The 72,089-nt window shown below is 34.3% G+C and overlaps 3 protein-coding genes across 3 annotated transcripts; 2 read left to right on the top strand and 1 right to left on the bottom strand.

Moving 5' to 3' along the window:
• The first annotated feature begins 16,356 nt into the window (after positions 1-16,356).
• LOC107484683 (uncharacterized) lies at positions 16,357-21,477 on the top strand. Its single transcript, XM_016105232.1, has one exon. It carries the CDS (start codon positions 16,357-16,359, stop codon positions 21,475-21,477), a length of 5,121 nt encoding a protein of 1,706 aa, XP_015960718.1.
• A 27,644-nt stretch (positions 21,478-49,121) lies between these two features.
• On the top strand, positions 49,122-70,277 carry LOC107484694 (uncharacterized). Its single transcript, XM_052262316.1, has 36 exons — positions 49,122-49,562; positions 49,886-49,979; positions 50,195-50,289; positions 50,433-50,950; positions 51,048-51,258; positions 51,349-51,660; positions 51,775-51,862; positions 51,979-52,113; positions 52,290-52,427; positions 52,848-52,929; positions 53,178-53,452; positions 53,553-53,666; positions 55,502-55,761; positions 56,698-56,934; positions 57,023-57,178; positions 57,444-57,581; positions 57,682-57,921; positions 58,110-58,237; positions 58,510-58,633; positions 59,242-59,403; positions 59,492-59,639; positions 59,750-59,850; positions 60,051-60,212; positions 60,373-60,420; positions 60,794-60,901; positions 61,725-61,799; positions 62,158-62,208; positions 62,828-62,971; positions 63,064-63,194; positions 63,740-63,827; positions 64,278-64,337; positions 64,438-64,678; positions 65,801-65,952; positions 66,078-66,148; positions 67,132-67,288; positions 69,916-70,277. Exons 1-36 carry the CDS (start codon positions 49,377-49,379, stop codon positions 70,078-70,080), a joined length of 5,595 nt encoding a protein of 1,864 aa, XP_052118276.1. The 5' UTR covers positions 49,122-49,376; the 3' UTR covers positions 70,081-70,277.
• A 150-nt stretch (positions 70,278-70,427) lies between these two features.
• Positions 70,428-71,580, bottom strand: LOC110279778 (uncharacterized). The gene is made up of 4 exons (XM_021139793.2): positions 71,439-71,580; positions 71,066-71,341; positions 70,719-70,880; positions 70,428-70,635 (listed from the first exon to the last, which is right to left on the bottom strand). Exons 1-4 carry the CDS (start codon positions 71,451-71,453, stop codon positions 70,570-70,572), a joined length of 519 nt encoding a protein of 172 aa, XP_020995452.1. The 5' UTR covers positions 71,454-71,580; the 3' UTR covers positions 70,428-70,569.
• Between the last annotated feature and the right edge of the window lie 509 nt (positions 71,581-72,089).

Raw genomic sequence — 72,089 nt, 5'->3', positions numbered from 1 at the left:
ATAAATGTATATTTTCAAAAAATACCTTGGAGATTGAATTTTGATGCAATATTTTGCAAGCATGATTATAAAAATAAGATATTATTATACTTAAAATTTGGTGATTTTTCGTTAAGTATATATTTTTTATATTTTTTTTTTGTTAACAACCAATAATACTTTTTAAAAAGGGATAAGTATTGTTTTGGTCCTAACATTGAGGGTCAGAATCAAAACCGTCCCTGATATAATTTTTTATTTAGAATTTTCCTTAATGTTACATTCCATTTTAAAATCTTCATTTCTAATAAAAAAATTTTCTAAATGACAAAAATACCCTTTTTCCCACCATTTCATTCTTCTTTTTTTCTTCTTCCGGGAGAACAAATTCTCTTGTTCTTCTTCTTTCAGAAGAGCAAATTCTTCTTCAATTAACAAAACTCAAAATTTCAAATTTTAAATATAATTAACAAAATTCAATTACAAGAATTAAAAATACCCAAATTCATCTTCAATTACAAAAATAAAAAATCTATAAATTTAGAAAAATAAGAAATAAGAACAAGAACAAGAAATAAGAACAAATTAAGGAAATCCAGAACAAGAATAAAACCAACAATAAGAACAAGAACAGAAATTCAGAAATTCAGAAATCTACAAAAAAGCAACAGCAATCCAGAAATCCAAAAATAAGAACAAGAACAAAACCAACAAAAAAATTAGGAAATTAGGGATTATGATGATCAGATTCAACAATAATTAATAATCAGATTCAACAACACCAACAACTAAAATATTATTCAAATCCAGAAATAACAACATCAAATTCAACAACCAAATCAACACACAACAATGATGAAATTAGAAAATAACAAATCAAAATCAGATTAGAAGTAGAAGCAGAAGCAGACTCAGAAGAAGCAGAAGCAGAAGCTCAAGCAGAAACAGAAAGTAGAGGCAGAATCAAGAAGCAAAAACAGAGGCCGAAGCAAGAAGCAGAAGCGGCGAGGTGCAGCGGCGAGGAGCAGTGGCGAGAACGCGACAGTGAGGAGCAGCGGTGCAGAAGTAGAAGCTCTCTCCCTGGCTCGCGTCATTTATAAAAAAATTATTAGAAAGGACGATTTTAAAATGAAATGTAACATTAAAGATGATTCTAAACAAAAAATTACATGAGGGACGGTTTCGATTCTAACCCTCAACGTTAGGGTCCAAAACAATACTTATCCCTTTAAAAACTCATAAAACAATATATATTTAACAAAAACTCACCAAATTTTAAGAATAATAATATCTCATTTTTTTAATCATACTTGTAAAAAATTGCATCAAAATTCAATCTCTAATGTATTTTTTGAGAAATATATATTTAATGTTAGTTTTTTTGCAAGATTATCTAACATTAAATATGTATTTCTCAAAAAATACATTAAAGATTGAATTTTGATACAATTTTTTGTAAACATAATTAAAAAAATGAGATATTATTATCCTTAAAATTTGGTGATTTTTTGTTTAGTATATATTTTTTGTAATTTTTTTGTTAACAACTAATAATACTTTTAAAAAATCACAAAAAATATATACTTAGAAAAAAATCACCAAGTTTTAAGAATAATAATATTTCATTTTTTTAATTATGCTTGCAAAAAATCATATCAAAATTCAATTTCTAAGACATTTTTAAAAATATATATTTACTATTGGATATTTTTGTCACGTTTTTAGATTATTTAAAGACATTTTTGTCAATAATAAAATTTGGATGCATTTTAATCAACGTTTGAATAATTTAAAGGTATTTTTGGTGGTTAATCTTAGTTCAAAATTGGTAAGAAGGATTAATGGATTATAACTTATTGAAGTGATTTGCAGCATATTGGCGGTAATTTTGAAGTGTAATTACAGTCTTTAATTTTTTTTATTTTTGTTGGGCCAATTCAGACTTTCAAAAGGACTTTTTTTTTGGCAATAATTTTTTATAGATGACATATTTGTATGCCTCTTGAATCCTGCATCCTAGTTCAAATCTTAGCTAAGGCTGGATATAGTTTAAAGATTCTATTATAATGTATGTGAGTGGAGGCTATATGAGTAGTGTATAATGACCCAAAAAAAAAGTAAAGGTAATAAACTAATAATCAATAGCAATTGAGACTTAGCTCAGATGGTAATCTATGTGTCTTAGCATTGTGTGGGTGACTGGATGAAAAAAAAACTAATAATCAATACTATAATTAGGTGTTTGCTACGGTACGATGATAAATTCATACGTACCGATATATTAAAAATATGGACAAGTAGTAATAAGACACGTGGAATTTATTTTCTATGTCAGTATTTAATTTTTTTTTAAATATATATTATATTACCATTTTTACTAATACACCCTTTTTAACTAAATAAAAATAAAAATATTTTTTTAATTTAATTTTATAAAAAGTCTTAAACATCCTTACTTTTTTTTATTAGACAAAAATACCCTTTTAAATTAATCAAATTTTAAAATTCAATTAATCCTAATTTTATAGTTTCAAATAATTTAAACAACAAAACAAAAACATATTAAAAAAAAAAAACAAAATCAACCGTTCTTCGTCTTCTCCAATTTTCTTAATTATTCTCCTAATTATTCGTATCCCCCTAACTACAATAATAATAATAATGATAATTTAATAATTCTTCCTTCTAATCATAGATTTGTTTTCTTTTTCTTTTTTCTATGCTAAAATTCTTTTCCACACTCCCAAACTTTCCCCTCATTCATTCCACAGAGAAAACATAGGAACTTGATTAACCAAACCCAAATTCCCAATCCTGTGTTCATTTTCATTGTTTCCATCATCATATTTTGGTGGCCCATGCAGAGTGAAATATCCACGTCCATAATCCGTTCCATTGACCCCAAATTCATTGGGGCTTTGCGGCGGGTTCGCCTTGTTCTTGTTGCTTGGCGAAACCTACTGCGACAATGGACCGGCAACATTGCTGTTGATGGTTCCGCTCTCATTCTGCGGTTGCTCGTCATTGTTGCCATTCCACACCATGTTGGACAACTCATCAGAGTGTTGTTCGCCATCAGTTATTGCCAGTGGAGTTGGTTGAGAAGGTGTGGCGGCCGAACCGGATGAGTTGAAGTCCTCGGCGGTGGCTAGAGCTGAGTCTTTAGGAGACCGTTTCGCAAGGTCTCCGGCAATTAGGGTTGAACTTGAGCAAATCCTCTTCACCAATAATTAAGGGAATCCGAGAAGACAAAGAACGATTGATTTTTGTTTTTTTGTTTTTAATATATTTTTATTTTGTTGTTTAAATTATTTAAATTTATAAAATTATGATTAATTAAATTTTAAAATTTGATTAATTTAAAAGGATATTTTTGTCTAATAAAAGAAAAAATTAAATACTGATATGGAAAATAAATTCCACATGACTTATTACTATTTATCCATATTTTTAATATATCGATACGTATGAATTTATCATGGTACCGTAGCAAACACCCTATAATTATTCTAATTAGATTGTTCATATTTAAATGATGAGTAAAATATAAAAACTAATTGTCATTTTCACTACATAATCATATAATTATTGATTTCTTGACAAATCATAAGTGATTAAATCACAAATCCAAATTCATAACCTTTAAGAAAAAGAACTTCAAGTATCAATTTTATAATTCTTTTTCAAACTCTCGAATTCAAGTTGGATTCAATTCCTCTTTCGTTAGATTTTGAATCCTTGTAATGAAGAACGAAGATTCTTTTTAAAGAAATAATAAAAGAAGAATTATTGAGGATGAAGAATCAAAAACATCAATCTATTATTACAATAGAGTTCGATCTTTTTTTCAATGAAGAGAATTAGAAGCTCATTATAACTAAATATTTATATAAGTATGTAAGAAAGAATATGGAAGAAAAGAAGGGAATGGAGAATGGGGAAAGACCGAGGAAAGGGTTCGAAGACTCCATTCTAGGTTGGTGTTTGTATAATGTGGAGTGTATCTTATTTATAAACTATCCTAAATTTAAATTTAAATAAAATTCAAATTACAATTCATGCAAAATTTTTTAATTACTTCCAGATGATTCTTGTGGTCTTGATTAGTTGGTAATTGTGAACTTGCTTACATTAAATTGAAGTCGACCTTGAGTGAGATGATTAAACCAAATTTAGGCTCTAGGGGTTGATTATGAAGTTGGGCGTTAGTTGAAGTAACGCTTTTCACCCAGCGTTACTAACGCTTCAAAATATGCCACACTATGCTTTAGGGATGTTGTCGCTGGCATTAGATGAGCTCCTAGCACTTCTCTTTTCTAGCGTTAACAACGCTTCACAAATTGTGGATGAAAAATTGATGTCGTGCGTATCCACAGATGTCATTTTTGCTCAGTTGTATATACGCACAGATAAATGCATACTCACAAATTCACTATCACTAGTATTGCAGGCGTTACTTATACATGCGACTCCTGGCGTTACTACTTATTAACGCCACACTTGGTATGCTCAAGGATCAAATTTTCATTGTTGTGTGCATTGATGGCGCCATTCTTGGAAGGCGTCTTATGAACCTGGCGTTGGTAACGCCCATTCATGTTCCATATAATTGCTTGCTTCATTCACATTTAACGCACCTTCAATAATGGGCGCTTTAAAATTGGACGTTAGTAACGCCCTTACATGCTTCACTTTATCATTGTTGTAGTCTTGGTGTTAACATGGATGGCGCTAGCTTGATTGGGCGTTAACATCGCCTTAGTATTGCTTCATACATGCTTCCTTGAATTGGCTTCATTGATTGGCCTCATGCATGCTTCATTTACATTCATTATTCATTAGCGTTAATGTATGCTTGCCTTGCATTGATTCACGCTAATAAAACATGCATGCTTTGATTTGATTGAGTACCATACCTTCATGCTTCATTAATTAGTAACGCCTCATGCATTACTTGCATGCTTCACGCTAATACATGCATGCATCTTTTAATTCATGCTAATAAAACATGCATGTCTTCCTTTAGTTTCATTAATTGCTTCATTAATTAACGCCATATGATTTGTTCCATTCGCCGGCGCCACTTTGGGAAGGCGCTTTTCATTCCGGCGTTAACAACGCCCTTGGTTTGCTTGAAAGCTAGGCCTAAAGTTTTAAAGTGTGTTCGAAATTTCAAAGTATATCTAAAGCTTTTTTTATTTTTTTAATATTTTTTTATCATTTCTTACAAAATTTATCAAATAAAAAAATTAAAATAATATCCAACTTAAACACTAAAATACTCCGTAAATAAACATTATAAATTAATTTTTTATGTGAAAATTAAAAGTATAGAAAAATACATCATGATGTGCTCGCATCAATTGGTACATTTAAAATTTTTTTTATAGTATTATAGTGGAACAAAAATTAAAAGAAAAAACAGGATCAAATATTTAAAATCTTATCCTCGTATGCCTTGGAAGATAGATTATTACGAGAATTCAGATATCCTCCTCAAAGAAAATTTGTCTAAAACTACCTATAGACGATAGAGGTCGAGTTGTTGATATAAGATGGATTAAAAAAAAAAAAGAGGTTCCAATTATAATCTAGAAATTATTAGAATATATATATTGCAAAAACGTGAAATCAAAGTAGATTGTCCAGAAAAAATCTGAAATTAATTTAAATCAAACTACATTTTATATATTTATTTATCTCATTTACCTTAGATTTTTTTTTTTAGATATGCTAGTTTTCATTAAGTACTTATGAACATTAAAAAAACTTTGCTGTTTGGGTAACATATATAATACAATATTTTGTTTCACAAGATGTTATAATATAAAGTAATTTTTTTACAAAATTTAAAATCCAATATTTTAAAAGAAGTTTAGTCGAAAAGTAATTTATAGACTTATGATAAAATAGACTTAAAATCCAATATTTTAGGGTTTATCTCGTGTTGAATTTAGTGAATTTTATCAATTTATTTCACATTTATTCAATGAAATAGTATGATTTTGTGAATTTCTCCTAAATTATGCTTAAGATTGAAAATATGCTTTTTACACCTTTAATTTGTTAAATTTAATTCACTTTGATTTCACTCGATACCTTGATGTGTTGTTTAGTAATTTCAGACTTAGAAGACAAGGATTGGATCCTAGAAGTGAAGAAAAAGCATGCAAAGTGGAGAATTCATGAAGAAATGAGAATTTTAGTGGAATTCGTGTCCACGCGTACGCATGCCTCACGCGTACACGTGACACTTGTCACGTGACCAACTTAAAAAAAATATGGTTGGTAATTTCTGAGCTCGTCCAAACCCAAATTTAACTCATTTTTTAAATATTTGAGGCCAAGTTCAAAAAGGAACAAGAGGGGAGCAATTAGTGTAGCTTAGGAACCATGTCTTAAGATAGTTTCTTAGAGAGAGAAGCTCCATCTTCTCTCTAAAATTTAGGATTTCTAGTTTAATTCTCTCTTAGATTTAGGTCTTGATCTTATCTTGACTTAGTTTTCTTTGTAATTTCTTATTATTACATCTTTGTTTTCTTAGTTTTACTTGCCATTTCCTTTATTTTGTCACTTTTTATGTTATCAAACTCTTGTTGATTTTGATTTTCATTTATGCAATTTTGATGTTTATATGTTATTGATGTTTATTTGAGTTATTGTTATTGATTTCCTGCATTGGATAGTTTTAGATGTTATATTTCTTCCTATTTTAATATGCATTTCTTTTATGCATGTTAAGTATTTGTTAAAATGTCTCCTTTAGTTTTAGAGTAGATTTTGAGCATTCTTGACTTGAAAAGAGGAGTTTGGTAATCTTGCGTCATTAATACCCAATATATGTTGGTGATCTAGAGTTGTTAGTTAATCTTGTTTCCATTGATACTACTTATGGATTGAGATTAACTAAGCCTATTTAACTTTCTCTCATTATGGGGATAACGTAATAAGATTAACTCTTGGTAATTATTGTGTTATGATTAATGACTAGAATAGAAAACCTTGATTCTCAATCCATTATTGGTGTAGACTATGCTTCCAACAAAGAGATTTTTTTATTGAGCAATTCTAGACCAGCATAAATTCTACCCATCAAGCTTTTGGCACCGTTGCCAGAAATTTGCAATGTGTTCTTGTTATTGGTTATTGTTCATATGTAAATATTGTGAATAGTTTGATTTTTACTTATTTGCTAGTTTTAGTTTACGAGTTTGTTTTCTTTATTTCTTATTAGCTCTTGTTTTTAATTTCTCTTTTCACTGTGAATTCTTATCATTTTGACTATAAGTTTGGTTCAAACTATGTTGTAGGAAATGAAAGCTTCAATGACAGTTTACATCAAGGATTTAGAAATTAAAGGTAGGAGGAGTCTCAATCATATAGAAAATTTTTTTGGCAACAACCTCCTCCGGTTTCTTACGGTTACACTCTGACTCCTAATGCATACCAACCTAATGGATGTGGTGGACCTCTTTGTGGTTGTCAACCACAATCACCATATGCATATGAACCCCCTCTCAACATAGCCCTTATCAACCTCACTCACAAGACGCATACCACCATTTACCTCCATATGATTCTAACACATATCCACCATACCAATAACCATACGAACCATAGCTAGAGCCACCACCATTCTAACACCAATACTCCCAAGAACTACCAATACCATATACACCATCTCAATATACTCATTAATATAAACCACCTCCCAATTATAAAACTTTTCTCCCAAACAATGAGCTCTCTTCTTTACCACCGCCCTCATTGAACGAATTTCTCCAACTCCTAATGCAAGAACAACAAGAACTTCTAGCTTGGTTCCAAAAGCAAGAAGAAGAGCAAAATATGTTAGGAAAATTCGTGACTAGCTTAACCGAAGGAGTGAACTATTTAGTATCATTATGTTCATATAATCAAGACACTCTCATTGATGAATGTGGAGGATTAACTGAGGAGCATAATGAGAAGAAGAACTTGGAGTTTCAAGAAAAAGAAAATAAGTTGAAGCAAGAATTGCAACAAGAGGAGGAAGTCGAGATCATTGGTATTAAGAAAGTGGTTGGAGAATTGAGAAAAATTGATCAAGAAGCAGATTCCATCATTAGTAATTTTTTGTCCACACTAACCGATTCTCTTGATGAACATGTTGAGCCTTCCCCCATTGAATTTGAAAGAGGTGTTGACATAGATCTTATGCAACCTCCAAGGTATGACTTAAGTGATGGGGAAGAGTTAAAAGAAGTTGGTGAAGAAGACTTAGAATTTGAGGAAGTTTGGCAAGAAGTGAAAATTGAAGAAAGTTGTCAAGAGATGGATGTTAACAAAGAAGATCACAAGGGAGTGAAAATTGCCTTGTCCAAGTTGTTGGAGACATCTCCTCCTAAGTTACCATCAACCATTATATCATTCGAGTGGGTAAAATTCGTTTCCCTTAACTTTCTTATTTCACTTGAATATGGTTTGTTAGAAACGGATAGTCAACTTATGATGCTTTGTGGGTTAAAGAGTAGATAGATGATTAGTGGTCGGCATTGTAAATCAAGGCTCATTAAGATTGAAGCATCAAAGTTTAGGTGCAAGGATTGGTGTACTACTCAATTGATAGGGCCTAGGAAGATGTTTGGATGCTTATATGAGAATTCTAAGGTGAGTATACCACCCGGATAGAATTGTGGTGATCAATTTGAAGACGGGTGTAAAAATAAGATTTGGGATTCTAGATTACAAGAGGAGGATCAATTTTGGGAGCTTCTAACTTGTATGAAACTTCACCAAGGTTTGGTGCACTTGATTGGACATTCTAGAAATCATTTAAAGTCCAACTTAAGGACAATACACAAAAGTGTTAAGTAGGAGACACTCCTCTATGGTAAACTCTTTCTATTTTGTCTTTTGTATATAGTTGATAAATAAATTGAGTTTCCGTTGTTAGGTACTTCCTTTTTCTATATCATTCCTGGATATATTGCTCTTAGATGATTAGTTGCTTAGGTAAATTTTTGTTTTAGGTGGCATATTTGAATAGTTAATAATCTTGTCTTGAATTGCCTTTTTCTTTTGCATTGCATGTTTAAAGATTTTGTTAATTTTGAAGTTTGGCTTATGCTTAAAAAAAAAGGGAATGTCCCACGTACGCGTGACGCATAACCCCCATAATTTGACCATGCATGAATAATGCGTGGACTGTGCTACCGCATGGCCTGGACAAAGAGTTGTGCTAAGACCATGTGGGTATTGTGCAATGAGCACGATTGCACGTCACGTGTATGCGTGCTCCAGGCGTACGCGTCGCCTCCCATTTTTCCCTTCTCATGCGTACACGTGATCCACGCGTACGCTTGACCCTTGCGTCACCCACTCCTCTTTTTTTCTCTTTTTTCCATTTATTTTCTCTTCTCTTCTCTTCTCTTCTTGCCTTCTTTCAACTATCATCCACCACCACCATTTATCATCCACCATAATCTCCTTTAGTTAGTTAATTAGTTAGTTAGTTAGCTTAATTTTCTGTTTTAGATAATAATAAGTGTTGGATTATTGATTTGATTTACTGATTGTGTTGAGATATTGTTGCTGATTATCGACATGATGCTATTTTAGCATAACTGTTATGGATATTTATTATTGGATTTCTTTATTGAGGTTATACTTTGTTACTTTGTATTGAATTTGATTGTTGGATATTTGTGTATACCAAGTACTTGTGACATTGTCCTCATGAATATTTTTAGATTTTTAAATTGCATGTTTTTGCTAGCTATCATGTAATTTGAATTCACTATCTATTGTTCGACAATTGTGTATAATCGATGCAATTCTTGTTAGGTGATGCTTGTTTGTTATTTATCTTTATTTACGTCACCTAGTTCATGCATTGAAATTTTGGAATTATGAAATTGGATTGTAAGCTCATCTAGGGACATCTTTTTGAAATTCTCAAACTACTTGTTATGTGATTGATTTTACCTTATATATCTCTTTTCGTAAGTTGCATAGCAACTATGTGTCCCACTTTATGTCAATTAGGTGATGCGAACAAAAATTCAAAGTGTCATTGATTGATGTGTGAGTTCCATATTTTCTTTGGTTCGTTAAATTTTTTGTACATCAACTAATTTTCATTCATTATCCATTTCACAATTACTTGAATCATGCTTGAGTGCTTTCATGCTTCTTTATTACTTGTTTGTTTGTCTTAACCTACAAGGTTTCTTTGAAATATTTTAAGCACACTAAAATGAATAAAGTACATACCTCTTTTGTGTAGTTGTGACATAACTTTTAAATTCTAGTGTGTGAGTTTTAAACCGCGCGCAACTTATAATTCATGCACTATTTTCATTAATGTCACAACCTTATTAACTCACTTTATTTTAGTGACTATTACCTCATTCCAATCATTTATACTTTTTTGCCTTTGCATTTACTCATGTTACTTTAGTCTATTTTATATTTCTCAGGATGAGTCACTATAAATACAAGAAAAGTAGAAGAAAGAATATGCAGTAATCAATTGATCTACTAGTTGAAGGTGACAATTCGTGAAGTCGTTATATCCCTTTGTTCATCTTTAAATGCATCGAAGACGATGCAAATTTTTAAGTGTGGGAAGAATTTAGTAAAATTCATGTCCACGTGTACGCATGCCACAACTTAATATTATAAAATGTTTAAAATGAGATGAATGATAATAAACAATAAAAAAAGCAATGTGAATAACGCTACAAAAGAATAAGATCACAGGTAGAAAATAAATACAAATGAGTAGCGAAAAGATTGGTATTTTATTTTTTTTTATTTTAGTATTTAGTGTAGGGTTTTAAACATTGCGATTTGCACAAGTTGTATATGTTTTTGATTCAGCTTGAGTTTATTGAATAGTTTGATCACTCGTTTATTTAAATAAATGTTAAAAAATTTTAAATATTATTTTTTTATGTAATAATCTATTAACTAGCAATAAATTCTTAAATGAATTCAGATTTAGGACGAATTAATCTTTAGTTTTGGGTGAAGTTATTTTTAATATTTAAAATAGTTTTAGCATACATAAAATTTAAGTGTAATTTTTTTGGTCAAATTAGAGGGCTTAAACCCATATAAAAAAAAAACCTACATCACCTTAATCCCTTTTGTGATTGACGTGAATTAAGCACTACTCTCACCATATCCTTCGATAGCTCCATGGCAATTCTATTTGGAGGACTCTCCCAAATTATCAAATTAAAAACTCCTTCCAAGCCAAGTCTTGCAAGTATATTTGAATTTCACCTTCCAGTTTATATTGATAAATTGCTTGATTTTGTTCATAAGGAGTGTTAAATCATGAAGTTCTATTTTTCGAGTAAATTCAAGAGAAGTTCACGATAAGATGAGCCATTTTTCATAATGATAACTGTCAAGTGGACGTATAGTGATGTATGCAACTGAGACATTCTAATAGATTGGTAAATTTGAACTTTGTTCCTCCACGACCCAATCGATTTGATCAGGCATTGGTCATCTATTTTCATTGTCGAATTCTTTGACAACATGAAAAAAGCCAAAAGCTCTGTCCCTTCTATCTATCCAAGGAATGGAAAGGCATGGGTTTTTGGTGTCCCCGCCAATCAAGAATCTCTCCACAATTATATTTTTTAATCCTCCGTGCAAGTGAAAGCCCATGATTAATGTCCTATAGTTCTGCATCAATTACCTCACATATTTTGAGCTTTTTCAAATAGTCTAGCTTCCACTTTTCATTACTATCTCTAATCACTTTATTGCATGCTGCCAATCTAGGTATTCCACTAGATGCTCCATCTATATTAAGCTTAAATAATTCATGGGGCAGGGAGTATTGCCAAGTAATTTTCATGTTATTGATATTACTTATTTTATTGAATTTTTTGAAAACTTTTCTTATTAGATCAGGATATTAAAGAATTATGTTAGGAAGATGAGGGGAGTCTAGTGTATCCTTGGTTGATAATAATATTCTGTTTCTAAATTTTCATAAATGCCAGCATCTTATGATATCGTCATAAGAGCGTGTGTCATAGTGCATGCTTTTTGCCGATGATATCGTCCTTATGGGAGAGTCAAGGAAAGACCTAAATAAGAAGTTGGAGTTATGGAGAGAAGCTTTAGAAGTGTATGGTTTGCGCATAAGTCGTAGCAAGACGGAATATATGGAATGTAAGTTCAGTCTAAGAAGGGAAAACTCCAATATAGAGGTGAATATTGGAAAAAACATCCTAGGAAAAGTTAAAAGTTTTAAGTATCTTGGATACATCATACAGGATAATGGAGAGATTGAACAAGATGTAAATCATAGGATCCAAGCAGGTTGGTCAAAATGGTGGAGTGCATCTGGTTTTATATGCGACAAAAAAGTGCCTTTAAAACATAAAGGTAAATTCTATCGCACCGCTATAAGACCGGCTATGCTGTATGGTACGGAGTGTTGGGCGGCTAAAGGGGAGCACGAACATAAGCTGAGTGTGGCAGAGATGAAGATGTTGAGATGGATGAGTGGTCATACGCGATTGGATAAAATAAGGAATGAAGAGATAAGGGAGAGAGTTGGAGTAGCACCCATTGTGGAAAAAATGGTTGAATCGCGTCTCAGGTGGTTTGGACATGTGAGAAGAAGACCAATAGAACATCCAGTCAGGAGGGTGGATGAGATAGAAGATAAACAAAGGGCGAAATGCAGAGGAAGACCTAAGAAGACCATCCATGAGGTGGTCAAACGAGATCTACATGTAAACGGTCTCTTTGTAGACATGGTACATGACAGAGCACAATGACGTCGTTTGATTCATGTAGTCGACCCACTTAGTGGGACAAGACTTTGTTGTTATTTTTTGTTGTTGTTGTTGTTGCCAGCATCTTATGAATAAAATATCTTTAATGTAAGTTTGCCCTATGCTCTCCCGATTTGATTGATGATTAGTTTTAAATTATTTTTTGTGATCCAATATAATAAATTTTACTATTAAATTAGGATTTGTTATATACTTATAAATTTTATTGACTTTGGAACAATCTGTGATTACATGCATGGTTGTTTATTCTACATTGTTACAGAAAAAAACAATAGGCATTGGAGTGTTGATCCTGCTAGTATAATCCTCTCAGCCATTAAGAGACATTGGCTTGAAGTCTTCTTTAAACCTTGTTAATAATATGACCAATTGTTTTTTTTTAATTCATCCCATTTATGATGTGTGCCCCAAGAAATCTTCCTATCTCATTGCATTCTTCAAAACCTGAATAGAATCGCCACATTACGAGAGGAGTAAATAGTAGTCTTGTTGGGGTTGACCTTATGACCAAAGCTTTATAAAAATCTTTAAAAATCTGTTGTTTCATGTTTGTGTTGGGCCATTGAAACCTCATCAAACAAAATAAAGTCATCTACAAAAATTAAGTGAGAAATTAATGGTCTATTTCTTCTAGCATTCATTAGTTTCCATTCACTTTTAATATCATCTTGAATGTGTCTTCCAAAGAATAAAACTGGCTTGATGAGGTGATATATAATACTCCAATACGGGTTTGATTCTACTGACAATGAGTTTAGAAAGAATCTTATAAGTCATATTATATAGGGAGATAGGCCTAATTTGATTAATAGATTCTAGCTTATCCACCTTTACAATAAGAACTATAAGAGTATGATTGACATCTTTAATAAGATGGGATTTATCCCAGAGTAAAATTCATGTTGAAAATTCTCTGTAACTATCATCCAATACTCTTTATAGAAAATGGCTGAAAATGAAAATGTTACCAAAATATTCTTAGTTTTTCAACAAAGCTCTGCAAAACTATGTGGGCGGGTGTGTCCCTTATCCAGTTTTTGTTAAGAAATTAAGCAAAAGATTAATGAGACATCCACATAGCCTGAAATTTGAATGCACGATTCTTCTCATTAGAGAATTCTTAAGTTGAAGTTAGTAAAAGTGGGTGGTGATCTGAACTGGTATAATTTGGGTGATTGTTTTTCCAATTCAAATTATAAAATGCTCTGGCTTAATAAACTTGGTTCCATTTGATCCAAGATCAATGAAGTTGCAAAAACTAATCCAATTCATTAAATTCTGACATTTGGATAGATCTATTGCTGCTGCACCACCTTTCTTTTCGCATGGATCCGTAATCTCATTAAAGTCACTAATCAAGATCTATTCTTGCTTTATTGAATATGCCATTTAATTTCTTTCAAAATATTTCAAGCTTGCTTCCTTTCCCTTCCATCAGACTTCCATACACAATCGTCGGAATTGCAACTAAGTAACTCTTTTAGTTATCTGAATGTTAGTATCATTCCAAAGAATCCATATAAGGTTAACGATTGTAATTACATTACATGTTCCAAAACACTACAAGAAGTTTTAGTCTATCAATTCTTTTTGCCATTGCTGCACTATCAAAGTCATAGATATCCACATGGCATTCATGATTCTCAGGTATAGACGTTTATTGCCTTCTACATCATCATATCTCCCTTATAATTATACGAAGATATATATTTTTAATTAGACGCTTATCTTAGGAAATTTTAAATTTATTTAACTTTTTATAAATTGTCTATAAAACTTTAATTTTGGAGACTAACTTTTTCGTCAAAAATATAATTTTTTTTATCTGAAAATGTGGATATATGATATTCTCATATAAAGGGAATCAAAATTAAGATATAGAATTATTATTATGTTTCTTAATTATTATGTTTGTTGTTAAACATATAATTCTTTTTTCATATTGGTGTTATTTTGAAAATTTAAAAAATATTTTTGAAAAAATATATAATAAAACAAAGTTATTTTATTTTACTCTTCAGAATATTAAAAACAATCTACAACCATTTGTAGCATTAAACATATAATTTTGTTTATAATATTTGAGTATAATATTTCCAAACATAATATTCTAAAAAATATAATTTTTTAAATTATATTATTTTAAGGAGAGCAGGAAAAATCTTGCAAGTTTGGAATCAATTAAAAGATATTAATACACAAAATAAAAATACAATTATTAGAAATTTTATTTATATAAAAAATCAACTAGAGAATGTAATTGTGATGTATTTGAAATCAGTTACGAATACATAGACTTGGATAAGTAGGTCTGGGTGTCAAAACTGATGAAATAACCCATTCTGGTTTAAGATTTTGAAGAAGTTTCTCCCGCTTGTCCATTTGAGGAAGAGTTGATCATGAAATAGGAAGAATTTCAGGTATGCCATGTACTTTTTTGGAAGTCTGAAATTCCAGTTGTGACTACTGTTGAGATATAATATTAAAAAAAATGTAAGGTTTAGATTTGTTGATAAAATATACTATGGACACAAAGATTTAGAATGCTTGTATACCATATAACCGTTTCTTTCTTTATCAAGTTTTTTTTTTATGTTTGAAATTCTCAATTTTTTATGTTGAAATTCTCAATATGCCCTCCACTCCTCCTGCAAGTTTGAAAAGCCACCCCAACCATATGGTTTCGGCTGAAGTGTAGTCGTGTTAGGAGTTTTTTGTTTATTCTATTTTTGTTTTTTTTAATGTGTCTCATATTAATGTTTAATCATGTTGTTCATATACCAAAAATTAGATATTGTGTAGAAAAATTATGTATTTAGTATTTGATAAAAAAATATTGTTATATTATTATAAATAGATTTTAATTAGACGAATACTAATTGATACGTCACCCTTATCCTCGGTTGCACCGTAAGCTCGGCACGTGAGCCAATGAGCTCGGCGCCCGCATCAATCACCCGAAATACTCGGAACGCAAACAGCTAAAGCTGGCGTCATATCAAACAAACTCGGAACAAGAGCAGATAAGCTCGGCCGCACCCATTCGAGTCAAAGAACACGCGCACCACAAAGCTCGGCCAAGATCAGCCGTCCGGAAATCTCGGCACATGATCAGGACCGAAGCCAGCATTACTCAACTGAAAATAAGAAACGTGCTCAGCTGGTCCACAGCACCAAAACAGAATAATCTTAACTAATCTATAAACTAGGACTCACCCACTAACGGGTAGAAACTAATTCCTATAAAGCCTAGCTAACACACTCGACTAAGGCTCAGGTGCTATCACTCTCAGTCTCTTATTCTAAACTCACTTAATTCATTCCCTTTGAATCATTACTGACTTGAGCGTCGGAGTATCTTGTGCAGGTATTCCCGCCGCGGTGTTTGATTCCGGCCGACGTAAAGCTCTTCCCCTTCACCGGCGATCTGCTCGGAAGTGCTTAAGTTCGGCCTCCAGTGTTCGGACGAATCACTTGGCGCCCACCGTGGGGCCGGAGTACATCTAACCCCACTTTTTTCCTTTGTTTAGTCTTCTACCCTATTTTGCAGGATTCCCGATCCTTGAACATGGCTGACAAGGAAAATCCACAACTATCACAGGATGACCTCCTAGCTCAGATCGCTGAGCTTCAGGCGGAGGTACGGAGGATAGCCGAGCTCTCAACGCAAAACAATGGAGAGAACTCCAAAGGCTCGGCTCATAGTGCCACAGACCCCTTGAACATCGCCCCGCCAAAGGAGAAGCTCACCCTCGACAACCCCTTCTCCGAGGAGATCACAAATTATCAGATGCCAAAAAACTTTACTCTCCCAACCGCATTGGAACCGTACAAAGGGTTCGGTGACCCCCGAGCCCACATAAAGAAGTTCCAGTCAATGATGTTTTTCAACGGCCCTAAGAACGAGCCTGTCCTTTGCCGAGCATTCCCAACCTACCTCGACGGCGCTGCATTACTCTGGTTCTCCAAACTCCCTGAGGGATCAATCTCCTCTTTCGAAGATCTTGCCAGATCATTCATCGACTACTTTGCCGCATCAAGAATCTACGTACACGGATCGGACTATCTCGGCACCATCAAACAAGGCCAGCATGAGAGCCTGAAAGACTACATGACCAGGTTCGCTGACGCCACCATGGAGATCCAAGACTTGGACCCAGCTGTTCACCTACACGCTCTCAAGGCCGGCCTCAGGCCTGGCAAATTTCGGGAGACCATTGCCATAACAAAACCAAAAACCCTAGAGGAATTCCGAGAAAGAGCGGCTGGACAAATGGAGATTGAAGAACTCCGAGAAGCCCAGAAATCAGACAAACAACCACACCGGAGAGATGAGGAAAGGACCTTCAGATCTCCAGGCAACAGGGACACAAAGAAACCTCCTAAGCCAGCGTCAAAATACAACACATACACCAGATTCAACACCAGAAGAGAAAACATCATCAGAAAAATCCTCAACGCCAAAATCATAAAACCACCAGCCCGAGCAGGGAACTACCAGGATCAACGATTTGTGGACAAGACAAAACACTGTGCATTCCATCGGAAGTTCGGTCATACCACAGATGACTGCATCGTCGCAAAGGACCTCCTGGAAAGACTAGCACGCCAAGGTCTCCTGGACAAGTACATTGAGACCCGGAAGGGCAAAGGAGGAAACTCGGACAGGGCAGAGCATAAGCAAGCAACGGCTGACGACAAAAAAGAAAGGATCACTCCTGATCCGCCAAGAGGAGTCATCAACCACATATCGGAAGGATTCGCAAGCGGAGGAGAAACAAGCTCGGCCAGGAAGCGGAGCTACAGAGCAATGCTGGCAATCGAAGGAACCATACAACCAAAGAAGGACAAAGGACCAGACGTCACAATATCCTTCAACCAAACAGACTTCAAATCGGCAAGCCCTAACCTCGACGACCCCGTGGTAATTTCAATCCAGGTTGGAGATCTGTTGGTAAGAAAAACATTGTTAGATCCAGGTAGTAGTGCTGACGTTTTATTTTACTCCACGTTCACTAAAATGAAATTATCAGAAAAATTGATACAACCCTCCTCTGGAGAGCTAATTGGGTTCTCCGGAGAGAGAGTCCCCATCATGGGACACATATGGCTGAAGACCACAATGGGAGAGATCCCTATGGCAAAATCAATTGATATTCAATACCTAATAGTAAACTGTTACAGCCCTTATAATATTATACTTGGGAGACCCGCACTGAACACATTCAGGGCAGTGGTGTCCACATTACATCTGTGTGTCAAGTTTCCAATGCAGGAAAACAAGATCGCTACGGTGTATGCCGACCATCAAGAAGCTCGGCAATGCTATAACGCTGGTCTAAAACCAGTACAAACAAAACAGGAAGCTCGGCCCCAGGTCCAAGCCATCCAAACGTCTGCCAGCACAGCGACACTAGCCGATCTTGACCCTAGGGAACCAGCGTCACTAGCCGATCTTGACCCTAGGGAAGATCTCGGCGAAAGACCTCGGCCAATGGACAACCTTCAACAAGTAACACTAACAACAGACGCCAACCAATACACATACGTTGGAGAAGCATTAGAAGGGGCAGACCGAGCAAGACTCATTCACACACTGCGTCAAAACGCCGACCTTTTCGCATGGACGCCGGAGGACATGCCCGGAATAAACCCAAAGGTTATCTGCCACAAACTAGCAATTGACAAAACAGCCCGACCAGTTGCGCAGAAGAAAAGGAATCTCGGGGAAGAGAAAAAACAAGCAGCACTAGAAGAAACCAAAAAGCTCCTCAATGCAGGTTTCATCCGAGAAATTCGTTTCACCACATGGTTGTCCAACGTGGTAATGGTAAGGAAAAACTCAGGTAAATGGCGCATGTGCGTCGACTTTACAAACTTAAATAAAGCTTGCCCTAAAGATGCATATCCACTGCCTTGCATTGATAAATTAGTTGATAACGCCTCTGGTTTTAAAGCTTTGAGTTTTATGGATGCATACTCTGGCTATAACCAGATTCTAATGCACCCAGAAGACCAAAGCAAAACAGCTTTTATAACAGAACATGGGAATTTTTGTTACAAGGTAATGCCCTTTGGTCTAAAGAATGCAGGTGCGACATATCAACGGCTGATGGACAAAGTATTTCAGCATCAGATAGGCCGCAATATGGAGGTCTATGTAGATGACATGGTAGCCAAAACACCCATGCAGGGGTCACATTGTGACGACTTATCAGAAATCTTCAAACAGCTTCGAGCATACAACATGAGACTCAATCCAGACAAATGTGCTTTCGGAGTCCAAGGAGGAAAATTCCTCGAATTTATGCTAACATCGCGAGGCATCGAAGCCAACCCAGAAAAATGCAAAGCCGTACTGAACATGGCGAGCCCGAAGACGATAAAAGAAGTCCAGCAACTTGCAGGACGAATAGCTGCCCTGTCACGTTTCCTACCTGCAGTGGCAAACCGATCTTATCACTTTTTCCAGACATTCTCTAAAGGCAAGAAGTTCAACTGGACAGACGAGTGTGAAAATGCCTTCACCGAACTTAAACAACACTTGACATCACCACCAATCCTCCAGAAACCGGAGACAGGTAACCCATTATGTTTATACTTATCAGTATCTAACCATGCTATAAGCTCGGTTTTGGTAACAGAAACAGGGAAAAAGCAGAACCCAGTGTATTTCATCAGTAGGGTACTGCAACCAACAGAAACAAGGTACCCGAAGATAGAGCAGTTGGCACTGGCACTAATCACAACAGCAAGAAGACTGCGGCACTATTTCCAGAGCCACACAATCATAGTACGAACGGACCAACCATTAAGGCAGATACTAACCAGACCCGAGCTCGCCGGCAGATTAATAAAATGGTCGGTCGAGCTCTCCGAGTTTGACATTCGGTACGAATCAAGGAAAGCACTGAAATCACAGGTGCTAGCCGACTTTATATCAGAGATGACAAATGACACATATAACACAGAAGTGAGATGGACCATACATGTAGATGGAGCATCCAACAAAGAAGGCAGTGGGGCTGGGATACTACTCAAAGAAGGAGACAGAGTGGTGGCCGAGAAGTCACTACAGTTCCGCTTCAACGCAAGCAACAATCAATCAGAATATGAGGCCCTACTCGCTGGACTAAAGCTCGCCCTACAACTGCAAATACCTCGAATAACAGCCTACTGCGACTCCTCGTTAGTGGTACATCAAATAAAGGGCGAATTCCAGGTAAAAGATCCTTTGTTAGAGAAATATTGGCTCATAACAAAGGATCTAATTTCAAAATTTAAAGAATTTGATATTATTCATGTAAACCGAGAACACAATACCAGGGCCGACGTGTTATCCAAGCTAGCCACAACTCGGCAAACCGAAAACACGTCGGCACTGTCCCAGCTAACGCTTGACAAACCGAGTTTTGAGCAGGATACAATTCTGAGTATTACGCAGATCCCAGATTGGCGAACACCTTTTTTCAATTACATCAACACAGGCATCATACCGAATGACGAGCCGAACTTGCCACTCTTCCGACGAAGAGCGAGCTTTTACACAGTGCTAGGAAACACTTTGTACAGACGAGGGCACTCACAACCACTGCTCAAGTGCATTAGCAACAAAGAGGCCGAGGAGGTCATGGCCGAAACACACGAAGGAGTCTGCGGCAACCATATTGGCGGCCGAGCATTAGCGGCAAAGATCCTGCGAACAGGATATTATTGGCCGACGATAAAAAGGGACTGCATCTCCAAAGTCAAGGCATGTGATAATTGTCAAAAGCATGCCACCCTCTCGGAGACCCCAGCCGAAGAACTCCATACCATAGAGGTAAGCTGGCCTTTCGATAGGTGGGGATTAGATATCCTCGGACCTTTCTCGAAAGCGCCAGGCCAGGTAAAGTTCCTCTTGGTTTCAATAGATTATTTCTCTAAGTGGATAGAGGCACAACCACTAGCACACATAACGGCAGAAAAAGTGCGATCTTTTTTATGGAAAAATATCATATGCAGATACGGTATACCAAGAGAGATAATCTCGGATAACGGGAGACAATTTACAGATCATAAGCTCGCCGCTTTTCTAACAAACTTTAACATCAAACATCATTTCAGCTCAGTAGAGCACCCGCAAACTAACGGACAAGTTGAATCAGCTAACAGAATTATCTTGCAGGGATTAAAGAAAAAGCTCGGTGACGCTAAGGGAGAATGGGCAGACCTCATTCCAGAGGTTCTGTGGAGTTACAATACTAGCATTCAATCCGCCACAGGAGAGACTCCTTTCAAACTGGTATATGGCGCAGAAGCGCTTATCCCAGTAGAGGTCAGCGTCCCAACATTAAGGACCGAGCTCTATGATCAAATGAGCAACCTACAAGCTCGGACAACCGAATTGGACCTCATAGAAGAAGAAAGAGACATCTCCGCCATAAAACAACGGGCCAGAAAACAATACCTAGAGCAAAGACACAACGGAAAAGTACTTCCCAGATCTTTCAACAATGGAGATCTCGTGCTTAGACGCACAGAGGAAGCCCGGAAACCTCCAAGACATGGCAAATTGGCGGCAAACTGGGAAGGACCTTTCCGAATACTTCATAATCTCGGAAAGGGGGCTTACAAGCTCGAAACTCTTCAAGGAGATCAACTTCCAGGAACATGGAACGTCTCCTCCTTAAGAAGATATCAATCATGATGTAACATATAATTTGCGAATGATGGTACTCTTTTTCCCCTCCGAAGGTTTTTTCCCAAAATACATGGGTTTTACTCGGAGAGGGTTTTAACGAGGCCGGACGCAGCAAACCATTGTACTCGTACGAACTATTGAGCAACGGTTCATATTCTGATAGTTAAAACGTACATTTCAAAGAATCCGAGCATAATCCTCGGAACCTTGCCATCACTAGCCGAGCTTAATTCTCGGAAATGCCCACCACAAAAACAAGTCAAAATGTTTCTAACAAACATACTAATCTGAGCTTCATACTCGGAATTCAACATGCGCATGCCGAGCACAATGCCCGGACAAATACAAACTGACTTTTCCCACAAATCATAATAAATGAACACTAAGCGCTAATCCGAGCTTCATACTCGGAGAGACACGCGAACAGTCCGATAAATAACACTCGGATACGCACATACAAAACACAACAAATAAGGTATTTTGAAGCAAATCCTAAACGGATAACCAACGCAATACATTTAAACCTCTATTATCCCACTCAACAGACCCACCAAACAAAAAATGACTTCAGCTACCGTCAGTAAACGCAAAATAGTCGTTTTTCTCATAACGGCACACCACTATGGACTAATCAAAACACATATCACATTAATCAAAAGTTATTTGTTTCAAACCGAGCTATATACTCGGGGCACAAAGCATCACTGTCAAACGTTCAGATCAAAAGTTCAAAACCAAAATACAAGCATTCACAAATATTGAAAACCTACTCCATTTTATCACCTATACTAGATCCCTCACTCTCAGCAGCACCTTCATCGTCCATAAGCTCTCCATTAACGACAACCTTCATTACATCAAACTTTGAAGGATCAGCCTCGGGATACAACACCTTGACCTGAGAAACAGCGCGGTCAAATCCCTGAGCAAAAGCCTCATAAACCCCACCTTCCAACCCTTTGACCCGAGCAGACAACCGCTCGACCTCAGACTTCATATTCTTTAAAGAAGCCTCATGCAGTTTTCGTTCCTCAGCAAATTCAAGCTCTCTCTTCTCAGCGGAGGAAGACAGCTCAGCAATCTTATCATCTTTCTTCTGGATGATTTCAGTCAATTCCTCCAGATGTGTAGCTTCTTTTTTCTCTCGCTCTAAGGCAAGCTCCTGAGATCGGCCAATGGCGACCACCCGAGCACCAATAACCTAGAGGAAACACAGTTCAATAAGCAAACAACATAATAAAAGAAAACTCAGATAACACATACAACTTCATCACACCTGAAGGAATCGACTGACGCCAGCACGGCCCACCTCGTCAATCATTTTCATGTCGCCAGGAAAGCAGCAAAGTTCATCAGCCATTACACCAAAAGGATAAAGCTTCGCCCATAAGGATCGACCATGCTCATTTTCATCATATCCATGAAGCCTCTTCTGCGATTCATACGCAGACTCAACCGCTTCAAGTATCAGCGACGACTCTCCCTTACCATCCAACACCTCGGCAAGACCACCCTTAGCCTGACCTCTCTTTCGTTTAGACTTCGGTCCAGGACCATACTGGGCTACCACAGCAGCGGGGCCTTTTTCCACGTTGGATGAAACCTCTCTCTCGCTTTTCCTACGCTGGCTAAAATACGATTTCAGCCCGGCAGTGGTAATCGCAGGAGCCTTCTCAGCTGCAAAACATTGCAAACAACAAAGCTCAGATAAAGCAAAGAAAGATAAAGACACAACGACAAACATAATAAGACACAAATTACCTATATGATCATACACTGCCTGCTTATCAGAATCCCATTTTAACATCTCGGCAACTGACAACAAACCCTTCGGACCCAAAGACTTAAACAGGAAATCCATGACAATATCATCATCAAGTAACCTATCATCTACATCCAGGGCTTGGTAGGGCTTAGCACACCAAAACAAAGGAAACCTTTCAACCAGATGTTCGTTCAAATAGAAGGGAAAGTCCTCCGGGACGCTCCTAACCTTAACGAACATTGACTTGAAATCCTTAAACGAAGACTTATACAATCCAAACACTGCCCTACGAGGATAACTACTGAGATTTACCCACAAACCCCTGTTTACCCCCTTCGCCTGGAATAAAGAGAAAAACAACCTAAGGGACGGCGGGCACTCTAAAAGTTCCATCAACACCTCAAAAGCTCGAACAAAGCCCCATGAGTTGGGGTGCAATTGGGTCGGGGCGCAGTTCAACCAGTATAGAACACCACACTCAAAATCGGTGAAAGGGAGCCTCACCCCCAATTCTGTGAAAAGACAACTGTACATGTAAAAATAAGACCAATCATTCAATCGGTCGCACACACGGTCCTCCTCTCCACAAGGCAGCAACTCAATCCTAATATTACTACCAGGCCTAACCCAAACACCCGATCCTAAGAGCTTCACAGACTCTTCGTCATCAAATTGGGACTTGCGTTCTCTTACCCTAACGTCAACCCAGTCATACAAACTGCCCACATCACATTTCTCCATCAGAAACAAGGAAAGAAAAAGGGCAAGAAGATAAAGACAAAAGCATAAAAGAATCACCACTAACCTTGCTTGCTCATTTTTCAGAAACAGAGAAGAAAATGACTTTAACCCCACAATACAACAGTTGAAAAAGTAAAGGAATGTCCAAATAACACAAGTCCCAAACGGTTACTCACCCTATACATTTAATTCAAAACGGCAAGAAAGAGAAAACATTAAATCTACTACACAATCCAACGGACAGGGGTGCCTAGAGACGCGGAGCGGTTTTTCACATCAATCACATCAAAAGCGCAAAAATCGAGGCCATTTCAAAACGTTCTGTATTCTCACCAGGACTAAACCAAGCTCGGGGGCTACAAGGACCATAGATGACAAACGAAACTCAGCAACCGAGGATTGCGGTATTTCTGGTCCAAACGCTCGCCTTAGTCCTGTCCGCACCAAGGCAAGCTTGGGGGCTATGATACGTCACCCCTATCCTCGGTTGCACCGTAAGCTCGGCACGTGAGCCAATGAGCTCGGCGCTCGCATCAATCACCCGAAATACTCGGAACGCAAACAGCTAAAGCTGGCGTCATATCAAACAAACTCGGAACAAGAGCAGATAAGCTCGGCCGCACCCATTCGAGTCAAAGAACACGCGCACCACAAAGCTCGGCCAGGATCAGCCGTCCGGAAATCTCGGCACATGATCAGGACCGAAGCCAGCATTACTCAACTGAAAATAAGAAACGTGCTCAGCTGGTCCACAGCACCAAAACAGAATAATCTTAACTAATCTATAAACTAGGACTCACCCACTAACGGGTAGAAACTAATTCCTATAAAGCCTAGCTAACACACTCGACTAAGGCTCAGGTGCTATCACTCTCAGTCTCTTATTCTAAACTCACTTAATTCATTCCCTTTGAATCATTACTGACTTGAGCGTCGGAGTATCTTGTGCAGGTATTCCCGCCGCGGTGTTTGATTCCGGCCGACGTAAAGCTCTTCCCCTTCACCGGCGATCTGCTCGGAAGTGCTTAAGTTCAGCCTCGAGTGTTCGGACGAATCACTAATATTTTTAAAAAAATATAAAAAAATATAAAAAATATATACAAAGGTAAAAAAAATAGTACAAAACTCAAACAAGTTAATATTATAAAATATTTAATTTCTACAAAAACATATGAGAAAAAAAAACAAATAAACAACTTTAATAGAAAGAAAAAAAAACAAATACCACATAAGAAAATTAATAAATCTGTTAACTACAAATAATATAAAATAAAAACAAAAAATTAATATGTAATTTTATACTATTACGATATCAAACACCTATATTTTTTTTTAAATATATAATATTCACTTTATATTCTCTTCTAATTGAATAATTATATTGAATTATATACAAATCACAAAATTAATACTTTATACAATATTTTTAAATTTAATATTAATTTATATATTATTTAATTAATTTATAAATAATATAATACTTTTAAATTTATATTATAAATTATTTTTTCTTTTTGCACATTCTACGGATGATTTTAAACCTAAAATTACGTTAGGAACGATTTCAATTTTGACCCTCTGTGTTTGTTTGAGGTAAAAATGGGAGGAAAGAAAAGGAAAGGAAAGAAATTGGAAGGAAAATAGTTATTTTCCTTTGTTTGGTTGAGGAGAGAAATGGGAGAGGAAAGAAAATGAATGGAAAAATATTGGTGGGACCCACCAATTTTCTTTCCCTCCAACAATGGAAAAAAATGGAGAGAAAATTATTTATCTCTCTCTACTTCCAATATTACCCCTTTACCTTTTTCAATATATTTTATAATATAAGGGTAAATTTGTCTTTTTATACTATTTCTTTCCTTCTTATTTTCCTTTCATCCAAACACATCTAAAGAAAATAAAAATCCACTCAATTTCTTTCCTTTCCTTTCTTTCCTTTTTATTTCTTTCCTCTCTATTTCTTTCCTTCCAACCAAACATAGCCTCAGGCCAAAACAATACTTATCCCTTATTATAATGTCATTTAATACTATTATGAAATTTTTATTATTCATTAATATCATGATTAATTTAATTCATTATCAATGTATCTATTTCACTTAGCAGTAGAAGAGATCCTAAAAACAATTAAAAACTTGCTTTTAACGAAAATAAATAAACATTGTTCACGTTGATGATCATAGATAGAACAAGTTCATCTTACTGAAATATAACCTTTAATTCAACAAAATTTTATTAAACTGATTTTATTTAGAATGCAAAATTATTCATCATCATGCCTTAAATTAAACAAAATTACTAGTCTTAATCATAGTAAGTTAGTGCTAATTAATTTATGACTGGATCGATATTTCAGAAAAGTTTTATGTAATATTATTTTAGTTTTCTAATAAATTTTAATTATCAAATCATTCTTTAAACTTTTATTTTGTTAAAAAATTAATTTTTATATTAAGTTATTTGTTCTCTATAGATATTCAAATTTTTATTAAATAATAAAAAAATACTAAAAGATCATCATAATTTATTATTTTTAGTCATCACTTAATTATTAATGTCTAAAAGTATGGGATAAAATATATTTTTGGATTATTAGATTAAAAAGATTAAACTAAAAAAATTAAACTGATAGCTAAGTAATGATAAAAAATAATAAATTTTGATAGCTTTTTAACATTTTCTTAAATAATAATGAAGATTGATTTATCTATTTGTTACGGAATTTAACATTAAAAAAAATTAATTTGTGTAATAAGTTTAGTAACTGATTTAATAATTAAAATTTGCTGAAAATTAAACATTTCGACCAAAAAAATTTAAAAACGAATTTACTAGTAAATAATTAATTATTGTTTCCTTTAGAATAGGTAAATAATTAATTATATAACCTATATATGTATTCTGTTGGGGTCATTATAACGAATTAGAACACTAGTTAAAAAATTATCTATTCCTTTTTGGACATACATCAGTATTAATAAAAAATTATCTATTTATCCATCTTAATTTCATAATAAATGTTATCTTTTATCTGCAATTATAATTAAACTGCTTTTATCAATTGAAAAATATTAAAAATTTTAACTTATTTTTTGATTTTGTTTTTGATTTTATTATTGTTGTTGCTAGTGTTGTTGTTGTTTTTCTACTTCTGGTTGTTGTTGTTTCATTGTTGTTGTTGCTTCTTCTTTGTTTCTGGTAGATTTTGGAAAAGGAGGGGAAGGGGAGGAAATTCTGGTTGATTTTGGAGAAGAAGGGAAAGGGGAAGAGTATTTTAATCCGAATGACGATTTAAAACTAAGTTAAACCTTTTGGACTATTTTGTAGCGAAAAAAGGTCGGGGACAAAATAAATTTTTAGTCCCTATCTTAGTACTTAATCCTTGGTAAAACTTCTACTTTTTAAAAAGTGTAACATTTATGTTTGGTAAATCAAATTAAAAATTATTTTTAATAAACACAAACAACAACAATTACATTTGGTAAAATAATTTTTAAAATTTAAAAATACTATAAAAGACATAAATTTAAACATTAAATTTAAAAATTAGTTAATATATAAAGTTATATTAGACCTTTAAATTTTGAAAAATACAAGCCAACTTTAAAAAACTTGTTAAAAGGGAGTAATGGAATCCAAGTAGCACTATTGAAAGAGAGCAAGGAAATGAAAATCTAAATAGTAGAGTTGATGTTAGCTGTGATGAAAAAAGAGAGCCCAATAACAGAACTGCTAATAATAGCAGAAAATTGCACACACATAAAAGCATGTGTAGCAAAAAGGATCGGAATTAGTTAGAACTGACTTGCCAGATCAGCAGAATTTGTTAGATGCAGATCAGCAGGGTTTGTTAGAAGAAGAGCCAATTAGCTCTTCCAGAAATCTCTATGAAAGTCACTTTATATATTACAAACTCAGTATCACTTCAAGTATAATCATCTAATAATCATTCTTAAAAATCTCAATACACTTTCTAACTCTCTCTTCTCCTTCTTCTCCAACTCTCTCTTCTCCTTCTTTTACCTGATTCGTGTTTTTCTTCTCAAAAAATTTGATACCTCACAAAGTTTCACCTTAGTTGCTTTCAAAAATATTCTGATCTTTTAAAAACTGTAAACATAATCACATACTCTTTTTGATTTACCAAACACAAAATAAAGAGTTTGTGCTTTTAAAAAGACAATCACCTCTTCAAAAAGTTTTACTAAACCAAATCATAATCAAATTAAAAAAAAAGCTAGAATTATAGACTCACAAATTTTATAAAGCCATAATGAATTAATTTTTTTGTGTATAAGAAATTATTTAATAAATAATTTAAAATTAATATTAAATATATTTTCGCTAAGTTTTATTAACAAATTGCTTACACTTGTAAGTTAAGAATAGTTACTTATGCTACTTATAATTGATTAGATAAAAAATTTTAAAATCATAATTGTCTTAAATTAATATTCTTTTGTTTGACTCTTTTCTCCTATTTTATTTTATGATAAAATTTAGTTTAACATTTTAAAAATTAATGATAATTCTTATGAAAAAATAAATGAGCACATATAAACTTTTTTGTTGTGATTTTTTAGAATCTATTTAGAATAATCATCTTTTAATTTAGATTTTAATAAGCATTATTGTTAATGGTTTTTTTCATATCCTATGATAATTAAGAAAAGTAAACAAAACGAAAAGATCTTAACATTAGTAAATTAAAGATGGACAAAGAAAATATTAAATAAAAAACAATATATCAACTTTATTATTAAGATATATATGCAATATTTTTTACCTATATTGTGTGCTAGTTTTTCAAGATAACAATATTTAATTTCACTTTTAATATATTATAAATAAGTAGATAAACAAAAGCAAAGAAATAGAAAATTTAAAAAGAATGAAAAAAATAAAAAGAAAAAAAAATTATTTTTAATTATAGATATCTATTTAATATTTATCACCAGTTTTTTTTCAATTTCTCTTTGTTTTTCTTGTTTAAAATATAGTAAAAGACAAATTTTAATAATATATTATAAAAATATTTTTAAATCGATATGTTTATGGTATATTTAAATACTATTATATAAGAAAGAAGTCATTATATGCAAGGTAAGTATGATTGTCCTTTTAGTTTATCTATACTTATTAAAGAGAAATAATATTAATATTAAATACATTGAATAACCTAAAGAGAAAAAAAAATAATGCTATACATCTAAGTATCTTTGTTAACTAAGTATAACCAAATTAGTCTAATATAACAAATATCAGTTATAGGTAGTATTATTTTAAATCTTATTGTTTAACTTGGTTAGACTTTATTCATAAAAAAACTTGGATGTGTAGCGTTACTAAAAAATATTTATTTGGATTAGAAATTTTTGTGAAAAAACACTTTTTAAAATAATAAAGTATTTTTATTAAATTTTAAACATATTTGATACATTTAAAAGATAATTTTTTACTAAAAAAAATATTTAATTTTTCTAAAAATCAATAATACTTTGATTTTAAAAATAAAAGTAAAATAAGTTTTAATTATTTTCTTTACTAGGCATATCATTTATCATAATTAATAATTACAATTTATACCTTTAAAAATAAAAAATAAATTACTCAAATTGAATAATTTTATTTGAGCAATAAAGAAGTAAATTGTAACAATATACATAATGTTATCATATTACAAATATTAAATTTAAGTCTTTATAAATTTAATAATTTGTCATGTATCATGAATGAAACAAGATTAAAGTTTATTATTTTAATTTTTTTAATTAAAATCAATGTGTTAATTATATAAATCATAACTTCACAAATTAAGAAATAATATATAAAATAGATACATAATTATTTAATTAATATACAATAACATGATATATATAATTTTTGGAATATAAAAAAATGTTATTTTTTTTAATAAATTTATTATTTGTATACATTTAGCTCAAAATATTGCAAGTAATTTTATTTTTAAACATCTTGTAAACAAAATTCTTTTTTTCTTTTATGAGATTTCACAAACAATATAACTCATAATATGTTATCTTTTTGTCTTTTTACTTTATAATTGAAGGGTTATTTTCATCTTTTTCTCAAAACTACAAGACAAAAAATCAACTTACAACTTAATGGTACATGAAATATTGAAATTCCAATAAAGTAACTGTAACACCTAAAAACTTTCCCATGAAATATATTTAGAAATGGCAGTATGTGTTCAAGGGAAGTGACAAATATCAATCCTAAATTCAATACGTCACTGTCCTTGCCAATCGTTAGTAATTATCTTAAATACGTAAACGGGATAAGACTTCTGTCTTCTGTCCTTGTCGAATCGGTCATTCAAACCATAATCAATCATAATAATTTACTTTAATCAATTTCATAAGCTATTAAATTCATTAAACCCAATTCTTTATGAAATATTCAATTTCGTTCTCTCATAACTGAGATAATACTATTAGGAAAAGTATGAAGAGACAATAGTTTTATTGTACAATGCATACAATGGAGTTTAATTGAAATTAAAATTAAATTATGGGTACAAGTATTAATTATAAAGATTTGATAATTTGAGTTTTTTAAAAAATTAGGATTCAATTATATAAAATCCAAAACCACGAACATCTCTCTCTGAAGGGCAAGGACAGACCAAAAACGCAGCTTCTCCTGCCGACGGTGATAACGCATCTTCTCCCTGGCTCGTGTCTTGTCACCAGAAGTCCGCACTGGTGAACTCCCAGCAGCGCATTCTGGTCGTCCAGCGCGTTTTGACGGCACTGCATCAAGTCCACCTGCGAGAAACCCCAGTGCAACCCAGCAGCAGCTGAGCTCTGTGCCGCTGCAACGCCGCCTCTGCTACTCCTCTCTTTTCATTCTTCCCCTTTCACCAACGCAGGTTCCATGCTTCCTCCTTCCCGTGTTCTTTCGTTTATTTATGTTAACTAATTTTTAAATCTGCTTTTAGTGTTTAAATTAGGCTTAGATTAATGGATTGATACTTTTTGGATTCCAAAATGTTTGATGGCTGGTTTTTTTGATTTGATTGCTGCATAAATTGAGTGGAAAATCCTTGTTTACATATTGTGCACATCATATGCTCGATGAAATGCCTGAGTGAAACTTTTTATTTAATTCCTATGTTTTGGCCAGCATTTATCTTAAATTTTGTTATCTTTAGGCATTCCGTCGCTGCCGGCTTGCGTCTTCCTTGCGACGTCGGCATTCACAAGTTAGAGGGATTACAAGTGGAGTCAGGTTTGAGACGTCCATCACACCTCGGAAGAACATAAATGGAATTGAATTTCATTCAACCACTATGTGGTGTTCTATTGGTCGTCAGTAACGGAAATTCATCAAATTCACATAACAATGATCCCAACCATTGCGTAGAAGAGGGTGAGGAATCCAACAAGGTAAGCAATTTATGTGGGGGCATGCATAGCGAATGGTTATTTGTTTATGATTTTTATTCATTCCACTTAGTGAAAGTAGGGGGCTCTTTTTATGTTAAATGCTTCGGTAGATGCAACAGAAGCACTCCACATGCAACCACTTCTATAATTTTATTAAATTCTTTTTATGATTATATGGATGAAGAATTCGCATGTGATAATTTAATGTCATGTATATTTGATATGTGCAGAATTTGCGTGTGATAATGATTCCAAAGCTCCACTGGAACCGTATTAGTGAAGTATATAATATAAAATATAGCTAATGGAGATGTGGTTATTTAGACTCTCTGTAAAATAATTGTTAAATATTCAAGAGATATGAATTCATGGTTGACTAAATATTTATCCTGCATATTTAGATTAACTATATTTATATGATGAATAAACTAGATAGAGAATAAATTAAATGTCGCTCCGGTATATTATTAAATTGATCTGACCTTGCACGATTATTTAGTACATTACTATGCAAGTAGTTAATTGTTGTCATCACAAATAGTTAATTGTTGTCATCTTTTTGTGTTGTTTAGCAGGTGGTTCCTCTGGAGGCCTCTCAAAATATGGAATTTGGCTGTTCCGGTTTGTCGGCATGAGCGCCAACAAGCTGGTAGTTACATGTCTTTGTTAAGCTCATTCGGCAGCAGTTAGAATCTGTTGGAAATGGTTTCGAGTACCTTTAATATTTTTCTTCATGGATATAGGATTTCAATAGTTATTCATTTGCCAGCAATTGTAGATGAAGATGATATTTTTCAAAGACGCAAATGCCAAGTGTGATGCTTTTGTTGTTAGCAACGGGTGACTTTATTCTCTAAAGATATTGGTATCCGGTGTGTTCGTAATTGTTGCAAGAAACTAGACTTGATTAATTTCAATGAACCAATTTAATCTAGATAAGTTCCGATGCTTTGTTGTATAAGGAGCTTGATTAATTTCATTCAGTGTGCAGCTAGTCGCTTTAGATAGTAGTTACATGTTTATCTTTACTTATATGTGTTGGATGTTCATTTATGTATGAAATCGGATGTTTACTGTAACTATATACGTGGATGGTTGTTTTCGGGTATTCAACCCTTGTAAACTGTAGCAGGTACTCAAAACAAATTATAGTATATTGGTTCAAGAACAGTGATAATGAAGTCAACACTTATCAGATTCAAGTAATGTCAGCTTGAAATACAAAAGAGATATCCCTGTACTAAAAAATAGTATACTGGATGTTCGGTTCACCATGTATCTAGATGGTTACTTTCATAAGAAAAATAGATGGTCATTTTCGACTCACTCGTCAGTGTCATGCTTGAATTCTTTTACACCAACAGATTCACATAAGTTCTAAAAAAAAAGGATCCACCACAAAAATGTCATCCCAATGTGTCATAAATAAATTCCAAAGACTCTAACTAGTATATAAGGTAAATATTCAAATCTTATCAAGTACGTTATCTTAAGTATGCTAAGTTTTTTTTCTTTTGAACTTTCTCCCTTTTTAGCAATCCTTCTGTACGCTATTTCAACGTCCTCGTGCTCGGAGCCGAGAATGGTGATTTCACTTCCTTTTTACCCATCTGATTTATAGCTTGGACTGTAGGAGAATGTATGATCACCGTGAATAAATACTCACTCAATAGGTTCTCTGCAATCCAAGTGAATATTCTTTTCAGTTTATAATCAAGTAAGAAAAATTAAAATAACATGAGACATAAAAATTGTATCCATTCTAGCTGCTAATAAAAAAAAATAGCAGCCCCATATAGAGAAAGAAAATCTTCAGCAAGAATTTAACAGGATTTAGAGGCCAAATCAACCAATTATAAACACAAAAATGAGCATGGTAAATAAGAATCACACAGCACAACAACATATTATTACCAAACAACAATGGCTACAGTAAAAAATAACCACCACAAAATGAATTAAAGTAATCATCTGTTTCAGTAAACGTCAGGACTGAATATCTAAGACTAGAACCTGCTTTTCAGCACCATATATACACTAGTTTACGTAGAAAACAGAGACTCTTTTAGCATTACCTTTTAAAAAGGTGCTGTCACTACAATCAAATCAAAATAGCAATCTCCATTATGAAAAATGACCATCCAATTGCCTGAAAAACTAACCATCCAACATATAATTGATCTCATCATGTGTACATCGAGTTAGTAGCAAATACAAAAAAAAAAGGAATACATCTAATACCAACGCAACAACGATATATGCAAGTACTAATTAATTAAGGGAAAAGAAATAAAATAAAATTTCATCGTTTCTAACACTCAACTCTCATTATATCCTCAATTCCAGCAACAATCCAAGATGCTCTCAAAATCAATTTCAGGAGCATTTAACAATAAAAAATGATCTCATAATATATATAGTGACATAAATTCAAAGACGATCACTCATGAAGATCAAACCTCACAATTTTCCTTTTGTAACCATCTATAAATGAGATAAAAAAACTAACTCATGAAGACATAGCAGCAAATACGATATTCAACCATCCAATCCGCTATCAAAGCGACCATCCAAGTTTTACAAATAAAACTATTAACAACCCATGAGGAGGAGCACAGCCATCAATTACAAACACACCAAACACAACCAAATATCATACACGGTCTATCAAAACAAAGTATCCCAATTTAATAAGTAATTTAATAACCTATTTGGTAGTAGTTAGTATAATAAATCATTTGTTATTTTCAATAAAAAAAATGAGAGATGAAACTAGCTAGACAATAGACAGAGCAAGTAAACAGAGACAAGACAGTGAAAAATCATAGTTTTGCAACCTAACAATTAAACAACCATAAGGCAAGTATGGAAGTTGGTGGAATGAGTTAATCTGACTTCTCTTTGAGAGTCTGAAAGAAATTTACTTTATGTAAAGCTGCAGGTAAAATAAGCTACCATGAATTATAGATACATACATATATATAATTTCTTCTTAGTTATTCAAAACTCATGCATTTAATGAGGCATATTACAAAGAATGACTTATATAGCATATTAATAGCAACCTTTGCTATGATATCCTGATGCCATTTGGTCCATATACATATAATAAAAATAAAGAATTTAATCACTATAAGTTGCTTTTGTTCTCTCTCAATTATAGCGTTTGAAAGAGTAAAATGATATCAATAGCAATGATAATAAGAGGCACAGCTAACAAGCCAAGAAATTTGATTGACGATATGTATGTCATTCCACTTGAATTCAATTAAGATCTTGAATGCCATTACTGTTTACTATCTAATGAACACTAAACCACAGGGTTTGGACGCCTGTCTTGTTGAAGCCTTGAATTTGGGATATTTAGATTGTTTTATTGCTGCCTGAGGCACACATCATTTAAAAAAAAGCTTATACTGTGTACTTATCCTACTCATGTATCTGGAAGCATTAGTTAAATTCAATAAATAGAAAAATAATCAAATAGAGAAATTTGAATAATTAGAAAAATAGCAACCACGGCTTGTTCACCATGGGTAATCAAGGATTTAATCAACAAAATCTATCTACATTCAAACATGCAAGAGCGATTATCAATTGAAACATGAATAACTAAACCCACTTACATTGGATGGTTAGGATTCTTTCAGAGATGATGTTCATTGTGTTTCCGGTGAACTGTTGACCATCAGACGGCTGTTTTCTCGGGTCGGCTGCACCGCTGCTATGGAGAGGAAAGCGCCCACGTGAGGAGAACTTTGCTGCAACTCGGTTCGTCGGTGAGGGCTCCTTGGTTGCGTTCCTGGTCGGCAGCGTCGCGCCCTGTGACTCGGTTGCAGAGACGGCCGGATGTTTAGCAGAGAGAGGCCGCCATCCTTGATGCCAACGATGAAGAGTATTGCGTTCAGGGGTGACCTTCCTCGGTTGCAACTTGAGAGGTTCTCAGGCTTCTGCGCCGTAACGGGTGTGTGCAAAGATTGGAAGGGTTTGGGTGTTGGGGGAGGGGGGAACAGCAAAAATAAGGGTTGGGTGATTTGGGAAAAAAGTGAAAATATGAAAAATTGGGTGGTATGTTAATCTAAACAGCCATAATAGGATTAGGGTTATTAATGGATTAATTCTTTCTATTAATATTAATCGGGCTTAATAAACGGCCCATTGTATACATTGTATACATATTTCATTGTCTCCCTAGCGGTATCCATACTATTATTCTAATCGTGAGTAAAATAAATTACTATTTTCACACAGTAAATTACGTACTGAGTAAGTGAAATGATACCACCATTCTTATAGTTGTGTTTGTTTATAGAGATAAGACATTGAGACATGAACACAGAGACACAAAATTATGTTTAACAGAAGAGACACGGATAGAGACAGTATGTCCAAAGACACTCAATTAATATATTTTATGTACATCCTGAAAGGAAGGACACAGGAATACTAACAAGAAACATAACTTATTTTTCATTTTTTTCATTATTTTTGTTAATTTTTTATAATTATATATTTTTATTATTATATTTTTTATCTCAAATTTTCTGAATGAAAAAAAATGAGAATAAATTAGATTTTCATAATTTGTTCTAGTTTATCACCAAACAAAATACAAGAACACAAAATTTTGTGTCTCTGTCTATCAGTGTCTTGTCATGTCCTATTCTCAGAAACAAACGCAGCCCATTAGACAAAAAATCAATATCACATTTAAAACCAATTCAAAATTTCATCTAGTTTCGAAAGATAAACCTAACATACATAACCCCATTCATTCATTACTAATCACCTTTATATTTCTGTGAGTGGGATGAAACCACCGTTCTCATTACAGGTGGGACAAACCTCCATCTCCATAATATTTTATCTGGTTAACTAAATTTTTATTCAGAAATTAATCACTTTAATTCATTAGATTTACTCACACTATTTCCAGAGCTTAAAAACTAGTTATTAGGTTGATGCATAAGTATTTGTAGTTGTTTTTTTTATTCAGTAAAATTAGTGAATTCCTTATTATAATTGAGATTTTTTAGAGCTTTAATCAATATTTTTTGGAGTTATTTTGAACTTTGATATGTATAGAAAATTGTCAAAGATTTTAGATAAGACCAAAGGAGGAAAAGGATAATAAAAAAAGTCCCTAGGAGAACCAAGAAAGGTGGCATACAAAAAGAAGCAACCCCCCAGGAAATCATGAATTGAAACACAAGCCCAGGAAAGTTTAAAGAGAATTTGCAACCCTGACATATTCATACGCCAGCAAGGATAACTTGAGATATAGAGGTCCAAATAAAGCAGTTCTAACGACATTAGAAAGCCAACTTTTAAAACTTTTCAACGATATATAATAGTCTATAGTGGACATGCGTCTAAAGCAGCCTTTTCCTGCGTTGAACGAAGCTCCCATCTTAAGTCCATTTCAACCATGAGTTATACGCATGGCATTTGGCATATATACGCCACAACAAAAAATCCCTCTCACCTTTTCATACTCCAACACGCATAATTTGAGTTAGAAAGTTCTAAATGAAACAGTTCTAGCGGCATTGAAAGATAACATCAAGGATTTTTCAACGATATATAATAGTCTATATTGGACTTACGTTTAATACAACCTCCTTCAGTGACGGATCTAGAAAAGTTTTGCAATGAGGACAAAAATATAATAAAATTTAGGTGATATATTTTTTTTGGCTTCTCACAATACCCAACAAATTAAGGGCTAATCTATTATGAATTTAAATTTTATTTAAAAGTGTGCAATTGGCCAATAAGTTGTTATACATATAAGATGGAATTCGAACTCCCAATACTTACTTAAGCGGGACGACGACTAAGCTAATCACTTGATCAACCCAAATTGGTTTAGATATATTTAAAATTTTAAATTATAATCTATACATATTGATAAAAACTAAAAATATACACACAATCACTTATAATGGCTTTCTTTTTATTTTTAACATGACAATATTATTTTTCTATATATGTTCTTAAAGAATTATTTTTTTTTGTTATCTCATATTTAATTGTTAAGTCTATTTATTATAGTCATTATGGTATAAATAAATTTTTTAACTAAAATCATTACTATAATTAAGACTATTTTAATAATGAATATTAATACTAAATATTAATATATAGATAGATAATATATATTTTATCTTAAATAATTTTTTAAAAATTACTAATAATTTAAGTTGTATTTAATTAAAAAACTAAATTTTAATTTAATTATCAACTAATTAACTAATATAATAAAATTAATTATTACAATTTTGTATTATTATACTAACTCAAATTTAATAATATAATTATTATTATTATATGTTAAGTTTAATAACAAAATTTTAACATAAAATACAAGAAAATTATTTATATTTTATTTTGAAGTAAACATAATATAACAAGGGACAAATACATTTATATATATATTAAAAAAATTTTGCCCTCTCTTTATTGCATGTAGGTCCCTTCTTGGCCTCCTCCCAGATTGAAGGAAACCACGAACAAAGCCAAAGTGCACCATCTAGGGGCCAACTTTGCCCCTGCGTTATACACAGAGAATGGTGCACCAATACATGCACTCTCCAGGAACCAATTTGTCCCATATTTTTTATTTCCCATATTTTATACCCCACCTCCCATTCGTTATACCACACAAGAAGGCCCCTCCAGTAGCACTCATGAAGCCCATGCATTATACGCCAAAGTCTAGGTATATAACACATGGCATTGGGCCATTTTTCTGGACTTTGGTTCCTTCACTAATTCTTCGATTATTCAAGCACTTAATTGGATGATCCAAGATCAAGTTTTAAACCCATGATTTTAATTAAATAAGGCACCAAGTTTTGAATTTGAATTACAAAAAAGACCATTAGCTAATTAAGAGTTATTAAGACTTAATTAATTAGATTTGATTTGATTTAGTTTCTTTTTGAATTAGTTTGAATTTTGAATTAATTTTTAGAATTAGTATGAAAAAAAGACACATATGTAATGTTCTTCTAATCGCCGTTTTACAATTGATAATTTGAAGTTTTTCTTTACATTATGAACAACTAATCTCCTTTGTTTAAGTTAGGAGTAGGGATAAACCTAGGTTAGAGAGAGAGGGAGCACTTGCCTCCACTGAGTAATGAAAAATTAATAATAATTACATATAAATGAATATATTTAATCCTATTATTATATTATCTTTGTTCCTATATTAAATTATAAAATATTTTTTTTGATAATTATGTTAAAAAAATATTTTGTTAAATTTAATATGCAATTATATATATCGCATTAAATTTAATTTAATATCAAAACTAAAAATAAAAAAATAATAAATAATGATAATATTCTTTTTAAAATAGTCTTTTAATTATAAAAATTCTCAATTTTTTAGAGACTTGATGGCTTAAATTTTAAGATAAATAATATAATTAAAAAAAAATTGACTGATATTGATTGAAATTAATTGAAAAAAGTTACCTCTTTAATTGAATTCTAATTTATATTCTTTGTTTTAACTCTCATACATAATTATTATAAATATAAGTAAAATTATTAGTTTTTTTATGTATATATATAATTTTAGTTTCAAATTATAAAGATTTTTTTGTGTCTTTCAAATTATAAATATATTGATGTTTAACAAAATTTATTTTAATATATTTTTGCCTCCATTATAAAAATTTTTTGGGTCCGTCACTAGTTAGGAGCTCTGTTCATCTTTTTATGATTTATTAATCTAAGTGTTTTATTTTAATTGAAGTTTATGCTTTGATTTAATTCATGATTGAGTTTTCGTTCTTCATCCCTAAAGATTTAGAATTGTTAGAAAATATTCTAACTCCATTTGGATTCTAAATATTGTTTTGGAAAAAGTAATATCAGAATTAGGTTGAAAACTCTTTCTCACTACTTTTTTATTTTACTAGAAATAGTGTTTCAAAGAATGTGCCACACATATTGATTTTCAATTGCTCTAATTTGAATAAGTGACATAAAATTTGGATTAGACAACTCTTGGAAATCATCCTTTTTTATAAGTTTCAATTGTTTAGACAAAATTTTGAATCTTATTTGAAATTAAATCGGAATTGTGCTTCACCTCTTTTCTTAAGTAATTGGCTAAGGAATTAGCGATTAATTAGGTTAAAGAGAAATTGATAATTCCTAAAGAGTGAATATCTCTGAAACCTTAATATCCTCACCATCATTGTTTTCATTCACTCAATATTTGCTATTTTATTGCTCTTTGTTACATGTTTTAAATTTTCCATTCACTCCTCTATTTATTTGATTTATCTAATTAGAATAATTAATTAATTATTGTTGCTTAGTCTTTTAATTCTTGTGGGAACGATAACTCACTTACCATGATATTACTTAATATGATTTGGTACACTTGCTGAGTTGTAGTTTTGTAAAATTCGTATCAAATTTTTGGTGTCATTGTCGGAGATTAATTGAGATTAATAACTACCACATTAATTGATTCTCTAAATTAGGTCTTTTTATTTTCTTTTGCTACTCACTGAATTCGCTCCACATTGACGTTGAAAATTTTATCGTTTCTCTATGGTTTTTCTTACTTTTGGATGCAGAAAAACAAAGACAAGAAACCTCTCTTGTTTGTTCCAGAAATTGAGAGAATTCTTCATCAGTTAAGGAAGAAATCTAAAATTCTAGAGGAGGAAATTCAAGAGAAGTTTTGTAACAACCTAGTTTTTGGGTATGTGAGATCTTTTCTGAAGATACAGGGTCCTCCAGAAGATCATGAAGGAAACACCTCTATTGTATCATCAAGTATCTCAATCCTCATTGTCATTATGTTATCTCTAAGGTAGAACTTTTTTTTAGACAAGCTCGACAACGCAGTCACAAAGAACCTAGTTTTTAAGCCGTATCAGTTAGGAGTTTTTTATTTTGGTTTTTGTAATTAGTCTCAGTTTGACGAACCAGACTCGATTCATGAGAGAAGAGAAATGGTAATATAATATTATTATTATTATTTGATCTGTTTTAGTTAAAATTAGGAGATCGGTTTAACCAGGTTCACAGTGTTCTGGTGCAGTTTAATACCAGCACTCTCTGATGACTTTAGCAATGTTAATACCTCATCATATATGTTATATTTTTACATTAAACATGTTACTAGTGTCATATCTGCTAGTAGCTCAAAAAAGAATCTCTGAATGTATTTTTACTTGTGTTCTAATACATCTCGTTTTAGTAATTATACGTCTGAGATATTTTTCAACCACCTTCCTAACTATCCAATCACCATCAACCACGACTTTCCTTGAGAAAAGAGAGAAACTTTCATGACACTTTAATCTTCAAAACTTGATTTCTTCTGGACTAAAACTCAAATCAAAATTTCAATTACACCAAAATGACTTTCTCTTCTTTCTCTTCACAATCATATGACTAATCAAGATTGGAATCAAGATGAGTTAGCTGTTTCTTCTCCCTTTTGCTTCGGTTTCAAGGAAAATATGCATGAACATGTATTTTCTTGATGTTCTTCCTTGGATCTCTTGCTTAGATTGACTTGTGAGCCAAGAATCTTCAATTTTCAGCACGTTTAAGGTGAAAAATCTCTTCCTAACATGTTGATTAAGGTTCAGTCAGTTGAGGTTTTATGGATTTAAAGTTGTTCCTGATGTGATTTGGGAGGAAAAAGTGTTTAAAGAACACCTAGAAGCATAACCAAATTTGAGGCAGCAAATCAAGGTAGGGTTTGGTAAAATTAATCTTGATTAATTGTATTTGAGTTTTGTGATTATGATATGGTTTGAATATTCTTGAAATTAATTATTTATATGGGTGATTCTTGTTGAAATTTTGGTGAAAATTCGATGAAATTTGAATATATTCAAGCTATAAATGCATGTTCTTGTGGCTGCTAGAATTTCAAACCTTTAATCCTTAAATTGGGGTTAATTTTATGTTGAAATCAAATGGAAAAGATGGGATTTTAGTGGCTGCAAATTTGTTATGAATTATGGTAAAAATCAGTTACCGAAAAGATTGAAAAATGGGTGAAAACAGAAAAAAAAATCTGAAGAATTTATGAAGAACATGAAGAACACTTTGAGTATGATGAAGAAAAATGAAGAACACCTTTTTATCTTAAAAAGGGCAAGAAAATAATTATTTTGGTGTTTGGGGGATTAATTAGTAAGTATTAAAAGTTAGGGTGGTTAAATTAAAAATATTAAAAGTTACGGATTGTAAAAAGTAAATTCATATAGTTAAAAGTAAAAGTAAGTTAATTTTAAAAAATTTATTAATAAAATAATAACTAATAATAAAATATTAAATAATATTGTTTAATTAAAAATAATATTTTATTAAAAATAATAAAATAATGCGGAAAAGACAGTTTTTCGTAAAAGTTGTAGAAAGACAACTTTAAGCGCAGAATCTCATAATTACCTTCATAAAATACTTAGGGAATAGTAATAACATATTAGTGAGGTAAAGACAAAGGAAAGATAATAAGTTGAAGAAAAAATAAAAATCAAAGAAAAAGTCGGTAAAGTTGTAATGACAGAAATAAATGGTGATTAGTGAGCAAACTAGGAACAACATAGTTAGTATTTGAGTTGCGCCTAGGGTTAGGTATAATATGAAAAGTTAAACTATTTCAGTATAGACTTAATGAACCTATACTTGGGACAAGCTAACTATTCATACCGAAATTTACATAAGCTATAAATACATACGTTAAACAGAGAAATCAGAGTAGAGTAAATAGACAAAGAGAAAAGAGTAATCAGAGCAGAGTAAAGAGACAAAGAGAAAAGAGTAATCAGAGTAAAGAGACAAAGAAAAAAGAAAATGAGAATAATGAGTTGATTCTTGTGATATGATCATCTATTGTATATTCATTTGCTGCGTGGTAGAGGTAGTCAGATAGATGGTGGTGTAACCCCTGAGAATGCTTTCCTGGGATACCTAGTTTAATGTTATGTTGTAAGACAAAGGTTGCTTACAAAGGTCTCGAGATACACACAGTTAAAGTGTACTCCTGTAAGATAGAGGTTGCTTACAGTGAGTGTGTTGTACTCCTGTAAGACAGAGGTTGCTTACAGTGAGTGTGTTGTGCTCCTGTAAGACAGAGGTTGCTTACAGTGAGTGTGTTGGGCGTATATCGGCTAAGTGCCGCCCTACAAGACAAAGGTTGCTTGCAGTGGGTATTACCAACAAGAAAGCCTTATCCAGACAGAAGTTGCTGGGTAACATCGAGAGCGGTTAGTAACTGACAGATAAGCTCATTACTTGCACTAAGGATATACATGCATCATTCTTGTGTGCAAATTATTCTCTGTTGCATATTCTCTGTGTTATGCTTTATTCTTGTAGTTCTCTATTTGTTCTCTGTCTTTTTGTTTTTTTACTTTTCTGTTTTTTTTTTTGCTTCTTTGTTTATCTGCTTTACTTGTTTTCCTCTATCTTCTGTAAAGTATATTACTGTCTGAAAAGAACGATGGAGCCAATTAACATGACTAATTAACCTGACTTTACCAAGAACTTCCAAGTTCTTGCCCCCTTCTCTCCCCCTTCAGATGAAAGCATGAGTACCTTTCGTAGTTCACTGGTGACTGTTCCGCAAAGAGAATTCTGCTCTAGGTAGTCTTCTGTGTCTAGGGTGAACTCTGTTATATGTTTATATGTATATGCTGTGAGACCAGCCAATATTTGCACCCCGTTTATCTATGAACTTTGGCCTAAGTCCTTCGTACGATGTCACTGTTTTGTTGCCACTCAATAAAGTAATAGTGAGATGCTCTTTAATGACGTATGATCGTGCAGAGGAGGAGTAGACGAACTTTTGCCTTTTGATGACTTTCCACCTGACTCGAGTTTTGATGACCTAGAACATACATTTCCTCGCTTTTGTAGTTTAGAGAGATTAGGTGAGTATAGAGTTTAGGCTAGCCTGGGTGCCAGCTTAAGGACTTCTTGAACATGTCAGGGTCTGGGAGGTTGTAAGTACATATAAGTATATAGTTATTATCTAGCTATATCTAGGGCTGTTCTAACTAGGATCTATACTCTGATAACAACTGGATAATTGAATGTTGTTAACTGCTTGGAATGTATATAAGTGTGGTTGTTTATATCTATTATATCTGTTAGTTTTGTGAATTGATTATGAGTGATTCCATTTATTAATCCAAACATTTTTCAAAAAAAAGTTCCTCGCAAAATAACTATGCTTTTAACAACGAATTAGGCTCATATAATAAATAATAGATAATAGTTAAAAAAACAAATTGGTAGCGCTTAGTTTCCAGTATGATCTAGATATACTAAAATCTAAGTTGTTACAAGTTTGAGTAAGAAAGCATGGCAAACAACAATGTCAATGCAAGGAGGACTCTTCAAGTAATAGTTGTGGGAGTAGCATAGTGAGGTCTACTATGGAGGCAAACAACTTTGAGTTGGAGCCTCGACTCTTCACTTTGGTGTAATAGAATTGCCAATTTAGTGGGAGCCCTCAAGAAGATCCCAATTTGTTCATCTCTAGCTTCCTACAAATATGTGACACAGTCAAATCTAATGGCGTCTCTACTGAAACTTATCGCTTGATGCTGTTCCCATTAGTTGTAAGGAACCAAGTCAAGCTGTGGATTAAAACTCAACCAAAAGAGAGCATTGCAACATTGGATGATTTGGTCAATAAGTTCTTAACCAAATTTTTTTTGCCACAGAGATTGACAAAGCTGAGACATGATATCCAAACTTTCACTTAGAAAGATGGAGAATCTCTCAAGGAAAGGTACAAAGAATTATTGAGAAAGTGTCCCCAAGATATGTTTGCTGATTGAATGCAACTCCAAATTTTGTATGATGGGCTCACTCCCGCTTCCAGAACTTTATTGAATTCCTCAGTTGGAGGATTCATGCATACGAAACTACTAAACAAGCCTTAAAATTGATTGAGATTGTAGCTAACAATCAATATTTATATTCATCTGAGAGTACAATGAAGAGAAATATGATGGAGTTAGATACTTTGGATATTGTTTTGGCACAAAATTAAATGATGTCTCAACAAATTTTCTCACTCACAAAGCAATTGGGACACATGCAAGGCTTATCAGTGGCTACACAAGTGAGTTACAACTTGTGTGGAGGAGCTCACAAGGATGAAAAATGTAGGTTGTTCAAGAAGGAGCAAGTGAATTACGTGAAAAATTTTAAAAGCCACCATTCAATGATCCCTTCTCAAAAATTTATAATTCCAGATGGAGAAACCACCCCAATTTTAGTTGGGACAATCAAGAGCCAAAGAAATTTATTGCACCTCAACACATACAACCACAAATTTACCAAAGACTTTCTTCTTTGGAAATCAAATTCTCTTCTCTAGAAACCAAAATTTTCTCCTTTGAAACTACCATTGAAAAACTATCCCAAGCCATTACCACAATAGCTCAATCCACCTTCACATTCATACACAAACTCAAAGTTTCATGGATGAGACAAGAGCCAACTTTCAAAATCAAGGTGCATCCATTTAAAATTTAAAAGTACAAATAGGACAATTTGCCAAACAGCTCACAGAGAGGCCATCCAAAATTTTTTCAAGTGACACAATTCCCAATCTAAGAAAAGAATGCAAGACCATTAGTTTGAGTTGTGGAAGGGTTCATTAGCAAAGAGAATGAAGATCAAATAGTGGCAACCAATGAAAGGGAACACGTGAAAGAAGAGAAGCAAGAGAAGGAGGGCACTGTTCATGCACCATTATGGCTTCCCAACCTTTCTCCCAATGGGAAGTCGACCTGTTAGGCCCATTTCCGATGGCCCCGGGACAAACCAAATACCTAATCGGGGTCATTGACTACTATACCAAGTGGGTAGAAGCAGAGCCATTGGCAAGTATATCGTCTGCAAATTGCCAGAAATTATTGTGGAGGCAAGTGATTGTCAGGTTCGGACTTCCTCAGACCATAATATTAGATAATGGAACACAGTTCTCCAATAAGAAGTTTGGAGAATTCCTATTAGGCCTTGGTATCAAGCAAAGGTTCTCCTCTATGGAGCAACCCCAGAGTAACGGGCAAGCAGAAGCGGCAAACAAGGTCATCCTGAAAGGGTTGAAGAAGCACTTGGAGCAAAGAAAAGGCTCGTGGGTAGACGAGTTAGCCTTGGTCTTGTGGTCTTACAAGATAACGCTACAATCTGCTATCGGAAACACGCTTTTCTAGCTCGCCTATGGCGTAGATGTCATAATCCTCGTCGAGATAGGGGAATCTAACCTAAGGCTGCTATTAGAAAGAGGTGATGAGGCGAGTGAAAAAGACCTAGTAGATGAGCCCAAGACAATGGCTCATTTGTCGAAAGCAGTATTGAAGTAGAGGTTGTCACTACGTTACATTTGCAAGGTACACAGCAAAAGTTTGAGGAGGGAAACCTGGTACTGCAGTGCAACGACATCGGTCCGCTAACCCCGTGGGAAGGGAAACTGTCCCCCAATTGGGAAGGATCCTACAGGGTGAAAGAGGTCTAAAGCAAAGGCACATACAAGTTGGAGCGGTTAGACAAAAAGGAAATACCAAGAACTTGGAACACGTCAAACCTCAGGAGATTCTACTTCTAACGCCCAGGCAATCTTCTACTATCGTGATATATAAGAGAAGGGGTACTCTGTCCCTTTTTCATCAGCACGGAACAACGTCAATGGGTTTTGATGAGGCGCATTTTTGAAAAATTACTTCTACTTTGTTTTGAAAATAATTACCAAGTTACGAATACGACTTCCCAGAACTAATAAACCCGAAAGAACCCTATGCAACGACATATGGATATACATCGAAATACCCTGGTCGACCCCGCTTGTCGCATTGTGACCGGGGTGGGACTCAGACGGGGGCACGGATTGAGTTTTCGATTTCTCAGACTGAGGAATCTCTACTTGAAGACTGGGGGAGTCAAAGTCGTTGTCCGCGTCAGGAAAGAAATGAGTCATCAAGCGACTCAGGAAAGTGTTCCTAGCAGCCATTGCAACTACAAAGAAAAAAGGCAAGTTATGAAGTCGTCAATAATAATGCAATCAATAATAACACGATGTGTAAATCAGGAAGGGAAGAATAATAGCAAGAAGAATGCCCTACACTTACTGACACAATTCTGACTGGAGTCTTGATCACCCATCAGAAGATGAGGGTTAAGGGGATTAGAACCAAATATGGCCAGCAAGACGTCCACAATTTGTTGGTTTTCCCGACCTAAACCATCATAGGTCACTTTGATCAAGTATTTGGAGCCAGCACCGAAGCTCCAATAGGTCAGAATTCGCCTCTCCCTCTCAAGGGTAAGCCAGAAAGGGTGTCAACCTTGGGCTGGCCTTACTTTGAAAAAATTTTTTTAAACCATGAAAAACTCTTTGAAGAGGTCGAAGATCGTCTGGTTCTGCACAGCCCGGTAAGAGAGGTATCCTTTTTTATACTTACTCTCTCGGGAAGGTTTCGTAAGTAGAAAGAAGAAGAGAAAGACTTCGACAGTGGCTGGGAGCTCCAGGTACTTGCAGACCACTTTGAAGCACTGGATGGCAGCCCAGTTGTTCAGGTGAAATTGCGAGGGGGCAGTGTCACACTGATTTACAAGAGCTAAGATAAAGGGAGAAAAGGGGAATCAAACACCTTGGTCGGTAAACATGGGCTTGTATACCCACATCTAGTCAGGGACACGGAGGGCATCAAGTGATCAAGGTTAAGATGGCAGACACATTCCCAGGGGCCTGACACTAGAAGCTCGTAGTTAGCTTCCTCGAGATCGCCTCCGCATATCGCCCCTGAGTCACAGAGCTATTGTAAGTCCTCTACGATCACCCTAGAAGAGGTACCCGTCATGTCGGACGTGCATCACACATAACAGTTCATGGGAGGTCGCATCGCCATACCTACAATGGGAACACCACTTACGTTAATTGCCGGGAGGAAGGAATATCCTAACCTTAAACTAAGTCACTCTATACTAAACTATTCTAGCTTAAAGCCACCATATCTTGACCTAAAACCACCATAGATAAACCATGTTGATGACACCAATGGTACCCCCATGAACTACTTAACCAGAGCAAGAAGCAATAGCAGTAAAAGAAGATATAGCAACAATGGCCAAAAAAAGAAGTAAGGTAGGCACGAAAGATAATGACTTACCAGTATTTATGATGAAGACAAATGCTGGAAGCGGAAAATAGTAAATTTCCTACGATGACAGGGTAAAACTCCCAAGGAGTATCAGTGGTCGCAGTCGCGGAGGAAGGATGAGGAACAACAAGAATGGTGGTGATAGTTGTGATAAAGAAAGAGAAAGAGAAATGATAGAATGAAATAGGGGAAGTAACTGTAACTAAAGAAGGAGAAGCGCGAAAGGTCAATGGTAGAATAAACCTTTCCACGCAATTTTAAATCACTCTTAAAATGCATTTAATGCTCCAGTGCAATCCTCGAAGCAACGCTCTTGAGACGAGTGTTGGGGGAAACCCTTACACGCGAGGAAGCCTCTATAATTCCAAGTCCGGGACAATTGACCCACGTTGGGTAAGGGCTGTTGTCCCGGGAATCCAAGTAGACGAATGCGACAGTCGTGCATATCACATTTTGACACATTGGTGGGCACTGTTTTGGCCCAACCCAACACGACCCATACATGGCCCAACAAATGGACGCTTGTGCCATTCCGTACCGACAGGCATCCTCCAAGTGACACAAACAATGAGGGATTTGATAGCTGGGCACAACAGGAAAAGGGGCGAGGCCCTAAGGAGATAGGGGCCCACCCAGACGAATAAGGATAAGTGAGGGGAACCTACCCCTCTCCCTAGGTACGTCACAATAACCCTAACCTAGCCTCCTAGTTATACGAACATTAACTTAAGTATCGGAGCGTCCTTGCAGGTGGTTCCACCTGCCAACCAATCGACGATTTGCAAGTGCAACATCTTGCCTTAGCCCCATATAGATTGTTGGACATTAGGACATCATGAGAAGATTCTCCTTCGACATTATATGCAAATTCTCATTTAGAATAGACCTCAAGTGCTTTATTCATTCTCTCCCAGAGTCTAAGCTGGCAGACAGCCTCGACCTCGCATCCAAACTATCAGTACAGCGAGTAATATCACCGTCGCTGCTTATATGAAAACTGAAGCGATACTGAACATTTGTTCGGAAAAGAAGCAGAAGGAAGCGATCGGAGTGGTGGAGAATGTGGCCATGAAAATGATAGGACAGAGGAGGATAGAGATGACGATGACGATGACGGGTCTTAACAAACCAGATTTGTTGTCCAGATTCAAATTCATGGGATCCATCAAAGACAACAAGTACTTGAGAGACATAGTCATTAATTTCTTGAGTATGAATTGATTGAGAAAAAATTAAAGATTTTTCTTCTTATGAATATTGACTGTTGGGGTTATGCGAGATATGATGAAAATCAGGGAGAATAACGTTTCTAAATAGAAGGGTCAGAGATCATTTTATCTTCTATTAAAATTGTTATGGACTATTTTATCTTTTGTTAGAATTGACGGAACAAAAAATTTAAACAACTAATAAAATTTATTGTTAAAGACTAAGCGAATAATTAATTTTATTGAGGACTAAAATATCTTATTAAAAATTCTTTAGGGATCAAATCGGAAAATACTCCAACTAAAAATGAGAGAACAAACAATGTGGACGGAATAATTTCACTTATATAAGTACAAAAGGGCGCGAAAATTTGCCGATAGACGTTGCGGCGGTAGACCCATACTTCGTCATCTACATCTTCAGGGTTTATCGACCCCAAAATTAGGTTTTAGTCTTATTACTTCTCATCTTCCACCTCTGCAACCAAACCATTCCAGAACATCTGCGAAAGTCGCACGCAAGCAACATTCTCTGAAATTTGAATCCGCAGAAGGAAGAAGAGGGAGAGCGAGTGCAAGTTGATCACTGAATCACTGATCGGTGCAACCAATGTCCAAACCAGAAGCAGAAGCTGCTCCCATGGCTGCTCTCGTTGTTGCTTCGCTTTCTAGAAGCTTCCACCAAGTGCCTCCCTCCGCGGTTCCCGCTACGCTCGATTGTATTCTCGCCACCACTGGCTTGCCACCGCTGTCACTCTTCGCTTCTTTCCTGGACGATTTTCCTAATCTTCTGAAGGTTCTAGTATTGTAATTCCATCCCTGTCAATTTGTTCTTAACCGAAGAATCTGCATATTTGTTTCATGTTTTATTGTAATATGAAGGGAACCAAAATAAAACGAAGTAAACTTTTTTTAAAAGAGAAAGAAAATGTCGTAGATGTGAATAATAGGGACCATTTTATTGCTTATTGTGTTGAGGAAAATGGCCAGAACTAAGACGATTAATTAAAATGAAGGAAGGAAGGAAAGGGGAAGGGGGTGGATTATTGTATGTAACACCCTATTTATTTCTTACTTTTTTCGTCTTCATGGTTTGTTCGTTATTCTTGAATATAACAGGGTATTATGTTGGAGGATGAAAATTTGGATTCTGATAAACATCTCCATCTTTTGTCATTGTCAAGTGCTCTTTGTCATCTACTGAAGAAAATGGGTGAGTTGTCATCCCATCTACGGATTTGTTTAATTCTTTTTGTTTTGAACTTTCCCAGACATGCTATTTGTAAACTACATACACGGTTTTTTTTATGTTCTTCATGTGGAAGTACATTTCTAGGAAACTGAAATACTATGCTGAAATGGAGCATTTAAAACTGTCAAGTTTCATCTTTTTTTAGGAACAGTGCTCTCTAATTCTTTTATTTCCAGGGGCTGATTATGGTGCGATGAAATCTTTTATGTATAGATGTTTCCTTCCTTTAGTTGTGGTGCTACAAACATCTCAGCATGACTTGCTTAGTCAGGTATAGTTGCAATATTATTATCCAATAACCAGGATATTGTCTCATATAGTTTTAGGTAATTATTGGACTTCGGGAGCTTCTCATAACCTAATTTCTGTATTTTTTCCTCTCCACTTGTTGGATATGCTTGATGTTTATGTCAGATCACAGAATGGTTCATGGATGTTGTGGTGGAAACGGGTGCCTGGGGTGTTTTCGAAGAAGCATTGGTGCCAAATTTTTTGAAATCAGTTGGTCTTTCCATGGGCATGCTTCATAGCGGTGATTTAGATTTCTATGAATGGAGTAGCAAACCATCTTTCCAGGGTTCATATGATGTCATAATAGATCCACTAAAGGACAAGGAATTATTGCTGTCTTCTTCAAGTACTTTTACATTGAAAACAGCATGCAATGTTTTGTCTCTAGTTATGGAAGGCGCCCTTCAATGTGCGCAAACACATACATTCTTTAAGTCAGCAGGAGAGGAACGGTGTATTGCCATTAAATTTGTTGAAACTTTGATTTGGGACTTGTGTAATATGACTGAGCGGATGCTTTTGCATAGTCTGGATCACAGGTCTTGTGCTGTTGGTTTCTTTCTTCCCATTGTTCACAAAGCATTTCCTACGAATCACAAATTTGAAATCTCAATTCGTGGGCAGAGACATGACTTTTCTCGGTAGAATAAGTTAAACTCGTTAACGTCTGTTTGTTTTGTATGGTGTATACATGCTATTTTGTTTTCTAAGTGCATCCTGTTTAACATTGGTTTTCAGGGAGCATTTCTTCATCAAACTTTGGAACTGCTGCATTACACTGTTTTCAGGTGGAAAGTTAGAGAGAAGAGATGCATATAATGTACTCTCTTTGTGTTTTTCCTTTTTATTGCCTGTAGAAAAATGTGAAGATGCTGATTCAATCTTTAGAACTGAAGAGTTTGACATAAGAGCAGAAAAGCAGTTCTGGGATGAAATAAAGACGGGGCTGGTATTTCAGCTTTATTTAGTAATTTTCCGTTAAAGATTGTTTAGTTTGTTAGTTCTTTTCTTTGTTATGAATCAAACTGAACCTGGTCAGGTTGACAAGGAAAATTTAGTGCGAAAGCAGAGTTTACATATATTGAAGATGGCTCTGAATGTGCAAAGGGGAGCCAATTCCATCTCTAAAATTTCAAAAAATAATACCAACGTAGAGCATTCTGCACCTCATGTTGTGACAAAGAGAGAACGTTGGGCTTACAAGGAAGCCAAGTCACTTGGTGTTGGGAAACTTTTGACTTCAGATGACTTAATCTTCGACAGCAAACAATTCTGGGATGCATTTGTCCTTCTATATGAGATGCTTGAAGAATATGGGACTCACTTAGTTGAAGCTGCTTGGAATAATCAGGTTTGTTGTACTAGGTTTGCATTATCTTCTTTCCCATATCTAGGCCTCTAGGGTTATGTCCCTATCTAGGTTGGAAATACTTTTTCATGTTCCAATTAAACATGGTTGGAGTAGTTGGGAATCCTTCTAAGTTGCAGAAAGATAGAGTCCTTTTTGGAATATGACATGTTGAAATGTTGCTTTTCGCGGGCAATATTTGGATGTTTCTGGATCTGATGTTTCCTAGAACGTTTATTCTTGTTTTTGGGGTCTGTTTCGACATGTATGCTTTGTGTGCTTATAGGTTTCCAGCTGCTTAATGCTTGTTTTGCTGAATAGATGAGCAATTAGTCAGTCACAATGCTAGTAGTTGTATTGGTGACGTTCATCGAGATCAACTTGAAATCTGTGGTGAGACTTTCAATTGGTTGCCCATTCTATGGGAACGAGGCCTTCATCATGGCAATCCACAAGGTTTTTTTACCTTTCAATTCATCATGAACAAGTACAACCCAATGAATATTTTTGTTAGTAAAACTTCATAAGACATGGCATCAATACCATTGTCCGAGTTTTGTGTCTTGTACCAAATTATTCCTTTCACCTCCACTCATCATTTTTCATTCTTTGGTGTTTACCAAATAATGCAGTAAGGTGCCTGATCATGCAGTCTTTTCTGGACATAAATTGGGAGGATTATGGAAACTACATAAACTCAGTGCCTGAAGATTTTGTTCTTGGTCCATTTATGCAAGGATTGAATGACCCAATACACCACAAAGAATTTGGTTAGTGCTTCACACTTTTAACCTTAGGATCATAGTTCTCAAAACCGAAACTGGTAATCGACTAGTTCAAGCTACTGTGACACTAGGTTAATGGTTCAATGGGTTTGACCTTTCTTGATCGGATTGATTGTAAGTTCGGTCCGTAGGTCAAATCGAACTGGACAACTGATTTACCAGTTTTCTCAGTCGAACCGTCCAATTCGGTCCGGCTCTGATAACTAAGCTTTTCAAATGAATTTTGTTTTATTCAGATTTGTGTTTTGTGTTAAGCTTTCGATCTCCTGTGGCAATAATTTGATATTGGTAATTAATTTCTTGAATCTGGTTTTCTGTTAAAATGATTAGATTGAATACTTCCAAAAAATGGGGGTAAACAGAAAAGGATTGCTTATAACTGCTTCTGATTGAATTGCATTTCAGGCATAAAGGGAGTTTTCATGTCAAGGGTAATTGAAGGTGCTGCCCGGTTTATACACCATTATGTTACTTTCCTGATTCCAAGGTATGCATAGATACCAATATTGGTAAGTAGAACAGTACTTTTCCCCGTGAAATTGGGTTATATTGGTTGGGGAGTATAAAGGATGTCTTGAACAAATGCCTTATTTTTAGCAAAAGCTCTTGAATAAATGCCTTCTTATTACCAAAAAGAAACATGTCCTGGATAAATTGCACAGTCATCATGAATTTGTGAACACGTGATAAAATGCTTTGGCTTTGCATTTCTTATTGTCTTAAAGTTGGCTACAGGAAACGCATTGCATTTTTGTGCAATTTAGCATCCACAGCTAAACACCATTCCTTCGGACGAGCTGGACTTATGGCGCTTGCTGAATGCATTGCATTAGCTGCTGCAGGCATTGGAACAACTGTTGAGGCCAGTACAAAATCATCTAAACACATTGTTCCGATGGATTTTGTTTCTGGAGTAGCAAATCAAACTGATAAAAAAGAATTACTGGATATTTTTAGATATGTTGTTGAGAGCAGCAAACAACATTTCAATCCCAGTTACCGTCTTAAAGGTTCTTAATTCAATCTGCTTGGTCTAGATCTTTTGTAAAATTGATTTGATTGTTTGTAGATTGCAGTATTAGTCAACTTAAAGCTTGATTATGGTTACAGTTTGTAGCAAAATTTTGGAGGCAGCTGTTTTGGTGGTGTGTACATTTGATATTCCTCTTGAGATTCTTCTGCTTTTCCTTTCAGCTTTTCCAAGGGAATTTACAGATTATGGTGGTACGTGGAATCTAAGTTCTAGTTCTTTCTTATGGTCTAATTGTACTGAACTTGCATCTCTACACTATTTTTGGAAATAGGAAAGATATTGCCAAACAATATTTTCTCTTTGCACATGCATGAAAGCTCGATGAACCAATTCATCCTGTTCAAGTCTACTCATCCAAAGAAACTGGATTAGATAAATATAATTGAAATTCTTTTCTTATGAAACAAGATTTCCCTGCTCTGATGTGTAGTGGGCAGCATATCACAAACAAGATCAAGCATAAATTCAATGATGAACTGGTTGTATATGCATAAAAGATGTTTTATGATTTTCCAATCACAATTTTACTAATCACCCGTCACATACGAGCTGTGTCCTTGTTTCTTGGGCCTGATTAGATGAATATTTTGTGATGATCTCATCCTTCAGCTTTCTGGTGTGCATAATGATTTCATATATATTTTGGTTGACTGTTTGTTACGGGTATTTTTATGAGTTGTGATGGAAACAAAGGGGAATGTATTAGAAAGGAACGAAAGGAACGCCAATAGAATTAATTGGAAAATTATGGTAGAATATCTGCCTGTATATTAGCAGATATTCCAGCAGAATATTTGATCATTCAAATCTATAAATTCTGCGGGATTTGAATCTGTAATTATGTAATCAAATTATGTGGGATGTGCAGTTGTAATTATATATTTATGTGGGTTTTGCATCTGTAATTATGTAATTAGTATAGTAATGGTTGAGTTGTCTTCATGTGACCTCATGGTCACGGGTTCAAAGCCATGGAAACAACCACTGGGTGCGGCCCTTCCCGGACCCTGTGGGATGCTTGTGCATCGGGTTGCCCTTATTCCATGAATATATCAGGATTCTCCAATAGGAAAAGATACACCTTTATCTACAGATTTTCAAAGTTTTAATAAGGAAAGTGAAGGAAGGGCTTAGAATCTTCAAGTCTTTGTTCACGAGTTTAAAATAGACAAGTAAAGGTAAATGAAGGAATGCTTCTACAATATATCCTTTATATTAAAAAACTTGTCATAAAATTATATTTCATAACAGTTCTAGTTTTTTTTTTTTTTATTTGATGAACTTTTTAGTTCTTAATATTAGTCCATTGGAAAAATCAGTTTTTGATATATTAAACTTTAATATATGAAAAAAAAATCAGTTTTTAATACATTGATCCTTTAGAGTGCAATTGTTTCAGCGTTTCTCTTACAAATAATCAGTTGCCATATTTGTATTTTATAAAATAATCAGAATTAAAAAAAATAGTTCTCAACTTTTTTCAAAAGCTAAACAAAGTAGCCTTTTCACACAATTATAGACTCACTTTTCTTAAAATCAGAAACAATGGCACCCAATGTAGTGTATAATTTTAGAATAAGTTTTGGAACAAACCCAAACAGATGATGTTGGTCTCAAGTTGGGTGCTGGGCTGCACTTCCAATATCTAAGTTGGTTAAATAGATAAAAAAAAAAATGTTAAAGTCATGTGTCTAATGTATCCATATTGCTTTTTTCATGTCTGAGTTGTATCCTGTGTGTCTAAATTTGAAAAAAAGAAGAAAAAACCTTTTAGTTGGACACCTATGAATGTGTTTGACTAGTATGTGAATGCCCACTTCGTGTTGGTATACCACTCTTGTTAGACATGTGGACATGTTGGTAGTGCGCTTCATTGGTTATGGATTATTTATTATATTTGACTTCTCATCAACATAAACTTCCAATACTTGTATCTCTAGCAATTCCCCAATACAGTTGGAGCATAAAATCTGATGATACATGATTTCAGCTGGTACATTTTGATTATTCTCTTCTTTCTCCCCAGGTCAGCTAAGGGCGACTATAAAAAGATGGCTTTCAGGTTGCGGTGAAAAGGCTTGTTGTGGCAATTGCTGTAGTAATGAGATAAAGCTCTGGGAAAGTCTTTGTGACTTCCCACTGAGCTTTGTCAGTAATCATCTTTCCAGTGCCTCCCTTAATTATGATGATGAGGACTTGAATGCTTGGGAGTTTGAAGCAAATAGATGGGCAAGGGTACTTCTCCTTGCAATCAAGAAGGAACATCCATTTGAACCTATTTTAACGGTTTGTTTTCTCCTTCTTCTGTTGTAGTTTCTACAATTGCTTCCTTGTTTTAGCGAAAAAGAAAAAGTAAAAATGAAAATAGTCATCATCTTATCTTGATTTAAGTTTGGGAAAATTTAGAATCAGTATCAGATCTGTTTTTGCATTATCAGGGAATATTTTGTATCTTTGGTGACTGTTGTGTATTAGAAAGAGAAAATATTGTAGAGTCAAAATGATGTTCTGTTATTCTGATTGTATTTTTAGGTGGGGTACAATAGTCAAACTACTCTTAGGCAGTTAGTATCAGTTACATCAGAGATAGAGTGCTCTGCTACATTCCAACTAAACTTGGGAATACTCTATTTTGCACCCTCAATTTGAGCTAGGATTACTCATTGATCCCTTTATTGGGTCTGCTATGCAAGCTTCAATTAGTTTTTCTTAACCATGTTTGCTGGTTTTGGGAGTAGGAGAGAGGCAAAACCTTTGTAGCAATGAGCAATGTGTGTTACTGCTTGAAGTATTTGGTTGGAGCACAACTCATGCACTTTCAACAATAGATTTTCAGAGAAACTAGTTTTATGGGATAGGACTAGAAGTTTGGCCTGTATTTAGTGAACGGTGAAAACATATGCTTATTGATAGCTTTCCTCTTTCTTTTGTATGTTTTTGTTCGTGTAAGAAGGAGCTTTTTTCCTCCATTCTTGTACTATTCTTCTCTCCATTTAATGTATTCTTCTTTCACAAAAAGTAAATAAATAAATAAGACAAGTTAAAAAGAACTCTTAATACTGGATGCAGCATATTTTAGTTTGAGTTATATATTAGTTTTGTTAAGCCCATAATAGTTATTTTAAACTCTTACTTGCAATTTATATTGCTGCACTGACTGGTATCCCTGCATCAATACTCTGGTATGACTTTAATAGTGGATCCATTGCACGTATTTTGCAGTTTCTTGAAAGCAGTGGTGCTGATATTTTGAATCAAGGACAGGATACCAAATATGTAAAATTCTTGATTCTTGCATTGAGTTTAGTTCTGGAGCTTCATAAAGCAAAGGAAAGAGCTGTTGAATATGGTAATAAAGCCAGAACTGATGTAGCAAATGCCTTTTCTGGAATAGTTGATGGTCTTAGTCTAATAGAAGGCGTCTCTAAGAAACTTGTTGATAAATTTCTTTATTTGTTGGTAATTTCTCATAAACCTCTTCCTTCTATGATATGCTAATTAGTTTATTGCTATGACTTATACAGTCCTTAAATGTATTGGCTTTCAGGATGATCTCGTTCAGGTTGCAAACCAGGCCAGCTCCATTTTCTGGTCTGGCATTGTAACAGAGGACTCTAACCTGCCAGGTGCAGTGAAAGGAAAACTTGGAGGCCCTAGTCAACGAAGATTGTCAATTTCTACCACCACTGCTGTATTGCAGGCGGTAGGTACTCTTTAAGATTTCTGTTATCACTAGCTGATTGCTTTATTCCAAAGAAGTTATTACAAGAAAATTATTTTGTGGAGGTGGTATCCTAGCTCATAAAATTTTAGATATAACCTAATGAAATACATATATATAGCTTGTTTTGATTTGCTTAACTTTTAGGTAAAAATTATACTTTATATATGAAATCTGTTCAATTTGCTTTGATTAAGGGATATCTTATTTTTGCAACTTTATCTGATTGTTGTGTTTAATCAAGCAGGTTATATCTGTGAAGGCATTATCATTAATCTTGTTGTGGTGCAAACAAATAAGAAGTGATGCTCCACTAAACTCTGCTTTTATATTTATATGGCAATTCTTCTGGAGGAGTACCAGATCTCCCTGTTCCTGCTCAGAGGTGCTTGGCATTTACATGAATTCTGTTGTTAAAGCATTGCTCCTTTTTCATGATTGAAGTGCGTGATGATGTCCTTTGGTTGCTATGCATTTTAATGCAGACACAAGCTGAAATTCATCTTGCAGCATATGAAGCACTTGTTTTTGGGCTCAAAGTTCTAGCATCCCCATGCTTTCCTGGATCTATGTATCTAATTAAGGAAAATGAGAACATTCTTTCAGACACAGAAGGAAGGCCCTGGTTAGATTCTATGTGTGGAGCATTCTTTCAAAATATCAATGATCTACTTAGAACAGGAGTTTTGGCTAGAACTCGAAGAGCAGTTTTGTTGGATATAAAGGTTCTAGTGACGCTTTCACATTAGGCATTTGTCTTCATTGCAATAATTGAATCTGAACTTTACAAGCTTATTTTCCTTTTTTTCTTGTTACCCTTGTCCTATCATATCACAATTAAGTTCGCACTAATTGTAGGATTGGATCTGAAGTGATAAACTAGTAAATGTTAACTGATCTGTTACTTATTCAGTGGGTGTGCCTAGAATCTTTGTTGTCAATCCCTTCTCAAGCTTTCCGGAATGGGTTTCATTTGGAGGAAAACAATGCTTCCTTTTCAGAAGGGACTCTTGAATGCATTTTTCGTGATCTTGTTGAAAGGTAAGCATCAGAATGATTTCTATGCACCTGTGTGTGTGTGTAAGATTTTTGTAGGATTTCTATGGTTGCAGTTAGGGTTATCTTATTGACAATTAAACTTGGTGAAGACCCACAATTCTTTTCAACAGTATTTTTTATATTTCCAATTTTTTAGTTACAAATTACTGTTACACATTACAAAAATGGACATCTTTTAGCTTTCTTTTCTGTTATCTTATTTGCCTTGTATCTTCTTTACAATTCTTAAGCTTACTTAATGGTGTGTTTTGCAGCCTTGAAAATGCTGGGGAAAGTTCTGTTTTACCCATGCTGAGATCACTCCGAATGTTAATAGAGCTAGTCAGCAATGTGAGGTCAAATGCTGTTGTTTCTATTTCTAATATAATTGACACAGAGGTATGTTTTTTCATATGTTCAATTTCCATGGTACTTTTGATTGAATTAATTTACTACATATGCATGGTTAATTTTCTTGTGTGAGGATGTCAAGGATATCAAGAACTGACTTTTCTTAATGCCTAAGCAGATGCATATCTCGCATAGACTCCTCATGCAAAAGTCTTTTGGCTTGAAATTGAAGGCATGAATGATGCATGAGCATGTCACTGAAGGCATGAAGGATGCATGAGCATGACACTCATGTTGTTTATATTATATTGATGGCATATCTCCTGTTATTATCTTAGATGGCCAATGTGTGTAGCCACTAATCTGATGCTGTCTTAGTAAAATATTGAACATTGCTATTGAATGATAAGAACATCAGCTTGCATTGAAATATAAGTTAATTAACAATCACCATGCCAAATGTGGCTGATAAATGTGACATGTGTTTCATTGCATTACTTTGAACTTGGTTTTGTTTTGTTTTTTAACCAGCATGAAAGCACACAATTTCTGCTTCATAATGGCTTATTGGAGTGCCACGTATTTTTTTTGCGAGCTTATTTTCTCTGCATCTCACCAGCAGTGTTCACTGATCTAATGACTTTCTATCTTATCAGTCGATATGGAATTTGGTCCGTTCCTCTTGGATACTGCATATAAGCTGCAACAAGAGAAGAATTTCTTCCATTGCTGCTCTTTTGTCATCTGTTTTGCATCCTGTGTTTTTTAATGATGAAATAATGCACCAAATAGGCAATGCACCCGGACCGCTGAAATGGGTTTGTATTCTCTTCAACAAGCTTTCTGATCTTCTGCTATGTTATTTCATGAAACTAGTGACTATTAGTTTTAATGCTTGGCAAACAGTTTATTCAAAATCTTCTTGAGGAAGGAACAAAGAGTCCTCGTACAATTCGTCTGGCTGCACTGCACTTAACAGGGTTGTGGCTCTTAAATCCTAGGATTATAAAGTTTTACCTAAAGGAGTTAAAGCTTCTGTCTCTCTATGGTTCAGGTACAAAACTTAATTATTTTTCTGTATAATTGATTTACCTGGCTATCTATCTTTTGCTTTACAATATCAATTTCAATATATCATTCTGAATTTGAAATCACCTCTGTCAGTTGCATTTGATGAAGATTTTGAAGCTGAACTAGCTGACAACAATGATGCAAGACTGGAAGTGTCTCTATTGGCAAGGAGCCCTGACCAAGAGCTGACTGAAGTTAGTAACTCAACAGTTGAACAAGTTGGCTTATAGTTTGTCCTCCTCCTCCCCCCCCAAAACAAAAAAATGTCCTTAACATGATGATATTTCTATGATAATAGAAGAACATACTGATTTGCAATTTATTATAAGTGTATTATTTCTTTGAATTTCTTGAAGCTCGTAACTTTGTAGTAATTCGCCACTTCTCTTACCAGGCATTTATTAATACAGAGTTGTATGCACGTGTATCGGTTGCTGTTTTGTTTTACAAGTTGGCAGACCAGGCTAGGATGGTAGGATCACCAAGTGAAGATGCAGACTGCATTGCGGCTCTAGAATCTGGCAAATCATTTCTTCTAGAGCTTCTTGACTCTGCGGTAGTTACTTACTGTTAATTGATACTAAAGGGTTGACTGTTGTTTGTTATGTCAAGTTTGGTTCTGTCTCTCTTCCTTTTCAAGGTGTTTTTACTTTTGATAATGTTCAGATGCTTTATGCTCATCCTGGAACGCTTATGTTCACTATCTATTGATGTAGGTGAATGATAAAGATCTCGCTAAGGAGTTATACAAAAAATATAGTGCTGTAAGTATCCCTTTGTTCCATTCACTTCTTTAGTTTGATTAAATGCAATTGACTAGAGTGTCCTGTCTTCTATAATTTGAGATGACCTTGAAGAAGTATTGGTGTCTTTAATCATTTTGGTGAAACCTTTAGACAGTAGAGGAACTGTAACTCTTAAATTAGTGTAATCTTTAGAGAGTTGTTGGCATATTGACATTAATCCTACAAGGATACAATTTCTTCCAGAGTTCCAGCTCTTGGTTGGTGTGTTATCCCCGCTTTAAATATTTTGATTATGGCATGATGACTGTAGTTTGTGATGCTATTGCAATTTTTTGCTAATATCAGTCTTCCCTTACTTATTTTGTCTTCAATTCTTTACATTTATGTTCAGATCCATAGACGCAAAATACGTGTTTGGCAAATAATATGTGTCTTGTCCCCATTTGTTGATGAAGATATAGTGGGGAAAGTTGTAGATTACTTGTACATATCACTCCATGTAAGTAAATTTTACATCATATCTCTCAATAGTATTTATTTCTGATATTAGTATTTAATATGCTGTTGACCTTTTTTTCCATGGAAGCATATGTTAGTGGTCTCTATATAAGCAACTAAGCAAGTGCACCCCCAATTTATTCATAGCATGCTTTTCTCGATGAACTTCTAGTTATGATTTCCTTGCATTTGATTTTAAAGACAGTCACCATATCTATCTCTGCATTTGAATTCTTTTTATTACTATATTTGCTTTTGTGTATTTAACTATTCATATCAAAGGAAAATGACTTACCAACAAAAGATATGTACTACAGCAATTGTAGAGCCTAAAATGTTTCAATTGTTATCTGTGACTACAAAAGTGCCTTTCAAGCTCCAAAATCAACTTATCGCAATGGCATAAGACCAACAATTATGTCACTGAATGTTGGGCACTAAACTGCCAAAGAGAGTATAAGTTAATTTTTCAGAGATGAGAATAATGAGATTTAAGAGTGGAGATAAAAGAAAACTAGAAAAGATAAATTGTGTTGGAGAAACATGAGTATATCTATTGAGGAAAAGATGACAAAAAGTCGTTTTAAACAGTTTAGCCATGTGAGAAGACTAATAGGAGCCTAATATATGCCAATGTTTGATCCATCTGGCTAAAGTAACCTGGTGGGAGAAGGCTTTGGTGATGGTTGATTGTTAGAGTTGTCAATTGCTATAAATCTAACTATCTTTTATAATATGGCACAAACCCTGGTCGGTTATACTATTATCAACCTGTATTAATTCAACACTAGACCGAAATAACTATGTTAATTTTTTAATCGCAGAGAAATAACCTACCAGCAGTTCGTCAGTACCTAGAGACATTTGCAATCAACATTTACTTGAAGTTTCCATTTCTTGTAAGAAGACTTTTCTTTTCCCTTGTTTTGCTTCACCCATTGTCTCTATGTTTAGACTTCACTTAAGTACAGTTCATCAAGCGGGTTTCTTATAAAATGAAATGAGATGTTATTTCACACTTTCAATTATTCTTTTTAATGTATCTTATCTTTGGGTGCGGCCCTTCCTCCGACCCTACATTAACCCGGGATGCTTGGGCACCGGGCGGCCTTTTTTTAATGTATCTTATCTTTACACCATATACATCCTGAATTTCCTCCTTTTGTCCGAAAGTTTGGTGTTAGATTGATTTAGTTGCTTTCTTGTTCATGTTTCATATTCTTCTCAATTACGCTTTTCCTAATGTTCAACTTGTAGGTTCAAGAAAAATTGGTCCTGATATTGCGAGATTATGATATGAGACCACAGGTAAATGTAGTTTTCTATTGGATATTTTCTTAGATGACATGAATCTTTTGGTAGCAGGTTTTAATTGTCCTTAATTTGCAGTCAGTACACTACACATGTAAATTTAGTTTGCTTAAACCGACAGTAATAACTCAATTGTAGAATGCATTCCATGACTTCTCTTATGTGTTTCTTTTGAATTTCAGTGGCATAATTGTGATTATGTTAAGCAAAGACAAAAAATGATTGCAATACTGTAGCTTGTTGAAGATTTATAGGGTTTAGATGGATAAGAGAGGGCAAAACATGAAAAGTCAAAAGCTAAGCATTAAATACTATCCCATTGCTGTGATAAGTAATGATGTAGAGATATTCTTGCAAGTACAAGCATTCCATTCCAGCTGGATACTCCAACAACAACATCATGTTATTATTTCTGAAAGATATAATTATCATTGATTAACAATCACATATTCTTTATCAGTTAGTCATGAAACATCTTGCTATCTATACTTGCATGTCAGTATATAGTTCAATATCTTTTTATGACAGACAGTTAATCTACTATCGTATATATATAATTAGTTAGGATTGTACAAATCACTTATACTGTATTCTTGTCTTTTGGGTTTAAATACAGGCACTTTCTTCATATGTATTCATAGCAGCTAATGTTATTCTCAATTCATCTAAAGATGTTCAATCTAGACATTTGGATACATTGTTTCCTCCGCTAGTTCCACTATTAACTTCTCACCACCACAGTTTACGTGGTTTTACTCAGGTTAGCATTTCAATTTCTCTCTTATGCGCGTGGGACAATGTGCCCCTGTGCTCAAATTCAAACAAATGAATTGTAATATGATTGTTTTGCAGTTACTGGCATACCAAATTCTTCATAAACTTTTTCCACTGTTGGATTCTGGATCTTCTGAGATGTTACCTTTAGAGAAGAGGTGTTTGGTTGATTTGAAAACATACCTAGCAAAGAATTCTGATTGTGCCCGGTATGACACTTATTTTTGTATCTCTTGTTATCCCATGATGTGTCATCATGAATCTTTATCTGCCATAGTGGATATGTCATGTATGCACGTATCAAACATTCTGAAACAGTGTTATTGCTTTCCATGATCTTTACGTATATATCCTGCAGTGGGCATGAGAAGTTGACTTATCTAAATTTTAATATGCCACCAAATGGAAGGAGTTTTAGGAAACACTTCAATTGATTTAGGTGCTTTATTTTTAAAGAAAATAATATAAGAAATTTTACTATGTATGATAAATAAATGACTGCATATGAGGAAAAAAGACTTCATTTGGCATGTTTGTGCTGCTTTCTTTCAGAAAATCACTGAGTAGTACTCATTGGTATTTTGATGTTCTTTTATTTTTTCTTTTGCTCCTGGCGTCTCTATCTATGTGATATGATTTCAATATTTTGTAATCTATTTCTGATTGTTTTGGATGAAATTTAGGTGTCGGTAGCTGTTGTACTACTTTCTAGTGAAAAGGATGCACTCATGAATTTTTAATATTTATCTTTCAGCTTACGAACATCAATGGCAGGATATCTTGATGCTTATAACCCAAATAGCTCTGCCACCCCTGCTGGGATTTTCGTCAATCGAGTTGAGGTGAGGTTATTATTTGTGTAAAAATCATATTGATGCTATCCTTTCAGGAATTCAAATTTAAATTCCGAACCAAATATTTCTGTTTTTTCAATTTTTGATCTGATGGACAGATACTAAATGTTGATCCAATGGCTACAATCCATTATGGCATTACCATGTACTTATCTTTTGTTTCTTTAGATATGGACACAATCTTTATATCCTTATATAGTCATATTGCTTATGTATTTTATAACATGCGATTCCTTAGCTACATTGAGATGGCATCACTTGTACTTGATTTAGGCTTCATCACTTTGTGGATGTATTGTTTATTCTATTAGGTGTATATCGTCAGTACATGTTGATACCTGCATGCCTGAAACTCTAATTCAACATCTCTCACTTATAGGCTTGTACTTCTGCTTTTATAGATGATAGTTGTGTTGATTTTTTGTTTGTTATTTAAAGGAAGGTGATTTTGAGTGTGTTCCAACCTCTCTCATGGAGCAAGTACTCAATTTTTTAAATGTAAGTAATTTGCCAAAGTTCTTAATCTAAAAGGAGAGTCAAAATTTCTGTTTCATTTATGAATCCCACCCTTTTATCTCTCTTCCAACAACTTTTGCAGGATGCTAGAGAAGATTTACGGTGTTCAATGGCAAAGGATGTGGTGACCATCAGGAATGAGACTCTAAAATTCAATGGGGATAAGAATCAGTTGGAACATCTCTCTGATGCCATCAAAGGAAACCAACTTAAATATATTGCTTCAGATTTCCAGAAAAAGGTTACTGTTACCAAACATGACAAGGGGCAGATAGAAGCAGGTTTCCTTTATGGCAACAACGAAACCTACAGAAAAATGACTGGTATGTCTTTGGTTGAGTTTGAATCATTGTCAATGCAATGATTCACCATACCTTAAAATTGGAATTTAACTTCTATAAAGACAAATGGGGGTTTCAATGATCAACTCTAGACTGCATAGTTGTAGACGCCCTGAGTACTAGATACATAGCTTTTGATTGCAGATGGTGGCTCATGGTGGAGGCCGAGAAATCCGCCATATGGTGTATGGCATTATGGGAAATGGCAGAAATGGTGGATGGACTGAAAATATATCTATGTGCAAAAGTAAAATAAAATAAAATGCAGGACATTAAGTCATAAAACACCAAAAAGTATAAGACTTAGAGTCCAAATGTCAACTATGGCATATTCAAATACCAAAACCCCAAAAGAAACACCAAAAACATTGTCTCATCATGTTTTCAAACTATAAAATGATTAGTGTAAGGACCCGGTTTCTGGTAAACTGGATTTTCGGCTACTTTGCGACTTGTTTCGCAAAACCCAAGAATCACGACTCATCATGATTTAGTGAGGCGGGCCCAGATGAAAAAAAGGGAAATAAATAATAAATAAGGTAATGAATGAGTCAAATTTACTTTTACGAGGGTAATAAATCCCTCTGGTCAAATTTGACCATGCAAAGACCTGTTCACACTTATTCTTCACCTTGCTCACTAAATTATCTTAGAGACATTTTAGAGCCTGCAATTAGTGACGGTTTTGTGCATGCTGGGAGGGAGGGAGGGAGGGAGGGAGGGAGCTCAACAGAGAGGAAAGAGATTGTTGGGTTGGTGAGGGAAAAAGAGGCTGTAACTAGGGTAATGTGACCTCACTAACATTAGCTAATAGCTATTAGGATTTAGGAGTTTCTAGTTGACTGAAACAACCTTCAAATGCAATAAAAAAAAAGAAAATTACACCCAGCCCCACCATTCACATTGCGGACCACGATGGCTGTCACTATGGTGACCACCACTATTTCTGCAACGCAGCCTCACCCAAATGGTGGTGGGCCCAATGTGTGCCACTCCATTTTGCCATGACACTGCCATGGCCTCAATTTCTAAACACTGACCAGATAATGCGCCGAGTTCATGTTTTAGATCTAACGTAATTTAATTTGAATATCAATGTAACAGAATTGGAAAGGGATGATCTCCTTCTGGACAATTTACTGCAGTCAAGAAGATCTTCTCTCAATCGACTAACTGAAAGTCGACAACATTTTATCTTTGTAGCATCCTTGCTTGACCGCATACCCAATCTTGCTGGTCTGGCGCGGACCTGCGAGGTAAGTAACTAATTTTTCTCCCGTTCTCCATAGTATCTATCCTACAATTTCATTTTCTCATTCTTTCCTTTTGTGCATTTCGGAAAAAATGGTTTGTTCTTTAAACAAGCTTTTGTTTTAAGCAGGTATTTAGAGCATCAGGGCTGGCTGTTGCTGATGCAAACATCATAAGCGACAAGCAGTTCCAGTTGATCAGGTTTCATGATAGTATAATGTTTTGTTTTATTTTGTTTTGTTTTTTGTTTTTTGTTTTGTTTTTACTTCTGTTTTATGTGTGTCACATACTTCACATACAAACTTGATTTGCTACTTGGGTTATTGGAGCTCAAAAATAGGATTACTGTTAAGACAACCAATAATTCAAAATGATCAAATCTTTAGAGAGCATGATTTTTGATGATGTATTAGACTGCTTATATGCACCTGTGTAACAGAGCAGAAGGAGGGGTAAGAATAGTTGAAGATATTACATTTCTTATAAGCATCTTTTGTGCATATAGTGAAACAATGTAAAATTTTCTGAGGGAACAACAACCACAATTAATTTTAGCTCACGCAAACTTCTTGCACTTTAATATGCCTGTAACTATTCACTTGCATGGAATCATCATTCCAAAGATTTCCAAATGAAAGTCAGTTTTGTTGTTCTTGATATGTATTCACTAATTTGCATCTACAAAAAATGGGATTTATGTACATGTAATTTGAAAAATGTGGAGTTCACTGATTTGCATAGCTAATTTGAAATGATAAAGTTGGAGGCAGGCTACTTCTCAATCTTATTTTTCAAAAAATGGGATTTATGTACATGTAATTCAATTGCATATTGGAATTCCAAGTTATGCAGAATCCCATTAAGGTTTTCTACTTAATGTTTCACAATTGCACAAGATGCGACATCGTTAATTTGCGTCTGCTTAAAATTGGCTATTCTCTTCTGGTGCTTATATATTATGTTCTTTAGTGTATTGATAATGCAAGGTATATTGCTTCGATATTTTCTTTGTTTATTTAATTAGTAGTAGATTTATTTTTAAGTTGAATTTACTGTCTTTCATGGATAATGCAAAGTGGGGGAAAATTACAGCATTATCCTTAAATATATAGTATCATATAATATATTTAATTTATTTTGCAATATGATTTTGTCAATCATTCCCAAAAGTTGCTTTTTTACAGTGTGACAGCTGAAAAATGGGTTCCAATCATAGAAGTCCCAGTTGATAGCATCAAGGCTTACTTGCAGAAAAAGAAGAGGGAGGGATTTTCCATCTTGGGTTTGGAACAAACTGCAAATAGCATACCCTTGGACAAGTATTCCTTTCCAAAAAATACTGTAAGTTGTCCATTTAGTTCTGTCCCTCCGCTTTAAATTTGCTGTATGATCGAGGGGATTTCAACAGGAACCACTGCAAACTCAAGTGTCCTCCTAAACCTGATTTACTTTTGATTTCTATTGTGGTTCCTTATTCCCAACTATTTTCTTATATTTCTTAGGGTGATAAACTATCATTTCTACTCATAAATGTTTAGGACACTGACAAATCTATCTTCGAGAAAAACAAAACTAACCTTGTACACATAAAAGATGGATTTCTCTTGACAAAATATCCAAACACTAAAAAACTATCAAAAAATCTCCAAATTAGTCTCTAACCTAATCCTAATTCTAATCCTACTCCAACCCCAATCTCCAATCCACCACCACCACCACCACCAGTTCTAACATGTTCATGTCAAAGTGAGTCAACTAAGACGATTGACTGTATTTAGGCTCTAGATTGCTGGTCAATAAGGTTAGATGCTACCATAGCAGACGAGAAGACCTTAAGCCAGATAAACCCTTTCTCTTTTTCTTTAAAGGATGGTTTAACCAGTTCATGTTAACAAAGGTTTATTAGAATTGTACGATCCATTCTTAAAATGAAAATTCTTTTATATAATGTAGGGATTTGGTTTTTTTCTTTGGAGTTCTTGTTCATTAACTTTCAGAAATCCTAAAACTCACTCCTTCTCTTTGACATCATATCAACATAAAGATTTGTTTACCAGACAACTTAACATTACATAGGAGGTAGCGAATAAATCAATAATTATGAGGAAACTCCGATTCTAGTTCATCATCATATGCCAATCAAAATGGTTGAACCCATTTATTCATCCTTTAGAGTTTAGAGTTGTTAATGATTACACTAACATGACAACCTGGCAAATGGTAATCTTAGGCTAACGTATCAATGACATGTTAACAGATGATTGCCATGTGATGAGGGTCAATGTCTACCGGCGGTATATTTGAAACATTAAAATGTTAGGAGTAAACAACAACAGCAGCCTTATTCCAGTAGGTGGGGTGATCAAACGACCCATTGCACCCTATTATGTATCATGTCTACAGTGAGACTGTTGACACGTAGATCTCCTTTGACCACTTCATGTATGGTCTTTTTAGGTCTTTCTCTACCATCCGCTACCTGTCCATCTTCCATTTCATCTATCCTCCTAACCGGATGTTTTGTTGATCTTCTTCCCACGTGTCTAAACCACTTGAGACGAAATATTAAAATGATAAGAGCAAATTAAAACCAAATGTTTGAAATAAAATGGAAACCAAATAAAAATGTTGAGGAAAAAAAACGTTTATCATTCAATAAAAGTTTCTTGTAAATAAAAATATATTAAAACTACTTTTATAACGTATCATTTTATTGGGATTCACTTTAACATAGTAATATTTTTATTAAAAATAAATATAAATTATGACAAACATCACATATTTTTCACATTATATAAAAATATCTCGCATTCCTTAAAAGTATTTTTTTTATAATTTACTAATAAGAGTCTATAATTATTAATTATTTACCATAATTTCATATCTGGTTTTCATAGAAATGTATGTTGCTGTATTATGAGTTTTTGTAAAAAGGATGTTTGAAAAGTGTTCTTAATATGATTTTTTATAAAAATATTTACTGTATTTTATATATGTTTTCTCGTTTTCTACTGTTATTTATGGTTTTAATTTTATTCGTAAATTTTCAGTATGTTTCAATATACTTAGACATTGACATTTATGACGTGACATTTATGACGTGACAATTGTATACTGCAGTGTCACTTGCCTGTCAGCTTAGAATTGCAATGTCAGCTTTGAATTGCTATATTATCATATTCTATAATGGTGGTAACTCTCAAGGGTATAATTGACACATTTGAAACATTATAGACAAAACTAAGACAAATAAAATGTGAGAGATATTTTTAAAACTTTAAAAACTTTAGAAATAAAAAATATATTTTATCCGATTTCTCTACTATTGATAAGGCACTTCTATACAATGTCAAGATTTGTGAGTAGACGTCTCAAAGAAAATGATAATAATGAACAAAAATGCTATGTTCATACAAAAAATTAGTTATCATGGATTTGTGTATAGATTTGTAATAAATAATGTGTTGTTTAATTTATTTTCAATGTATATTTTGTATTCCAATATGTATTTTATAAGAGCGGATGATTTGGATGGTTGATCAATGAACGGCCTCCTAGAATGATACCTTGTGGGAATACATTCTTCAATCCGTCTATTACATGTATAGACAGGTTTCACTACTTTTGAAATGTACGTATACAACTTAGAAATGATGGAAAGAAACAAATAGGAATAAAATGTTGTACTCTTGCTTTTTCGTATTTTATAAGTCCGTGTTTATAGATTCAGGTTATTAGCAGGAAGAAACTTTCTATTTATCTTTTTCTTTTTTTGTTGTTTTCCATTGAATAAGGTGTGGATCCATTCTCTTAAGTGGTGTCCACATCCAATCTAATATATTCGTATTTGAGATGCGAGTCAGTGTGATATCCCACACTTAACATATACACATCATTGTTCTTTTAGTTTCCTATTTGGTGCCACAATTTTCATACCTTGCTGCTTTGCTATGTGGTTGTATACTTAGGTCCTGGTTCTTGGCAGAGAGAAAGAAGGTATACCTGTGGATATAATTCATATATTGGATGCTTGCGTTGAAATTCCCCAATTTGGAGTTATTAGATCTCTCAATGTTCATGTCAGTGGCGCTATTGCACTCTGGGAGTATACTCGACAACAGAGGTCTCAATAGCCATGCTTTGTGAGCATAATTTTATAAGAATTATATTTTATAATGTAACATGTAATATAATTGTTGTGTTATTAGATAAGCGTTATAGGATTGGTCCCATTGAATTCGTTTGACAATGTCATGCTTATCATAATTTTGTGGCTTACATTGACCTATGAATATATAAAAAAGGCGAATATGACAGATATTGTGAAACAGAGCGGGTTATAATGAACAGTGCCATTAACCATGATAGTTCTTACGTGATTAGACGTGTTTTATTTATTTATTTATATTGAGATGCAAGCTATAAATCAATGAAATACTGAATAAGATTTCTAGATATATAAATTGGAGTCTTGGTCCAGCACACCTATAAATGACAATGTAGAGGCAATTCAAGCAGTTTGAATGTGCTTATCAATAATTGGCAGTTAGGTAAGACAAAAACTTAGCTGTATCGAGATATTGCACCATTGAGAAAAGTGAAAAGCCACAACAAAATTGATCCTAAACACAAGCACGCGTCCGTCTGATTGAGTACACATTGGAAAAGAAATTCCTTCCTCTCCTTTTCTGATAATAAAACAGGTATCAAAACGGGGCATATATTAGTACCATGTATGTAACCATTATATATTATATTTTAATCTACATACCTGGAAAATTTTCATGCGGTTTCCTAAAAATCTGCTATGCACCTTTTTCTTCTTTTTTGGGGCATTGCACCATGATCTTAAGAAGCTTGGAATCAATAGTTTCCAATTGCCAAAGCAAGTTGGTGTTCCAGTATAATTGGGCTTTTTCTTGGGAGAGGTCATCTGCAAAACGGTAACACGGAGGAAACTCCTTCACTACATATTATATTCTTAACATACATTTCAGCATACCCTACAAGAATGATCAAAAGCCAGAACCTACAAAAACATCAGGAGTATTTTAATAGCCCATTAAAATTTTTTTATTTGATCATGTGAATCTATTGTTTTTATAATGTCACTGGTACCTTGGTTGGAGCTGTGTGAACATGGATGTTAGTAGACATGGAGAGTAAGGGTGTGGAAGATGCAGATGTTCCTTTTGCGGACGCGCGTAATTGATGCGAGTAGTTAAGCAACCCTGCTCTTCTATCATATCCCTTACTTGCAGAACTATGTGCCTCTTGTCTAAATGTTTGATGGACGTGGTGGTGGTGGCGATGCTGTTGAATTGATGATCTCCTCTTCCCATGCTTCTCAGCATATACCCTTACTAGCACTGCCTTACCTCTGCTGCAACTCACCTACAACATGATCTAATGGGATTAAGACCTTATGCCATCCTTGAAAAGTGTGCAAAACACACAACGCATTGATGATCAACATCACATATAGATTTACCATTTTGGTTGGCATCTTGGAATAAGGAAGGAAGCCAAAGTTTTTGAGAATTTAGTTACTATATGTTTTGCTTTAGCATGATGCAGTCCAAAGACTTGTTGGAGTTGAGCAAAGAGAAGGTTACAAATTTATGCATCTTTGTGTGGATCGGAATCAAACTATACTTCGTTTTAAATAAATAGTATAATGTAATAATCAAACTATTGTCATCGGCAATGTTGGGGGCAACGACCCTTCAGCTACAACCCGGGATCTCTTATGCCCTTGGCCAGCTGATTTGTCTTTTTTATTTACATTATAACGTTTTCCATCGTAAAAAAAAAAAAAGACTTTTGAGGACCATAATATCAGCTTTATAAAAATTAGTTACTACATGAATAGAGCAAAAGAAGTCAATCATCAATAACAACAACAATAATTTTGTGTTTGGATTTCAGTTTGCAAACGGAAGTTTGCATAAAATTGATTTTGCAAACTTGATTTTGATTAAAAGTATGTCTGTGTTAAAGTGATTTATGTTTGGTAATTTTTGTATCAAAATGGATTATAGTAAAATAAATGTTGTTTGACTTATACCATTTAAAATCACTTTTAGATAAAAAATTACTAAAATGGACATCCATTTAAATTTTTTTTATATTATCCTATTAT

The sequence above is a fragment of the Arachis duranensis genome, chromosome 1, assembly GCF_000817695.3.
Source record: "Arachis duranensis cultivar V14167 chromosome 1, aradu.V14167.gnm2.J7QH, whole genome shotgun sequence".
NCBI lineage: Eukaryota > Viridiplantae > Streptophyta > Magnoliopsida > Fabales > Fabaceae > Arachis > Arachis duranensis.
The sequence above is the reverse complement of the archived record's forward strand: the minus strand, read 5'-3'. Positions and strand labels throughout refer to the sequence as shown.

What these genes read in the sequence shown, in the direction of transcription:
- LOC110279778 (XM_021139793.2), bottom strand. An exon ending in TTCACACAGCTCCAACCAAG is followed by an intron (nt 70,881 to 71,065) that starts GTACCAGTGACA and finishes ACCGTTTTGCAG; the next exon opens with ATGACCTCTCCCAAGAAAAA. An exon ending in ACCGCATGAAAATTTTCCAG is followed by an intron (nt 70,636 to 70,718) that starts GTATGTAGATTA and finishes TTTTATTATCAG; the next exon opens with AAAAGGAGAGGAAGGAATTT.
- LOC107484694 (XM_052262316.1), top strand. Translation starts at nt 49,377, where the DNA reads ATGTCCAAACCAGAAGCAGAAGCTGCTCCCATGGCTGCTCTCGTTGTT. An exon ending in AAGCTGCTTGGAATAATCAG is followed by an intron (nt 51,661 to 51,774) that starts GTTTGTTGTACT and finishes TGGTTGGAGTAG; the next exon opens with TTGGGAATCCTTCTAAGTTG. An exon ending in AAGAATTCTGATTGTGCCCG is followed by an intron (nt 63,195 to 63,739) that starts GTATGACACTTA and finishes TTTATCTTTCAG; the next exon opens with CTTACGAACATCAATGGCAG.
- LOC107484683 (XM_016105232.1), top strand. Translation starts at nt 16,357, where the DNA reads ATGGCTGACAAGGAAAATCCACAACTATCACAGGATGACCTCCTAGCT.